The 71,334-nt window shown below is 48.8% G+C and overlaps 1 protein-coding gene across 2 annotated transcripts; it reads left to right on the top strand.

Annotated features, from left to right (window-relative positions):
• The first annotated feature begins 24,633 nt into the window (after nucleotides 1–24,633).
• Nucleotides 24,634–52,966, top strand: Arsl (arylsulfatase L). Of its 2 annotated transcripts, none has more exons than XM_046443388.2 (11): nucleotides 24,634–25,034; nucleotides 32,806–32,850; nucleotides 34,989–35,150; nucleotides 36,143–36,264; nucleotides 39,498–39,620; nucleotides 42,599–43,019; nucleotides 45,272–45,408; nucleotides 45,704–45,838; nucleotides 46,852–47,014; nucleotides 48,842–48,969; nucleotides 50,297–52,966. In XM_046443388.2, the coding sequence occupies exons 2-11, from the start codon at nucleotides 32,828–32,830 to the stop codon at nucleotides 50,653–50,655; spliced, it is 1,773 nt and encodes a 590-aa protein (XP_046299344.1). In that variant the 5' UTR covers nucleotides 24,634–25,034; nucleotides 32,806–32,827; the 3' UTR covers nucleotides 50,656–52,966. The 2 variants fall into 2 exon arrangements, with proteins under 2 accessions (XP_046299344.1, XP_058435037.1); XM_058579054.1 differs by having other exon boundaries at nucleotides 24,867–25,034; nucleotides 34,969–35,150.
• The last annotated feature ends 18,368 nt before the right edge of the window (nucleotides 52,967–71,334 follow it).

Consider the following 71,334-nt stretch of genomic DNA (forward strand, 5'->3'; position numbering starts at 1 on the left):
CCTCCTTCACATTTCCAAAAATTTATTAACTGTTTGGTAAATTTTTTGCTGTTTGTCCAATAACACATTCAATACAGTTTTCCTAACTATGACTGCCCTCCAAAAGACGACACTGAGTTTTGTATCTGAACACAGATCAAAGCATGTAGACTCAGAGAGCATGTCCACTTCCTCTCCCTGAGCTGCAGTCTATCCTTCATACACAACAGGCACCAGGGTGAATCTGGAGCTCAGCTCTTCAAGTTGGAAGGAATGGGCGCTGTGCTGGTGCCCGCGTTCAGTGCAGGCAACTGAACTAAAGTCACTCGTGTGAACTTGGGGTGACACAAAAGAACACACAGACGTTTTTATAAGCTTCACGATGGCTTCCCCAGCTCTCAGCCTCAGGCTGTCACCAAAGGGGCAAGAAAAATCATGAGAGACTGACAGAGGGAGTGCACGTTCTGAAGTGGCCTTTTATTGGGGAACACTGTTTCTTGGAACATTCTATCTGAAAAAGGGCAAAAAGAATAGGATTACAAAGGAACAGGTGAGTGTAACTCATCCCCAGGGGGCAACGCCTACTCCTGGAGCCACGCCTTATTATTCCAGTGGAGATAAAGCCCAAGTTACTGGGGAACACAATAATTGTTCAGGACTCAAAGGCATGTTCATTCAGTGTGGTTCCACACACATCCCCACTTCTTTCTTTGAAAAAGTAAGTGATGAGTTCCTCTCTCCAGTTCCGGAATTCTTGCTTGGAAGGCACAAAATCCTATGATTACAATACAAGAGAGAATTAACAGCAAAGAGAACAGTCCAATAATATACTATGCATAATATTTTAGAATGTTTCCAGGGTAAAAACCCATTTAATTCTTGAAATATTTGATTGGCTAAAGAGGTAGGATCTGACAAATCAACCTTACATTTTTTTTTATATCTTGCATATGATAATATAAATCCAAAAGATTCAAGCTGTTGCTATTCTTTGCCCAAATACCCAATAAATGATTTTTAACCTTTTTCCAATTCCATTTGGAAGCATTGTATTTGGCAGCATTAACATACACATATTTATAATCAGTGTGACATTTGAGCCTTTTCTAGAACTTTAAAGCTAAATGCTCATTACTGATATTTATGGCAGTACCTTCTAAGGCATTTAACTTAGTTTCAATCTTTTCATCAACAATTATCTGATTATGAAGACCTTTGGAAGTGTTCTGAGCCAAATTATTCAGAAAATTTGCAGGCTGGACATTTTGAGATATGACCACCAAAGCTATGACCAAGGAAGCAATCAATGAAACTAAGGCAGCCACTTCAAGTATGAAGAGTCCAAGAGCTTGCTTAGGTCTAGTCAGCTGGCCATGTGTTTGTTGTAAGAGTTGAAAACCAGCATCAGCATGCCATGGCTCTGAAATATTAGCTGGAAATAAGACAAAAGAGGGCTGGTGAAGTATCACTCTTCCCTTCCTTCTACTATATCATGTTATACAATTAGTTAAATTGCATCTATTACAGGCTACAAGATATTAATCATCTTTCTTTTAACTTTCAGATCTCCAGTAATTAAAATGTAAGAATATTGAACACAGACTCTCAGGCCATCCAGGAATTTCTTTAAAATTCTGCCTACAAAGTCAGGCAAAGGCTTGTCAGTAAAATATAAAAATTCTGAGGCAGCAATCAAACACCAAACATCTTTTTGAGTGCCACTTTGGCTAAAGGTCAAGATGTTCCTAAGAAATCGTCCAGGGGTCATGGCAGTACCCTTGCATAATTGAATCTTGTCAATCCTAGGGACCAGTCTAAAATATACTCACTAGCTTTAGACACCCTAAACTGTACTGGCAAGGTATTTATACAATCCATCCACTTAGCAAAAGTGCCAATTTCTATTGTAGAATGGTTAGGACATTGAGTGGAAGTTCTCTTGAAATTGCTTGCTTGTTATAAGGAAGTCCCATTTTCGTAACTGTTCTAATATATGGCTTTGAGTCCCCAAGGCCAATGTGATTAGCTGGTCTAGGCCCCCAAACTGCTGTCTTTTCCTCCAAGAACACTTTCAGTCAGCCAGCATGTTTATTGAGGGAGACCAGCACATAGGTATCTGAGCACTAAAGCCAGAATAATTAAGTCCAGTCAAATGGATGGAGTAACATTGGTGTCTGTCAATCTTCCCATCATATATGAGTTCATTAGCAAATACTGGGATGGATTCTGCAGTCCACACTGCTGAGTGTCCTAAAGGTGGACCTGGAAAATGAGTCCAATAAGCTTCTCCCTGTGTCCCACTCACCTGGCAGCTCAACAGAACTAGCATTGCTACTAGCATCACAGCTGGAGGCTGAGTTGGTCTTGCTGCTGAATCATTGGCTCAGCCCGAAGAATCAGATTCCTCAACTGCTTCCATGAGGGTAGCTTCACCATTGGGTCTCTCTGGGCCATCTTTTTTTTTCCCCCTCTTCCTTTGAAGGTTCCTCTTCTTGCTGGGAGTCAGGGCTGACATCTCTGGATCAGTCCTCAGTTGTTTGAACCTTGGCTCTATTTCTTCCATGTCTGATGGTGCATTCAGGTATCCAAAGAGGACAAAATGCACCTTCTGGGAAAAATACAAACATGACCTCTACTCCACATTATCACTAGATCTGGGCCTTTCCACTGACCTGTTTTTAAATCTTTCCACTAAACTTGACCTAAAGGACCTGTTTCTGTGGAAGACGTATCACTCAGCTGCAGGGCGACCTTCTGAGTCACATGTATGGAAAATTAAAAAGAAACATGGCATGATTAAGGATATTTTGGGGAGTTCTACTTCCCCCTTCCTGTTTTTGTAATTGTAGCTTACTAGTAAAATGAGCTCATTCTACAATAGCTTGACCCTGAGGGTTGTAAGAAATACCTCTTCTATGGTCGATATGAAACTATTGGCAAAACTGCAGAAAAGGAGCTAGTATAAGCTGGTGCATTATCAGTTTTAATCTGCAAAGGGATTGGAATATGGCAGTGGGAGCTAGGCAGTGAGAAATAATATGTTGAGTGTTTTCTTTCATATAGACTGTGTCAGAGACAAATCTAGAATAAGTGTCTACAATTACATGTACATAAAAGTGTTTGCCAAATTGAGAAATGTGAGTTACATCCATTTGCCATAATTGACGTCGTCAGATCCCATGGGGATTTACCAGAGATGGTAAAAATTTTAAGTGTATAACACATTGGAGGCATTGACATACAACTTGATAGCTTGCTCTCTAGTAATATTAAAATTTTTATGCAAACTAGAAGCATTTTGATGATGCAAAGAAGGTAAAAATTATGCACAGTCATACAAAGACATTTGCTGACAGAGAGCAACGGGTTTATCAGTCTTATCATTACCTGATGTTAAAGGCCCTGGGAGATTACTGTGGGCCATATATGGCCTACAAAACACGAATGTTGATGCCTTTGGATTATCTTCTGCAAGGTATGAAACAAATTGATAACTCTTGCAATGGTGTATACCCAACAATTGAAGATTCATTTTTTTTAGTAACTCCAATTGTATGTAAATTATTAGAATAAATATTAATTGGCTCATTTGCAAAATGACTTAAAGCACAAATGCGAGCTTGAAGTTCTTCTTGTTGTGCAGAAGGTTTGTACATGAGGTTTGTATTATGTATGAGAATCACTATAAATACCTGCTTTACCCGAGCTTGATCCATCAGTGAACACTGATAGTGCCCCAACTCTTTGTTGAGCATGCACAATTTTTGGAAAATTAAATGTAGTTACTAAAACAAATGGAAAATTTTTATTATGAGCATAATGACTTTCTATGTGACCAGGAAAATTAGCAAAAGCTACTTGCCAAGTATTAGAAGTTTGGAAAAGCCAATCACTGTATGGAGTAGAATATGGGATGATAATAGCATAAGGTTCTGATCCAACCAGCTGTAAAACTCACATTCTGCCTTTAATAACCCACTGAGCAAGAAAAGTCAGGAAAAGGAGTTGAATTTTGAGGAGAATGAGCTAAGTGGGCCATTCAAGGACTCCCAGTGGATCCATATCGCTCCTGTAGGAGGGTGAGCGGTGGGACATATTAATAAACATATAGACTCCTATGGGTTCTTTCTGGTAAGCTGGGCATTTTAAATAGCAAGTTCGACCTTCTTTAAGGCCGTTCTCTTTTCTGGTGTGAGATGAGGTGGAGAAGTCAGAGAGGGGGTCCTCTGTAAGATCTGAAACAAAGGACTCGAGTTTGCAAAAGTTAGTTTTAAAGATGGTCTTAGCCAATTAATATCACCTAATAATCTTTGAAAATCATTGAGAATTTTTTGATGCTTATATATTGGTTTTGAGGACAAATCGTGCATCCTACTATTATACTACCTAATACCAAAAAGTAGATGTCTTTTTGCACCTTTTCAGGCACCAAGTAAATTTTCTAATTGAACAAAGAATTTTAAAAGTACATCTGAGGGCTGGGGAACGTGGCTCAAGTGGTAGCGCACTCGCCTGGCATGCGTGCGGCTCGGGTTCGATCCTCAGCACCACATACAAAGATGTTGTGTCCGCTGAAAAAAATAAAAAATAAATATTAATCTCTCTCTCTCTCTCTCTCTCTCTCTCTCTCTCTCTTTAATAAAAAAAGTACATCTGGACTAGCACGAGCTAAAAGTATATTTATGGATGCATAAAATGAATAATATATGCATCAGGAAATTTCTCCCTCACAGTCATGGTAATCTGTGCCACGGAATTCTGACAAAGAGAACTATTACACTTATCCTGAGGTAACACCTTCCAGCAATATCTCTTAAGTGGTTCTTTAAAATGTATTGTTGGAACATTAAAAGCAATTTTTTTTTACAGTCGTCTGGGTGCAAATGTATAGTGAAAAAAACAGTCTTTCAGATCTATCACCATTGGAAAATGGTCTGAAGGAAGCCCTGGGTGTAAAGCTCCCGTGGGCTCAATAACATAATTAATTGCCCTGAGATCTTGCACCAATCTCCATTTACCAGACTTTTTCTTAATTACAAAAATTGGTATATTCCAGGGACTAATAGTAGGTTCCATATGGCCAACCTAATGTTCTTAAACCAATATATTGGCTATTTAAATTTTACCATTAATGGCCACTTACACGCCTAAATTGGCACTTCTGCTAGCTTTGGGGCTAGAAAGAAAGTCTGTTCCCCTGCCAAAAATTTTCACTATGTGAAGTAACTAATCACTGGGAAGACTGGGTTATAGGTAAATACACTTCATGTAAATTCCCTTAAAAAATAAAATTTTGACTAAGTCCTTGAGTTGACAGAATGGAGTTTGGAGTCATTAATAACAAACCCAGGCTGCTTAGAATATCTCAACAACATAAATTTATTGGCAAAGTGTCTAGGACCCGAGGCTTAAAGTTTCCAGAGTTACCATCTTTACCCTCCCACAGAAGGGATACTGAGCACTCTGCAGGTTGGGAAAGTTGGCCAATCCCTCCTAAGCTAGCAGGTGCAGTGTGTAAAGGCCACTTCTTTGTCCAGTCCCTGCTAGAAATATCTGCCTTATCTGTTCCCAAGCCAAGCACAGCTCTGAAATCTTTATGTTGATTTTAAGATCCAATAGAGGGCGCTCCTGGCTAACCAACTGAGCCCATTATGTCCATTTAGGGGACCCAGAAGTTGGGATTTTACTCTGGTCATTTGTGGAGGGACAAGGCAAGAATATCGATTGTGCTAACACATCTCCTGGGGACAGCTGAACAGCACAATTTGTTTGAACTGTAATCTTCATCTCTCCTTCAAATTTGTATAAAAAATGCCTGGCAGTACTTGAACTGCTCTCTGAGTTCAATGGCTTCGTACCAACACTAGACCTATGGTATTTGGCAGTAGCGAGCCATGAACCCCAGTAGGAACAAGCTGTGGGCCCATTTCAGAGTTCAAATTAGTCCCATGGCTGGTCAGAGTCCCAAGCTCCAGGACGCTGGGATGGAAAACATCCCAGAAGGATAATAATGTGGGGCGGGGTTGGGGTGGTGAGGATAGAAGTGAAGCTTCAAATGGCAGCTGGCCACTTCACCATGCATGCTGGAGCCCCCCACGTCATGTGGTCACCTCTCCAATGGTGGTGGCATGAACCAGCTGTATCCCCCCAGGCTATGTGGCTACTGGAAGTCCCTAACCACGTGTCCAGTTGTTCACAGTCAAAACAGTGCCTCTGTAAATGGCATCTCCTGGGTGGAGGCTGCAAAACTTACATTAAAACATCAGCTATGGGCTGGGGATGTGGCTCAAGCGGTAGCGCCTTCACCTGGCATGCACAGGGCTCTGGGTTCAATCCTCAGCACCACATAAAATGAAGATGTTGTGTCCGCCGAAAACTGAAAAATAAATATATATGAAAAAAGAAACATCAGGGACGCTCAAACATTGTAATTGCATCACATCCACATCAGAGCAAAGGCGAATTTTTTTCTATGGGGTTGAATGATTTCATGGCAAACTTCATTGACATTTATGTCAATGACCAAAGACTCAGAAGCCTTTGAGTCACCAATGGTCCAATTAGCTGCCTGGTAAAGACTTGCCACAAATTCTGAGAATTTTTCTTCTGGTCACTGCTGAATCTGAGTAAAATCTAAAAATTTATTCACCTTTATTTGATAATTCTCTCCAGGCTCTTGTGGCACACATACTAATTGGATCATCAATCCATAGATCATATTTTATTTTATTTATTTATTTATTTTAGAGAGAGAGAGAATTTTAATATTTATTTTTTAGTTCTCTGCGGACACAACATCTTTGCTTGTATGTGGTGCTGAGGATCGAACCCGGGCCTCACGCATGCCAGGTGAGCGCCCTACCGCTTGAGCCACATCCCCAGCCCCATAGATCATATTTTAATTGTTCTAAATCTGTAGATGCCTGTGATTCTTCTCCCCTTGTTCAGTACAAAAATCTGCCCTGTTCGATCTCCATAATAAAACATCACCTCCAGACAGACAAGGATTTGGCTAGCTAATCCAGTCATGAGGTGGTAATGGCCCACTACACATTTATTTGTAATGCCAGATTCGTGGGACCCCAATAGACTCCAGGAGCCGAATCCGATGCAATCACACAAGAGTCTTTATTACAAGCTTGAGCCTAAACTCACAACCGTTCCTTATACAGTGGTCCCAGGGAGTGATCCTGGGTCCTTTGTTCAGTGAGATTTGATAGGTTTTGGGGGGATACTCTATGTGTCACAACATCACACAGCAAATCATCCCATACCGCGGGAAAATCAAACATCAACTCTTAACATTGATTAGCACATTAAATGGTGGGAACAAATTGGGTAGGGGTGACTGGTTAGTACAAGAGGGGGATTCCTTTGAACTGATTGGTTTAGGCCACGAGGGGTTCACGTGCTAAACAACATGGTTTCCCAACATGTTATCAACCACCATAAACTACTTGGGGGTCATCTGGCATCCCAGGTATTTTCCCTGTCTCATGCTGATTGGTGGTTGCTAGGGGGTTGCTATAGGTCCCCACCTAGCCTGACTGAGTCAGGGACACCTGGCCGCAGATCTCTCCTGTTGATTTACAGACAAACAACTCAGCAGGGTGGGTATGTGCCTAGGAGGGCTCTGTGGGATTTTCCAAGGACAAGGGTCACGCCCCCTTCCTTAGGACAGGCCTTGAGGTAGAAGCTGCTGTTATTTATTTATTTTTTTAAATGGGGTCACGTTAGTTTCTCAGAGGCAGAAGCTGTTTTCAAAAATGGAGTCACATCAGTGTCTCAGATTCAATCAAGCTTTGAACAAAAGTTGAATTGGGACCATAAGTGCAACAAGCATTGTTCAGCCCCTTTCATACTTTTAAAAGGAACCACAGCCGTGAATTCCAACACGTGGGTTTTGCTCTCTACCTGCTCAAAAACTGGAAAAAGCTGGAAACTTGTAATGTCTTCCCCTTCCCCCAACCAGAGGCCACAGTGAGCCACATCCGGGGGGCAGAGCCTGGTCCTCCCGCAGGGGAGCAGCCAAATCCAAATGGTGCAGATGACCAAGACCCGCTTCCAGCTCGCTTTCCGCATGGGACTGGGAATCCCCCACCTCCCTCTGCTCGGCCCGGATCTGCTGTAATTGGAGGAGTTTCAGGTGTGTGTGTCCTCCCCCCCTTTCTGTCTGGGGTTCAGGAGCCACAGACTGGGCGGGACTTGACTCCACCCTAGTCCAGTTACAGGCAGGAAATTCATCTTGGAGCCTGGCAAGTCTGTCTGTCTTGCCTTGCTCAGGGGTCCTATTCGCGCATTCTGCAGCCCTTCCAACAATTTCCACTGGTCCCCCTCTTGGTCAGCAGAAGGACACATTGCTAAGGCAGTCCAGACGTTCTGAATGTTCCCTATTGTACTTCTGGGTAGTTTAGCAGAGAGACAACCTTTAAACAGCTCTCTAGCTATCCTCTCCCAAGTACGCAAATTTATCGATTCTTCCTCACAAAACCAGGGACAAGCACCCTTGACTATTTTTTTAGAAATTGAGCGAGCTGAGCTCTTTTGATCTGTATTGCACTATGGTTAATTAAAGTCTCCAGGCTCATTAAGTCCACTTCTCTGAGAGGATGCGTTGCCCCTGTAATTCTTGGCGTCCCTCCCTCTCCGTCTGCAATCTGTTTTCCTTCCCAGCCCAATCCAAGTCACTCGAATTTTCTAAGTGCGCTTAACCAAAGTGAACCCACCAAGTGCACAATGAGTGCCCCTCCTCGGGGGCCAATCTGCTGCCCCCGTTCAGCAGGGAAAGTGAACTAAAGTCACTCGTGGGAATTTGGGGTGATGCAAAATGCCACATAGACATGGAATAGCATTTTATAAGCTTCTGAATGGCTTTCCCTGACACACGGGGGAGAAAAAGTCACCAGAGTCTGAAGGGGGAAGGAGAAGGAGAGAATATTGGGGGATGCTGTTTCTTAGGACATTCTATCCAAAAAAAAAAGGGCAAAAAAAACCCCAAGTAGGATTACAAAGGAAAGGTCAGTGTAAGTCAACCCCAGGGGGCAATGTCTTATTATCAGAGTGAAGGTAAAACCTAAATTACTGGGAAATGCAAAAATTGTTCAGAACCTCTTTCTTCAGAAGCTCTTGATTGGGTAAAGCTGTGGGATGAACTTGAGGCAGTCAGTGTCCGGGTCCAGCAGTGCTCACCGGGTCCCACTGTCCCATAGTCTACAGAAGCAAAAATTGCTTCTTCCCCCCTATCCAAGCTCTGGGGTGGGCACGTCACAGGCTTTAAGTGGGTGTTATTTGAAGTTGTCCCCCTCAGACTCAGAGTCTCAGCCATGACCTAACGGAGGACGACTCAACTCAATGGTTTACTTCTGGGGTTGGAAATTGTGACGTGTTTGGCAAAAATAATGGTGAATGTGTTGTCACAGAGATTGTCTCATTTCTGTGTTCTTTTTAGCTTGATTTCATGGGAGGTTTTTTGCACATTTCATCAGACGAGGGAGCAATCTGGATGCTGGGTGAAGAGGGTGAGGGGCTCCCTAGGGTTGAGGACCCAGGATGCTCCTCTGGGCACATCCCTGCATCCTCCAGGGGAAGTTTGATGCACAGGGTGCCTTTTGTCTGGGGTGTCTCTGGGTCACGTCCTCTCCACTATGAGGAGAGGGTCCCAGGGTCAGGACTGTTGGGGCTCCCAGGAGCCTGGGTTTCCTATTGGGAGTCAGAAGCCTGAGCAGTAACCTCCACGCAGGATGCGAAGCACTGGTAGTAGGTTAATGGTCCAGCACTTAGGGAGTAATTTAGATCACAATGTTAGAATTTATAAGACGCCAGTAAAGTTTCAGAGAGGGCTGCTATCTGGCCAGGGAAAGCCAGGCCTGGATGATGAGGTCAAGGCATGGGCAGGCATTCCACGCAGGTTTAGAAATCACAGTAATTTATAGTAAAGCCAAAATTAACCTTCCATGCCTTTGTGATGAGATGGCTCCCAATCTTAAGAGGGAATTAGGCTGGGTTTGTCATAACCTTGAAGCATGCTGACTCTGCAGTTGTGTTTTAATTTTGTTGGTGAGAAACACCTGGTGTTTGACAGGTTTCCACCTGGCGCTTCCAGTTTATGTCACCTGCGTGCTTGTGAGAGGCCAGTGTGCCTGGCACCCTTCCCACTGTGTCTGCTTGGTGCCTGAGAACTTATGGTTACATCCTTCGCTCAGGAGAAGAGAACCAGGAGTTAGCCAGGGCACCTCTGACTCCAATTCCTGAGGTTTCCATATGAAAAAGTCCCCCAGCCTTTGACAGGCAGAGACTGCCCAGGGCTCCTCCACCTCCTGTGCACACAGATGCCCTGAGAGCTGGGAGGCACACTCTGATCCAGGGGTCCTGGGAGGGCCCAGGGTCTGCATTCCCTCCTCCCCCAGGTATGGCCACCCCTGGGACTCAGGTCACATTTGGAGGACCTGGGGGCTGTCCCCTTTGTCCTGAGGGCAGACACCTTTGGGGAAAAGCCAAGAAAGCCTCACAGACCAGGGAAAGGAGGAGTGGGAAGGTGGCACAGGCTGCTCTGCCACCACAGCCCTTCCCAGCCCTGTGCTGTCCCCACCTCTCATTTCCTCCTCTCCACACCTCAGGTCCCAAGGCACCAGGCCCAGGACGGGGTTAAGTGGAAGCAAACCAGAGCAAGTCCCCTGTGTAAAGGATAAGGGTGTGGCCAGGCTGGGGGGGGGGGAATGAGGGACAGAGGCTCCCTCTGAGGCTCCCCAGAGTGAAACCCAGGAGACCTGCTGGAGCTGAGCCTGCCCAGGGAGAGGTTCCTGGGAGTGGGCAGAGCTCCTGGACCCCTGGGACCCTCGTCTTGTTGGAAGAAGCTCACTGGTGCTCTGAGTGGACCCCATGTCCCCTTGTCCCCAAGCTGCTTGGAAGGTGCCGAACTTCCAGCCACTGGAAAATGTCCCAGAGAGAACAAAGTGTGGCCAATTTTGGACCCAAAGGCTGGGTCCTCTTTTCCTCTCCGCAACAGCGCAACAGAGGGCCACTGCGCCCTTAGGAAGAGCTCTGAGGCTTATGTTGAAAGGTGCATGGTTTGCTTTTCCTGTTCTCCCTCTCCCCCTCCCAAACCTAAGGGAGCAGGGTGACTTTGAGTTATCTGTGCCTAACCAAAGCAAGAAGTCTGCCGTAGCATCTAGGAAGTAAATAGCCCCCAAATTAACAAGTGAATTCTAACACAGCAAGGGGGCGCCCTGGGACCCCCAGTCAGGGCTCTCCTGCAATGCAGCCTTTGAATAGCTCCTTTAAAACCTCCCTGTTCCTCCTCCTGATGGGCAGAATCCCAGCCTCTGGGACAGGAATTCCCTGTGTTTCTCCTTTGCTAGCAAAGCAAGAAAACATTTTTCCCCCCTTTCTCATAACTGTGTCCTCATTATGGAGTTGGCTCTGGGGACAAGAGCTGAGAGTTCAGTTGCAACAGAATCAAATGCCAATTGAGAAGCCAAGGAGAATTTGATTCTTGGCCAAGAACAGGAGAAGTAAAAGCTAGACTCCTAAGTGAACTTCCCACCCTTCAAATGGGGCAGCAATTAATGAAGGGGAAAAGGAATGAGGGAGAAGACTGGCTGCTGAGGGCAGGAATATTCAAGTGTGTCATTGGAGTGGAGTCAGAGGTGGTCTGGCGGGCACTCTGCCAGCATGTGAACTCCAGGTTCACCAGCCCCTGGACTTTAGGCAGCCTAGGGTGGGGTGCAAGTTCAGTGGGACCACCCAGGCTGGCCAGGACCAGGCAGGTAACAAATGTGATTTGCTTTACTCTAAGTATTCCAGCGCTGGGACCATCAGGGAAATTGGGACTCTGGGAAACCCCCTTCAAACTCTGATTTTTGTCATCAAGTGTGAAGGACTTCAGACAGGGCGCTCAGAGTAGGAGGCATGATTTTCTTAATTTTTTTTTTTATAAAGTAATGTGACCTTTTTATTATTTTATTTATTTATATGTGGTACTGAGAATCGAACTCAGTGATTCACACATGCTAGGCAAGTGCTCTGCCACTGAGCCACAACCCTGGCCCGAGGCATGATTTTTATTAGAAGAGATGGGAAAGGAAAAAGGGACAGTCTTAAGGGAGAGAGAGGGTCCTCCCAGAAAGGACAGGCAAGCCCCTCCTGGTCTCCAGTTTTATTGGGATCCCAGGGAAGTTTTCAGAGAGTACCACCCAGGTCCCCCCTCTGACTTAGGTCTGACAGCATAGGAAGTGCATGGACCTCCTCCAAGATATGGGTGGTGCTTTCTCAGGACATAGAGTCCCTGAATTTGCCCCAAATTCATACCTCCTTAATTGATTTTTTGCAATTTGAAATGCCCTCAGTGAGCTCCCTTTTTGTCCTGGGGACATTGAGGAGAACATAATTACAGACAACTCTTGGACACTAGCAATTAGCATCAGGTCTGTCATTTTAATTGGACATGCATTTTTATCTAGGGATTCCCAGATTTCCAATTAAGAGTCATTTAATCTGCAGACCCTGAGGCTATGCTGCTAAGCCTCCCTTAAGAACTTGTGCCACCCCAGCCCATGACATAACCCCTCAGCATGCTGGTGACATTCCTTGCAGGCTATAAAGCTGCCCTGTGAGTGCCCACAGGCTGCTGCTCTCCTTGGAAGGACCGCCTTGTCACGTTGCTTCATGGTCTGGCAATAAATCTCTCCAGTGGGATTCAGGTGCATTGTGTGGTCCTTGGACTTTGTGAGAATGTCCTTTCACTCATAGGGACAGAGGCTGTCCCCTGAGGGATGGAAATGCCTTCAGAGCCCTTCCCCCACCCTATCAAGATAACACAGGAAGGAGAGATGAGGGCCAGAGAGCAGGAGCACAAAGCAAGCCTAAACCCTGAGAAACAGCAGAACACCCTCCTTCTTGGGACACCAGGATTCCAGCCCTGGCCCCTTCGCCCTCCTCGTGATACCGCTGTTTCCTGAGATGAGTTCTGCTTCCTCCTGTGTCCAAGTATAACATTAGCGAAGCTCGCCAAGGCAAGCAGGTAAAGCAGGGTTTATTTTAAAAGGGGGAACATTTAGGCTTCTCCCGGGAGGGAGAAGGGGCCCTAACTGCTGCCTGGGAATCCCAACAAGCAGGAGCTCTGCTTTCTTTTATGGGTCTCAGGCCTGCTGTGTTCCCCTGCTCTCTCCCTGCCATCTCTCCTTCCTGTGTGCATGACTAGGCCCAGGAGATGCTCCCTGGGGTGGCTGAGATGGGGGGAGCAGATGGACAGGGAAGGGCAGGAGAGAGCAGCCCTGGACACATTCATTTGCAATCTTGCAGCTCCCTGCAGGGAGGGGCAATTCCTGGGGCAGGTTACCTTAGCAACAGGTGGGAGCAGGGGCAGGTTATCTTGGTGAGGCTGGAGGAAGGGCTCTCTCCAACCTCCTTGATCCGACCTGACTCGATTTCCCCGTCTATACCAACTTCTCTTTCTGGCTTCACTGGGAGCAGTCTGTGTTCCTTACTGGGGAGACCACCTCACTGATGTCAGCTCCACAAACCATTGTCCTCAGGGCCACTGAGGCCCTCTAGAGTCAAGTAGGGAAAGGAAAACTCAAGGGTCCCCTTTCTCTTTCTCTCCCAGTGTCTCTGCTGCTGCATGGCACAGGAGAGACACTCACACTCACCGGCCTCAGGCTGGGCCTATTCTGGAGACAAGAGTGAGAGACAAATGGCCATCAGAAATTCCAGAGCAGAGTTCTTTGCTGGAGGTAGGCCACCCATCTTCCTGCTTCTACAACCAGCAAACTACAGCTTCCTTGGCAACATGACCTGCCACCAAGAATGGTGAGCAAGGTGTGTACTTGACCTTTCTTTTGATACATCACTTATTATTCTAAGGATTAGCATGGCAACAAACAGCCTTCCTTGAATGATCCACAGTGCGTGGTGATGCAAAAGAAAGATAAGCTTTGTTTATTTATTTTTATTTGCTCTTATATTTTTCTTTTTTTTTTTTAAGAGAGAGTGAGATGAGAGAGGGAGAGAATTTTTTAATATTTATTTTTTAGATTTTGAAGAGATCGTGACAAGTCCATCCAAGTGTGAGATCTCAGCTGCTTGGCACACAAGAGCTGAAAACAGTCACCCAGGAGTGTGTTCCCTATGTGATCTTCTAATGCCAGATTCCTGGGACCCCAATAGGCCTCCAGGAGCCGAATCTGATGCAATCACAAAAGAGTCTTTATTGCAAGCTGGAGCCTGGACTCACAACCATTTCCAAGGCAGCAGTCCTAGGGAAAGAGTCCCGGTCCTTTGTGGAGTGAGATTTTATAGGTTTTGGGGGGATACTGTATGCCTCACAACATGACACAGCAAATCATTCCACACCACGGGAAAATCAAACAAAAACTCTTAACACTGATTAGCGCATTCACTGGCAGGGGTGAATTGGGTAGGGGTGATTGGTTAGTAAAAGAGGGGGATTCTTTTGAACTGATTGGATTAAGCCACGAGGGGTGTGCATGCTAAATTACATGGTTTCCCAACATGTTATCAACCACCATAAACTACTTGGGGGTCATCTGGCATTCCGGGTATTTTCCCTGTCTCATGCTGATTGGGGGTTACTAGGGGGTTGCTATGGGTCCCGCCTAGCCTGACTGAGTCAGGGACACCTGGCTCTGCAGATCTCTCCTGTTATTTGCAGACAAACAACTCAGCAGGGTGGGGTATGTGCCTAGGAGTGCTCTGTGGGTCTTTCCAAGGACAAGGGTCAAGCTCCCTTCCTTAGGACAGGCTTTGCTCTGAGGTAGAGGCTGGTTTCTCAAAAGTGGAGTCACATCAGTTTCTCAGTGTCTTTCTGTCACCTACCAGTAACGGGGTTTTCTGCAGTCTTGGAGAGTAGAACAGAATGAAAGCAGTGTTCAGGAGGAAGATAGGCTTGTAGGCAGCCCTTATTATGATCAGCTTCCAGACAGCATTCAGTGCATGCACCCCATTGATGCCATTGACTCTGACCACCAGGAGAGCACTGTATATCTTCTGAGATCCCTAGCAAATTTCAGGTGGTTTTCCAAGAGCACCCTAGAGTGGCCTTTACTGTCCCCACCATTTCAGAAACCAAATAAGCATCTAACTGCCAGTGGTACAATCATAAACACGCTGAAAGTGTTGAGTGACTTCTGCCTTACAGAGTAAGGCTGCCTTCCCCATGATGTCTATTTCAGGAAGAGGTCCTCAGGAAATGGATGTTTGAAAGTGGGAATTGATTTCCTTATCCATTCAGACGAATGCACAGTGACTATGTAGTTGCATGGGAAAGCAAGCAGTCTTATTCCACAATCAGAAAAGATGAATGTCGGGGCTGGGGCTGGGGCTCAGTGGCAGAGTGCTCGCCTAGCATGTGTGAGGCACTGGGTTCAATCCTCAGCATTACACAAAAATTAATAAATAAAATAAACGTATTGTGTCCACCTACAACTAAAAAAATACTAAAAAAAGATGAATGTCCCTGGTAATTTGGTGAAGGGGTTGGAGGAGATATTTACTCCACATGGGGAAGGTGGACAAGACAAGGCTCAGGTGCCACCTGCCTCTGCATGGGATCCCAGCAGGAGTCCCACTTCCCAGCAGGGTGACTGACGGAGAATATTTCCTGGAATTCAGCATTGGAAAGTAAAATAATCACAGACATTTATGAGTTTAGAACATAGAACAAAATTTAACACATGAAGGATGAGCCAGTTTTTCTGGAGGTGAAGTGTGCTCCCACAGTTCCCTGCAGGCAGCAAGAGAGGACAGCCCCGTCAATGAACTTGGCACCTGCAAACTTGTGGAAAAGGGGGAGGTGGATCCCAACCTACTTGAGACTGGTGGCAAGCTGGTGATGGAAACACTGAGCCTCGGGCTGAGGATTCCCAGGACTGAGGACACCCATGGTTGGTGGCAGCCATGCAGGCGTGTGGGAAGAGAACAGAAAGTAGTCAGACCCCTGCGTCTGGACGCCAGGCCTGACCCTGAATAATGCACATCGAGGTGGAATTGAGGCCTGCACAGAGGTTGGGGTGGTCTCTATAATGTCTTTGCTTAGCATCTGGAGGACCATCTTAAGTGACAGCCTCCATTTTAAGGAAAGAGTTTCTCTTTCCCATCCAAGGGCCTTTCTGAGAAAGGCTCACCAGTCCCTCATACCAACCCTCGGTGGGACTGCCCAGCTCTGATTTCTCAGCCTCCCCCATAAAAGTCTCAGAACTCAAGCCTGCTTGGCCTCCCTCTCCTACAGACAGATGGCCCTTTATGGATCAGCTCTGACAAACACAGTCTCGTGTGAGTCTCTGCCTGGGCTCCGTCTTCCATTTCTCGCTTACTCCTTTCCTGGTTCTTGGCTTTCCCTTCATTTTCATGCCAAAACCTGGGATCGGGTTCCCCGGGTGTACCCACTCGAGCCTTCGAGGGTCACTGAGCATCCCTGGGCCCCGACCTGGATTCCATCATGGGACCAGGTCCTCCATTCTGCCAAGCGCCCTCCTCATACCCACCATTGGACATTCCAGGTAAGACCCCTGTCTCCAGTGGAACTCAATGACTTGGGGTCGTGGGAAGGGAACATCCGGCACTCCCAGGGTTCCTATGTGGTCGTGGTACCCCAGACTCAGCTTTCACAGTGCCGGCTGGTCCCTACTGCCGACCTGTAGGTGGTTCTTTATTTGGGTCCAGGGTTTTGAGAAAAATCAGCCAAGGGTGATTGGGAGTTGTTCTTGGCGAGACCTCTTGACCTTGGGTTCATCTTTACAGGCTTCTGTCCCTTCTAATCCAGGCTGGGTGCCCAAGTGCCTCTATGGGCTGCGGCCCTGCTCCTCATCCATTCCCTCCCATAGCCCCCCAGGCTGCCCCCTGGCTAACCTAGGGTCTCTCTCTCTCACCCTGGACCTCAACACCCAAAACCTTCTCCACTTGTGCAATCACATCTGGCTCTAAATGGCTGCTTAATGGCACTCAAGATCCCTATATTATCATGGATCTTTTCAACTATTTCGATCATTTGAAAAATGAAAAGATAGGGCTGGGGATGTGGCTTAAGTGGTAGCGCGCTCGCCTGGCATGCGTGCGGCCCGGGTTCGATCCTCAGCACCACATACAAACAAAGATGTTGTGTCCGCCGAGAACTAAAAAATAAATATTAAAAATTCTCTCTCTCTTGGGGCTGGGGATATGGCTCAAGCTGTAGCGCGCTCGCCTGGCATGCGTGTGGCCCGGGTTCGATCCTTAGCACCACATACAAAAAAAAAAAAAAACACAAAGATCTTGTGTCTGCCAAAAACTAAAAAATAAAAAAATAAATATTAAATAAAAAAAAATTCTCTCTCTCTCTCTCCCTCTCTCTCTCTGTCTCTCTCTCTCTCTCTTAAAAAAAAAAGAAAAATGAAAAGATATATTATACGTTCAGGCCTTCTCCTCTCTATGTTCTAAGCCCTCTCTGTGCAACTCCTGCTCTCCCGCACAAGTCCTCTTAGCTCGCACCTCCCCTGCGCCTGCTTCGAAGGGGCAGAAGACCCTACCCAGGACTCCTTCTCCTTCAACCCAGTGGATGAGCCATGCCACAACTCTCTTTCTAATGAAGCAGCCACAGCAACTGGCCCTGCTGTCCTTCTCTCCTACTGCCACGTGCTCACAGGGCTGCCACTGCCCAACCCACAACTCTGCATCCTCTACGCGAGGTGGCTGGGGTAGACAGTATAATTGGGGCTCATGAACCGTTCTCTTTGTGAGAACTTGCACAGATAGAAAAGCAGCTTAGGTCCTATATTTCAAGCAGCTTGGGTCGTACATATCAAAGAGTTTCGATATCTGACTCAGTCATATAATTTGCCCTTCCACGATGTCCATATGACCTTGTCCACACCCTCCTGTCTGAGGAGCATGGGGGAGTTTGAGAGCAAGTGAGGAATTATGCTGATCAGGTACATCAGACCTCCCCTGCCCACCTGATTGGCACTGAAGCAGTCCCTGATTGGGACACCAGTTGGGATTACAATTTGTCTGGAAGAGTGACTAACAGAAACCAATTCATTACCTGCCTCATGGCAGGACTTAGAAAGGCAGCCCATAGGCTATCAATTATGAAAGGCTCCAGGAAGTCCTCCAAGACAGGAATGAAACCCCTTCAGCCTTTTCAGACGCCCTGGCCAAGGGTTTATTACAATACACTAATCTAGACCTTGAGGCTCCAGGTGGGAGACCACTACTAATGACCTACTTTTCCTCCCAGAGTTTCCCTGATATAGGCCAAAGTAAGGTGCCGCAAGAGGGGGCCCCTAACTTCCCAAGCTGGGGTTCTGAGAGTGGCCTTTAAGGTGTGTAATGGGAGAGGGGAGAAGGTCCGAAAGCCAAAATATCAGATGCTCGCTCAAGCCATCCATCCTGCCACAGCCCCTGTCCCTGGTTCCACTGGCCCTGGGAAGGGTCCCTCAGGGCAGACTGAACCCTGCTTCAAATGTGGTCAGATGGGTCACTGGGCCTTGCAAGCCGCCAGACCCTTGTTCTAAATGCCATTGGCTGTCCCCGAGCTCACAGCAGCTCACAGCCATCTGGCCCTTCTCGTTCCCCTTTCCAAGTCTTAGGACTGGCTGCAGGTGAGTGACGAGGCCCGGCTCCCCGTCCCCCAACCACTACCATCGCTCCTCGGGAACCCAGGGTAACTCTGCATACTTCAGGTGGCCTGTCTCCTTCCCCCTAGACACAGGGGCCACATATTCAGTCCTCAAGGAGTTCTGGGGGTGCGCTACTCATTCTGTGACCTCTGTTGTGAGGTAGAGGTAAACCTACCAACCCTCACAGACACCCGGCCTTGTTTGCGCTTTTGACTCTCTAATTCGTACCTACTCCTTTTGGCCACAGTGCCCTGTTCCCCTTATGGGAAGGGACATCCTCCCAAAGTTGGGGGCCTGGCTTTCCTTCTCCCCTCATGTATGTGGCCATCTGACTGGCCTGCCTTTTCCCTGACCCTCACCCTGACCTTAGGGCCATCCCCCTTCCGCCTGCCAGTGCCTTCCCATTAGCCCTTCCCAGGTGGACCCTGCTGTCTGGGATGTTTCAAGTCCTGCCATGGCCTCACTCCACCAGTGCCCATTCACATCCATCTCAAAGACCCCCCCCCCCCCGCCATCTTCTGGCCCAATCACAATACTCGCTCTCCCTGCAAAAACTCCTCCTGGGCTACAGCCTGTCATTCAGGACCTTTTGTGAAAGGGACTCCCTAGACCTGCTCATGCCCCTTGCTGTCCTTTCTCTGGGTAGAGCAGCCTGCCTGACTTCTGCTTTCACAGGATGCGTGTGATTCGTCCTGCGCCACCTTTATTTCACTGGTCTTCGTGGCCAGGCGCTCCCGTGGATCTTGCTGTCCCCTCTGGTTTTGAGCTGCTTCAGAGCCATGGCCTGAGGGCCCGGGATAATCACCACACACCATCCTGCATTGGCCAAGCGCTCTTCTCCATCGCACCGGCCTCACTGGGGTAGGTGACTCCTCCCTTCCCCTCCCCTCCTTCTCACAAGTCCGCTCCCTGGAGATGGCAGTGACAAATCTCTAGTTCACAAGAGTTAACTTAGATCTTGGCCCAGCACCAGACTCCGACCTTCCCATCCCTACCCCTTGGCCACTCCCCCCCACCCCCCATCTTGGTTCTCAGCTCCTCAGCAGAGCACGCAAAAGCCCTGGCCAGCCACCACGACTCTGGATGGCAAAGCCCGGGACTATGGAAGTAGCGGGTGACGACTCCCTTCTTCAGTCCCCAAAAGGCTTCAGCCCCAGGGCCAGTGAATCAGGTGGTGTTGACCCCCTTTGGCTCCTGTGTCCTCTACTCTGGCTTGGCCTAGTCCTGGGGACCCCTGCCTCTAGCCACTCCAGCACTCCAACTCACCACGGGAAACTGAAGCCCACCTCCCGTCTCCGCCCACCTGTCCTCCTGTTATGTAGCACAAGCTGGCCAGCATCTCTTTGAACACTTTCTTCCAGATTCGGCCTCGGCTGTTGCCTCCAGGGTGATGATGGTCCTGAATCTCCTTCAGGCTCGGCCTGTAGCTGAGGCCCTCCACAGCGCGGGCCTTCTCACATCCCTGGTGGTGCTCAGCCCTCTGCCACCAACCGGGCCCCAAGGGACACTCTCACTAAACTATCCCTTGAATTACATTCAGAGTGGACAAACTCCTTCCCTTGGCTCTTCATAGTTACGGCCCCCCCAAAAGAGCCTCCGCCATCTCCCCTGCTGAGCTCCTATTGGAGGCTCCCTGCCCAGCTCACCTCCCCTGAGTCTCCACTGCCCCTTCCTCCTCCTCTTTTCTGGAACCTTCTCTGGCAATACAGCAATGCTGTTCTGGCAAAGCCTAGCCCTGCCTCTTCCCCTTCTCCTCCTGTGTCTCCTGGGGACACCTTTATTCCCTCCAACAGCCCCCACCCCCAATCCTATGCAAAATGGGCTGGACCCTATCCCCTGTCCCGTCATTCTTCCACTCCTTCCGGCCCGCCTTGGTGGCATGCCATATTGGGTTCATAAGTCCCATTGAAAACATTTTTCTCCACCCCTTTATACAGTGACCCCCACAGGCCCCCTCCAGCTGCGTTTCTCCCAAGCCGGGACCCCCCCCCCCATCTTCCTTCAATCTCTGAGCACCCCGAGCACACTGCGGGACCCTGAGTGCCTCCTTCCTTTTATCACTTTTCCTCCTCCCACCTCCTGCGGGGCAAACCATGCTAACCAGGCCATCCCCGTCCAAGGTCCAAGGGGCCTTGATCTTCTTAAGGCCCAAAAGGGGAACTTTGTCAGTATCTACAGGAGGAACGCTCGGGTTTTTTGAGTATTTATTGTTTTAGTTGCATTTGGACACAATGCCTTTGTTTTATTTATTTTTCTGTGGTGCTGAGGATTGAAACCAGGTCCTGGACCGCGCTAGGTGAGCGCTCTCCGGCTCAGCCCCAGCCCCAGCCCCCACCCACCAGGAATGCTGTTTTATGTCAATCAATCCTCAATCCGGCATAGTAAAGGACAAGACAAAACAACTCCAACAGGACCTTGAACATCCCTCTGCTGAGGGATGGCAGCTAAGTCACCCCTTCTCCAGCGGGACACTTCCCTTCCTGACCCCTCCCCTGGTCATAGGCCTTCTGTAAATGCTTGTTCCCTGGGTCATTAGATTGGCTCAAGACCAGATCCAAAAAATCTCGAACCAAACTCTAAAACAGCTTTTGTTACAGAAATACCAATCCCTCACCAGAATTTGGGGCACTGGGGACAGCATTCCACTATCACTCAACCTCTGTCATGGTTCCAATGACATCCTGGGCTCCTAAAGAAGGATTCAAAGGCTGCTCCTTCCCAGCAGGGTGCAGTTACACAAGATTGACCTGTGACCCTCATCCCTACGGGGCCCAATTAAAAAAAGGGGGAAGGGAGGATGTGAGGTCCTTGCTTAGCTTCTGGATGGCCATGTTAAGTGACAGTTTCTGAAAGTTTTGCGTTCCCACCCCAGGGTGTTTCTGAGAAAGGCTGGCCACTCCCTTGTACCAACCCAACCCTTCACCACCTGCATTAGGACCTGCCAGCTTTAATCCCTAAGCCTCCCCAGAAAAATATCCCCAACACAAAGCCTGTACTGCCTGTCTGCCTCTGTGGACAGATGGCCTTTATTTATAAACTGTCATGTGTACCTCTGCCTGGTCTCTGTCCTTCACTTCTCACTCCCATTTCCTGCTTTCTCACTTTCCTTTCACTCGGCCCTTTGAATTAATTAATTTATTTATTTTGAGACAGGGCCTCATTAAGTTGCTTAGGGCCTCACTAAATTGCAGAGGCTGGCCTTGAACTCGTGATCCTCCTGCCTCAACCTCCTGAGTTGCTGGGATGACAGGTGTGAGCCATCACCCCTGGGTTCTGTTTCCCTTTTCAATTTTTTTGGACACAATACCTTTGTTCCATTTATTTAATCTTATGTGGTGCCGAGGATCAAACCCAGTGCCTCCCACTTGCTAGGCAAGCGCTCTGCCACTGAGCCCCAACCCCAGCCCCAGCCCCAGACAGGTGGGTGTGTCAGGAAGCTGGGCTCCTCTCCACTGGCTTCCTGGACCTTCTAAAGCTGCCATTGACAGAGCTGAGGTGCTTTTCTCCTCTTAATGTCTAGGACACTCAAAACAGGGCAAGAAATTCACAGCGCTGAACCTAGAAGCACTGGGATTTGTGTAGCGCCACTGAGATCCCACAGGATCCGATCAGGACAAGATAGAGCAGTCGGTGGGGTTTGCTGAGACATGCCCGGCCCTGCAGAAAGGAGGGAAGGGAAGGGGCCCCCACCCCTGATAGGTTATCTTGTTGATATGTCGCCTAGTAGGAGAGATTTTCTCATGAGAACAGGTTACCCGCCCCTGCGAGCCGGGTTGACAACGAGATGACAGATGTGAGTGGTATTAAGGTGAAACTTACTGGTTTTATCTTAAGACCATCAGAGCTGCAGCAATCACCTAAGGAATGTGCATGTTGAGATTGCTGAGCTCGGGGTAACAGGTGGCTCCACCGTAGCCCTGGGGGGTTCCCAGGTTCATGGAGAAAAGGACAGGGACCACAGGGGCAGCGGGTGGGAAGGGGACTCTGTCCAGGAGGGGCTGCTACTTCTGTGCTCCAAGCTCCACTGGAGAGCAGTGTAATGAGATGGGAGGAGGAGGGGAGGAGGGAGAGGAGAGGGAGGGAGAGGGAGGAGAGAGGGGGAGGGGGGAGGGGAGGGGGGAAAGGGAAGAGGGGGAGAAGGCAGAGGGGAGGAGGAGGAGGGGAGGAGGGGGAGGGGAGGAGAGGGGAGAGAGAAAAAAGGATTTTTTTTTCATATATTTGTTATTCGATTGTATTTTTTCTTCTGAGAAGTGTCTTCAGCTCCTTGGCCCATTTATTGATGGGGTTATTTGTTTTCTTGGTGTTAAGGTTTTTGAGTTCTTTGTATATGCTGGAGCTCAGTGCGCTGTCTGTCTGATGTGCTGGTGGTGAAGATCCAGATCCCATTCTGAGGGCTCTCTTTTCAGCTCATTGATTCATTCTTTGCTGAGAAGTTTTTCAGTTTGAACCCATCCCATTGATTGAGTCTTCATTTTATTTCTTGTGCTTTAGGAGTCTTGTTAAGGGAGTTGGAGCCTGATCCGATATCATGAAAATGTGGGCCCACTTTCTCCTTTCTTAGGTGTAGCATCTCTGAATCAATCAACAAATATATGAAAAAATGTTCAACCTTTCTAGAAATTAGAGAAATGCAAATGAAAACTACACTGAGATTTCATCTCCCTCAGACAGAATGGAAATCATCAAGAATAGAAAGAATAATAAATCTTGGCATGGATGTGGGGAAAAGGTTCACTCACACATTGCTGGTGAGACTGAAAATTGGTGCAACCACTCTGGAAAGCAGTATGGAGATTCCTCAGAACACTTGGAATAGAAAAACCATTTGACCCAGTTATCCCACTCCTCAGTTTATACAGTACTACTACTGTTGTGTGCTGATTTTAAGTTTTGGGGGTATAAACTATGAATAATTCACAATAGGCAAGTTATGGACTTAACCTAGGTGGCCTCCAGCAGATGAATGGATAAAGAAAACATGGCACAAATATACAATGGAACGTTACTCTGCCATGAAGGAGAATGAAATTATGGCATTTGCAGGTAAATGGATGGAGTTGGAGAATATCTGCTAAGTGAAGTTAGCCAATTCCCCCCAATCCAAAGGCCAAATGTTTTCTCTGATGAGTGGATGCTGATCCAAAATGCGGGGGGTTGGGGTGATGGGCAGGATGGAGAAACTTGGGATGGGGCAAATGGTGGGTCTGGAGCATGGAGGTAGGAAAGATGGTGGAATGAGACCCTAGGTATATGTGTGAGGACACCAATGGTGTGACTCTTCTTTGTGTACAATCAGAAAAATGAAAAAACTGTGCTCCATACGTGTGCTGTGAACGGAAAGACATTCTGCTGTCGTGTATAACTAATTAGAACAAATAAATCAATTAATTTTTTTTTTTAAGAAGGAGGAGGAGAGGGACAGGGAGAGGAGGAGAATGAGGAAGAGGAGAATGAGGAAGAGGAGGAGGGGGGAAGAAGAGGGGGCAGGACATGAAGGAAGAGATTGGGCAGGAAGAAGATGAGCGTGAAGTAGGAAAGAGGAGGGGACCCAGGTTCTGTCTCAGGGCATTGAAACTGCAGAAGTAGCTGGAGCTCTGGACCCTGCCCAGCCCAGCAAGGAATCCAGCAGATTTGGCAGGGGCTCCAGATGCCCCCAAGTCCATCCAGCCACTCTCTTTCCTCCTCGATTTGCTCAGTTCCCAAGGAATGTTCTGCAGATCGTGTATTTATCACATAAATAATGTAGTATTTATTATCTCTATATACTTAATGTATTAAGTATATCGTGATTAGATGAATATTAAATATTAAATACACCAATACGAATATTAAATATACAAATACGAGTAGATAAACATATCTAATAGACCGTGTACATTACATAAGATATATAAAATCCATTTTACTATAACTACATATATGTTTATATAAAAATATGTGCCTATTTTAATTGCACTGCTGCGATGTGGGTGCCTGGCAAGCGTTTGACCGTTGAGCCTCATCCCCGACTGCTCCTGACTTTTTCTTATGTTTGAAGCAACATCTAGGGAGGAAATCATTAAATAATGATCAAAAGGAAGAAGTGAGGTGTGCAGCCGTGCATGCAAGGAGGATCTTGGAGACCAGCCACCCACTGGCCTCTTCGGGAACAGCCAGCCAACGCCCCCCCTGGGGGTTGAACCGGAGGCCGGGGCTGGAGACCTGTGTATTCTGGAGGCTCCTCTTGCAAGAAAGAACCGGAAACCTGCTGCACACGCGGGAGGGCGGGCAGCGCGCGGGGCCTGGCCGGGTCCGCGGGCTGCGCTGGGTGCGCGGCGCAGGGACAGCCTCCCCGGGGCGCGCGCAGCAGAGAGGACCTCGCAGCCGAGGCGACCCCGCAGCCGAGGTGCCGCAGGATCTGACGTCCCCGGAGCTGAGCTGGGCTCCCCCGAGACCCCTCTGCAGGTAAAGCCGTGTCCGCCGGGTCCCCGCCGCCGCAGGTCGCCCTGCCCCGCAGCCAGCCCCTCTCCCGGCGACTCTGGCAACTCTTCGAAGTTTTTCTGCCGGACTGAGAAGAATCCGCGGGGCCGTTGGGGGCTATTTATTTGGTGGGTTTGAAACTTCGTGCCCGTGGGGCGGGGCAGGGGTGGCCAGGGGCAGCAGGGGCCAGCCGTCTCTGAGGTCCCGTCTCAGGGATGTCCACAGGCTGCCAGGACGTGGCCACCGAGCCCAGGCCTGGCGGGGACCCAGCACTGGGGGAAGAGCAAGGGCGCAGTTGCATTGTCGCGCAGGACACTCAGTGAGCTGAGTGACAGGGAGGGCGCGGGCTGCTTCCCTGCGTCCCCCTTGGGCAGCGGTGAACGTGGTGGCCACCGGCCAGCGTGGAGGGGAGGGCTGCCTCCCAGGGGCTGAGATGCAAACGTGTCCCGGGCAGAAACAGGCCTTTGAGCTGACAGAGTCAAGTCGCGTTATCTTGACTCACTCTCCAGCCAAGGCTTGAGCTTTGTCTCTGGTCTCCAATGCAAGGAGCCCAGAAAACCAACACAGCCAGACTGTCCTCCAGAGGCGTGGGCAGAGGGCCTTGGTATATCTTCCTGCGAGAAAAAGGGGAAAAAAAGCACAAGTGTCTATTTGATAAAGAATAAAACCCGACTTTGTAATGCCTGTCATAGCCACTTGATATAAGAGAAGCTGCATGCAAAACGTGTAGGAATGTAGACTCATAGCTGTGCACTGGAAAGTGGCAGTATCCAATAGGTGTCCGTCAAGGTCATAATAACATTAAAAAGTTCCATTTTTTAACCACACCGTTTGTATTCTAACCAAGCATCCTTACACAAGAATCCAAAGTTTAAAAAAAAAATGCAAGTTTATGAAGTGAAAAAATTACAGTGAACTCGGTTTAATGTATTATTGAAGAAAAAAATTATAAGTGTAGTGTAGTCTAAGGACATAGTGTTTTGTGTGTGTGTTTTTTTTTTGTTTTTGTTTTTGGTTTTGGTTTTGGTTTTTTGGTAGCAGTGATTGAACCCAGGGGGTGCTTAACCACTGAGCCACATCCCCCAGCCCTTTTTATTTATTTATTTATTTATTTTAATATTATTTTTTAAAGGGCTGGGGATGTGGCTCAAGCGGTAGCATGCTTGCCTGGCATGCCTGCGGCCTGGGTTCGATCCTCAGCACCACATACAAAGATGTTGTGTCTGCCGATAACTAAAAATAAATATCAAAAAAACTCTCTCTCTCTCTCTCACTCTCTCTCATATATATATATATATATATATATATATATATATTTTTTTTTTTTTTTGTTGTTGTTGTTGTTGTTGTTTGTTTGTTTTTTTAATTTGTTCTGATTAGTTCTCCATGACAGTAGAATGCACTTGGACACATCCTACATAAATAGAGTACAACTTCTCATTTTTCTGGTTGTACATGGTGTAGAATCACCCTGGTCCTGTGGTCATATAAGCACAGGGTCATAATGTCCCATTCATTCTTCCCACCCCATACCCCTCCCCTCCCTTCACTCCCCTCTGCCTAATCCAAAGTACCTCTATTCTTCCCCAGCCTCCCCTTATTATGAATTAGCATCGACATATCAGAGAAAACATTCAGCCTTTGGTGTTTGGGAAATTGGCCTATTTTACTTAGCATGATAGTCTCCAGCTCCATCCACTAACCAGCAGATGCCATCATTGCATTCTTCTTTAAGACTGAGTAATATTCCTCTGTGTATATAGAGTTACGTTTTCTTTACTATCTCATCAGCTATTATTATTTTTTTTAATGTAGAGACAGGATCTCACTAAGTAACTGAGGGCCTTGATAAGTTGCTGAGGGTGGCCTCCAATTTGCCATCCTCCTGCCTCAGCCTCTCAAGCCTCTGGATTAGAGGCCGGTGCCACTGTACCCGGCATGCCCACAGGATTTGTAAATACTAGAGCTGCCGGCATTTGTTGAACTTTTACATTCATTCAGCACTCATGGACTCAACAGGGGGACTTATCCTGCAAGCTCTGTGCATGGGAACAGCCCCAAACAGCAGCACCTTTCATAAACCTTTTAGTCTATGTTTCACGGGATCTTTTCTTTGCCTAGGCCATGTTTAGATATTACCAGGACATGTCACAGTGTTGCAGTTGCCTACAGTACAGTAGCAGGCTAGGCAAATTTGCAGCCTAGACACTATAGGCTCTGCCACCCAGCCCCAGTGGGGACCGGGTGGTCCAGCCAGGTATCTAGCACAGGCTCCCATAGTTTGGCACAGCAATGAAAAGGCCTTAAGCCACTTCCTGTAAAGGCATCCCCTGGTTTGGTGATGTATGAGTGCCTTGAAATTCATATAAAAATATTTCTATGCCCCCCCACTGCCCCACCTCATGGTAATGATTTCAGTTTGTAACCAAAAATCACAAAGTGTAGCAAACACTGGGTAGGCACCACACCTGTGCTAAAAAAAAAAAAAAAAAACCAAACAAACAAACCACATTTTGCTGCCAATATCCATTGCACCAGCAAAATCATCGGCTTGTATAAACAAGTCAGGCCCCAGGCATCCTCTATGTCCAAGTCCAGAAGGGAGGTATTTTCCATGTAATGGAGGAAGGGTGTCGGGGACTCAATGATTGTGATCGCCCCTGGATCTTTCCTGGACTCAGTGCCCGGGCTGCTGATGCACTTTGGGAAGAGGTATCAAGTGGAAAACTTGGAATCCTCCAACCTCGTAGATCAAAAACGATCGAGTAGGGTGCCTACAGCTCAGGGGTGAAAAAAATTAATAAAATGTATTATGTGTTTCAGGATAGCGAGGAGGGCCAGGTGAGGTGGCTCAGGAGGCTGAGGCAGGAGGATTGCAAGTTGGAGGCCAGCCTTGGCGACTTAGACCTTGTTTCAAAATAAAATAAAGAGGGCTGGGAGTAGAGCTCAGTGTTAGAGCACTTGCCTAGCATGAGTGAGTGCCTGAGAATTCATCTCCAGCACAACAATAAAGAATAAACACACAAAAAATAATTAATTAGAAGAGACTTTCTTTTTCTTTCTTTCTTTTCTTTTCTTTTTTTTCTTTTTTTTGGTACCAGGGGTGCTTAACCACTGAGCCACATCGCCAGCCCTATTTATTTTTTATTTGGAGACAGGGTCTTTCTGGTTGCTTAGGTCCTTGCTAAGTTGCTGAGGCTGGCCTCCAACTTGCAGTCCTCCTGCCTCAGCCTCCTAAATTGCTGGGATTACAGGCATGTGCCACCATGCCTGGCTAGAAGAGAGGATTTTGAGTGTGCCCCAAACAAAGAAATCATAAACAGTTACAGCTGCTGAAGGAGACGGCTCATTACTCCACTGTGATCTTCCTCATCACAGTCTCCTACTGAATTAGCACCTAGTACCCACATTGCTGTGTGCCAATTAAAACATGGTTGTGTGTGGTCGGCTTTGTAGGGTCCAGCTCCCCAGAGGAATTTGCAACAATGTTAAAGGTTGAATTTGTAAAGTATCCAGCGCCTTCCTGGTCTTTCTGAACATCTTTAAAATCCACATTGTCAGGCTGGGATTCTGGCTCAGCGATGGAGCGCTCGACTAGCTAAGGCGGGACCCGGGTTCGATTCTCAACACCACATAAAAATAAAGGCATTATGTTGTGTCCATCTGCACCTAAAAATATTTTTAAAAATCCACATTGTCTGCATATGCTGGTGTTCTTGGCAGAAAGGCCTCTTGTAATAGCAAAGGCAGTAGTTTAGAAACTTCAGCCTGGCTGGGTGCGGTGCCCATGCCTGTCATCCCAGCAGCTCAGGAGGCTGAGGCAGGAGGATTGTGATTGGAGACCAGCCTCAGCCAAAGCGAGGCCCTAAGCAATTCAGGGAGACCCTGTCTCTAAATAAGATACAAAATAGGGCTGGGGATGGGGCTCAGGGGTCCAGTGCCCCTGAGTACCTCTAGTACCCAATGATGGCTTTGAGACTTTGAGGTCCCCATGGTGGGATATCAATGCCAACCTAGCTCCCTCCGTCTGTCCAGGTTCTCATCTCCACTGGACATGGAAGACCAAGTGTGACGTGGCTAAGTCGCAGCTCAAAGCATCTTATACACATTCTGCCTTCACTCTTGCTTCCTTGGGGAGGGAAACTCTGGTCACTTGATTAAGGAGCTCAGGGGGGAAACACAGGGGTCCAACCATTTTGTGCTTGTTCTTGAACCTTCTGTGTTGACTCTACCTCCCTGCCCAGGCCCCTTCTCTGTCCCCAGTCAAATGCCCAGTGAGCAGGAAACTCAAGATCATTTGGTAGACAATTCAGTCTCCTAAGAGGTTAGCAGCTCTTCAAATCTCCATGGACAAACCACACTCCCCGCAGCACCTCTGTCTCCAAAATTAAGCTCCTGCAATGCCTGCAGCTCCTCCTCCCCAAATTCACAGGAGGAGCATACTCCAGGTGCAGGGGAAAGAAGCCGGGAACAGCCCCTGCCCCCCCACCCCCACCCCAGGCACAAACCATTCTGAGCCAGTGAGACTTCCAGAAGCTTCCAACAGCTTGGTGTTAGTTGTTCTCTTTGTGCTTAATTGTGCACTATGTTTTTTTTCCCCAAAAAAATCACAGTTTCCCAGACTTTGGCAGACTGCCAACCTGCATGAGAAAAACAAAACCGAGCCTCTTACAATTCTCAGTGTGTCTGCTTCTCTCTGGTGCAGGGTTTTCAGTTGATTCCTGGGGCTGGGGGTGGAGCGCAGTGGCGAGTGCTTGCCTAGCATGCAGGGGATCCTGGGTTCTGTCCCCAGCACTGCAAAAAAAAAAATAATGCATTTCCTTAGTAACACAGAAATCAGTACACCATCAAGAATAACTATTGCATTTCTGGTGAAAATCTTGCAGTTCAGAGAAAAGACCCCAAGCCTTATAACTTTATAACCTATCTACATTAACTTTCTTTTTTTTTTTTGTACCAGGAATTAAACTCAGGGGCCCTCGACCACAGAACCCCAACCCCAGTCCTCTTTCATATTTTATTTACAGATAGGGTCTCACTGAGTTGCTGAGCGCCTCACTTTGGCGGAGGCTGGCTTTGAATTCACGATCCTCCTGCCTCAGCCTCCAGAGCTGCTGGGATGACAGGTGTGCACCACCGCACCTGGCTCATACCTGTGTTTTCTAAATAATAGATCCTAGGCGACACCTGGGACATCTTCTTCTACAGATAAAATATCATTGGAGGTGGTACAATTCAGTCTTTTTAAGACATCTTTTCCTTTATCAAAGTAGCTGAGGACTTTTTAATTTAACCTTTTACTACTAGAACTATTTCTATTTGTTTCATTTAACCTGTGAGGGGTTATCAGAGACATGTTCATTTCCTCTCCCTCCCTCCTTCTTTCATTAAATTTGTGTATTTAATAAAATGGTGGGGTGCACACCTGCAATCCCAGCAACTCTGGAGGCTGAGGCAGGAGGATCAAAAATTTGAAGCCGACCTCAGCAACTTGGTGAGGCCCAAAGCATCTCATCAAGATCTTGTCTCAAAATAAAAAAAATGAAAAGGGCTGGGGATGTGCCTCAGTGGTTAAGCACCCCTGGATTTAATCCCCAGTACTATAAAGAAAAGATGCACATGCACTATACCAACACATTCCAACTGGAAATTTCCAACAGCATTTTTTTGTGTGTGCAATAAATAGTGTGGCAATACTTATTTCACACTGCCATAATAATGCCTTTCTGTTGAAGATCTTGCTGTCCAGAAAAAAGACCCCAAATCTCACTCCTCACTCCCCCACAGATACATCTCCTCACAGCCTGCTTGGTTTTCTGGTGGTCTTGGCATCTAACCTAAAGCCACACACAGTGTGCTGCTTCTGGGCTTCCTTAATAACTTCATGTATAATTAGCATTCTTCTTTGTTCCTAATGTCCATTGTCTTTTGCAGGAATCTGCTTTTGTCCCCTGAATGCGCACACTAGTTGAGCATCCCTCATACCAACTTCAGCATGGGCAGGACTTCGGCCAAAGGCAATTCCCCACCAGACCTCAAGGCAATGCAGACCCCAAGTAGTCCAACACTTACCATGGGGCTGGGTACATGGCGTGCATGAGACAAATGATCTCATGTTTAGACTTGGGTCCCCAAGATGTCTTCAAATGCACATACTCCAAAATTAAAAAAAAAAAAAATCTGCAATCTGAGCCAGTTCCGGTCCCAAGCCTTTTGGACAAGGGATGCTCACCCTGTAGCTCTTTGGCATTCAGGTGAGGGGAATTGAAAGAGTCCCCCCTCAATCTGCTTCCTCTCCCCTCCCAGGTCTGTGGACCTGCTGGCCACAGGGCTTTGAAAGTCGTCTCTCCTAAACTCCCACCGGCTGGTGTGACCTTGGTGGATTCTCTCCTGGCTCATTTCTGAGCTCCGGGTCCCTCCTTGCTCTGACTGGCCCCTACATTGCTGCAAATTTGATCTTTTTTAAAAAGGGCATTTGTCCAGATCACACCATTGCCCATGCAGAGGTAAACATCCAGATGTCACCCCGCTCAGCATGTCACCTCGCTCAGCACATCACCCTGCTTCCTCCCCATGTCCCAAAGCCCAGAGCCCACAAGTCAACACCAAGCTCTTTCCCTGTGGCAGACAAGACCAGCTCTGCTGTCCCCACTGCCTGTGAGACACCCAATGCTCTGAGATAATGGGTCCCTCGTGCACCTGTGCACAATTTACGAGAAATGGAGAGGAAGCTTCAGACAGGGAGACAGGACTTGGAAGCAGAGCTCCTGGGTCAGGTGCTCTGGTCTGTCAGCTCCAGGCCCCTTGGGGACAGTCAAAAACCCTCATCCCTGTGTGCTGGGAAATGTGTTGACAAAACGCTCAGAGACTGGTGTCCAGAGAACATCTGGTCTCTGGCCAACGATTGCACCATGATCAGGGAGGAAAGCTCAGGATTTCAGAGCGTTGCACACCCAAGGGGCACACTGTCTTGTCAGGACCCACCTGGTTTGTGGGATACGTGTCCCTCTGCATTGCACAGATACTAGGTCTCATAAAAGCATAGTATGGCTCACAGGTGTAAGCCCTCCTGTCCTGCAGCAGGCGGGTGGATAAGCAAACAGAGAACAGAAGAATGAAGAGAACTGCAAACTCGCTCTTCCAGCACTGCCAGGGCTCAGTGAGCAAGCCCAGCTCTCTCTCTCTCTTGCTCAGCAAGGTTTTGCTGACAGGAGAGTCCATTCATTCTTGAATTTTCTACTCCCACATTCTCCCTACAATAGGCAAATGGGCTGGTTGCAACAGGAACTATCTGCATTGCAAAGCCCCAAATGCTCCTTCTCTGGACCCACACAGATACTTCTTGCTAATGAGGATCGAACCCAGGAGTGCTTCACCACTGAGCCACATCCTCAGCCCTTTGTATTTTACTTTTTAAATCTTCCGACAGGGTCTCGCTAACTTGCTTAGGATCTTACTAAGTGGCCGAGGCTGGCCTCTGACTTCGTATCCTCCAGCCTCAGCCTCCTACATTGCAGAGATGACAGCCATTCACCACCATGTCGGGCTTGTCCACTTCTTTGATAGAGCGTGCCAGTGTGTCTAGACCCCGTGCTTGAGCATCGCCTCATGAGAGTTTGCCATGGTTTTAAGGTTCTTCTGGAGCTGATATCCTGAGAGCCAAGCTTCTCCACGTACCTCCATCCCGATCTTTCACCTCTAGGAAGGATGTGCTTCCTGCTGTCCAGTTCTTCTCTAACCCTTCGTTTCTCTACAGGAAACACGACAGGAGCGAGACCATGCGGCGGATGGGATATTCATGGTAAGACAGGATGCTGTGGTCCCCGGGCCCGCGCCTGCGTTTCCTCCTGGCTCTCCCCAAATCCACAGATAAGCAAGGGGCCTCTGCTCAGTGAGGAACCCAGGAGACCTTGGAGCCCCGGGCATGGAGATCAGGATCAGTCTGAGGGCTCCAAGCCCCCGTACCTTGGGAGAGTTCCAGTCAGCCTCAGGAGAGACTAGACCCAAACCTGGTGGGAAGCGCCAAGGGCATCCGATGGCCAGGCGCCTGGCTCTCCGCAGCCCCTATGGCAAACCTCCTTGGAGACTCAGGGTGATCTCTGCTGTGCCACACTACGGAGGGGACCTGTTGCTTTACTATCTCTCTGAACTGGGACCTCCATCATTCCAAAGCCCACCTGCGCATCACGGTATCGTGGGATAAAAGATTCAGGGTTTTCCTCTTCTTCCTGGCTTCACGTTACCAGCTTCCCCATGTGATGCCAGATTCCTGGGACCCCATAGACCTCCAGGAGCCGAATCCAATGCAACCACTTAAGAGTCTTTACTGCAAGCTCGAGCCTGGACTCACAACCGTTTCCCTATGCAGTGGTCCCAGGGAGTGATCCCCGTCCTTTGTCCAGTGAGATTTTATAGGTTTTTGGGGGGATACTCTGTCACAACTTCACAGCAAATCATTCCACACCGCAGGAAAAGCAAACAACAACTCTTAACATTGATTAGCACATTCACTGTTGGGAACAAGTTGGGTAGGGGTGATAGGTTACTACAAGAGGGGGATTCCTTTGAACTGATTGGTTTAAGCCAAGAGGGTTGTTCATGCTGAACTACATGGTTTCCCAACATGTTATCAACCACCATAAACTACTGGGGGGTCATCTGGCATCCCAGGTATTTCCCTGTCTTACACTGATTGGTGGTTGCTAGGGGGTTGCTATGGGTTCTCACCTAGCCTGACTGAGTCAGGGACACCTGGCAACACAGATCTCTCCTGTTATTTGCAGACAAACAACTCAGCAGGGTGGGTATGTGCTTAGGAGTGCTCTGTGGGTTTTTCGAAGGACAAGGGTCCTGCCCCCTTCCCTGGATGGGCTTTGAGGTAGAAGCTGGTTTCTCAAAAATGGAGTCACATCAGTTTCTCACTCCCCTCTTTGTCTGGAAACTTGCCTCAGTTGGGGGTCTATATAGGGTCTATATGGGCAGGCCCTACATCTTCTTCGGGGTCGAGGGCTTGATAGTGGGTGTACGGAACCATCATCTGAACTGTGTTTACCCTGTCCTTGATGAAAGCCACTAGCTTATTCACAAGTGGTCCTACTAAGGTTGACACTGGGGTAATTTTCGAGTAAACAGTAACCCTCAGGGGACAGTCTTCAACTGCCCAGACTCACTCAAAATTGGCCTCCTGACTCGATTTACCTATCTACTCTATCTATTTCTGGCTTCACCGGGACTGGCGACTGCCCAGAGCTTGTGTCTACTCAGTGTTCCAACTTGTAGCAAGGTACCCCCAACACACAAGTCCAAGACGGTTTTGCCATTTAAGAAAGAAGAACAAGAGTCAGGCGTGGTGGCACACACCTGTCATCCCAGTGGCTGAGGAGGCTGAGGCAGGAGGATCTTGAGTTCAAAGCCAGCCTCAGACAAAGACAGGCCCTAAGCAACTCAGGGAGACCCTGTCTCTAAATAAAATACAAAATAGGGCTGGGGACCGGGACTCATTGGTTGAGGGACCCTGAGTTCAATCCCCGGTAACATCCCTCTCCCCCCACCCCCAGAGAGAGAGAGAGAGAGAGAGAGAGAGAGAGAGAGAGAGAGAGAGAAGGAAGAGGAAGAAAAGCCAGTTGGAGAAGGGGAGGGTGCAGTAGCTGGTCTTGAAAGCAGATCCATACATTTTAAGGAAGCTTAAATAAGGCTTTTTAAGTTGCTATTGCCATAACCATTCAACAACACTCTGGAGCCTCCGAAATTACTTTGAAAGTCCAAATAAGACCATCAAGTGCATGAGCAATTTTAAATGAATAAAAAAAACATCAAAGGCCTGGGGCATAGGTTCAAAGCTAAACCCTAAGCCCATCAATCCCTTAAACACTGACGCCGTGTCCCCCTGCAAATGCCTGACTGATGGCGCCTGCTACAGGGCTGAGCATGCTTGTGTAGCCTGTGTTTCAGGAGCTGTCTGGCCGTGGCCCTGGGTCTGTGGCTGGGAGGGACGCCATCCACCTGCAGGGATACGGCTGACTCGAGGCCCAACATCCTACTGATGATGGCGGATGACCTTGGCATTGGAGACCTCGGCTGCTATGGCAACAAGACCCTAAGGCAAGGAATGGGAAATGGGTTCTTGGGGACCAGAGGAAAGAGCAGGTCCTAGATCTGGTGATTCCTATAGGAATAGAGGGTCCTGCAGCCCCCAAATCTGGAGGCAGGGTCATCCAAGAGCAGGTGACCGCTCCTCCTCAGGGTGGGCTCAGTTCTCCTGTTGCTTCCTGGTGGTGGAGGGCACCCCGGAGAGACAGAGCTGGCATTATAGCAATTACCCCCCACTCTGAGCATCTGTTAACCCACCCTGAGGGCACAACCCCCAGGACCCAGTCACCATCCAGAGGTCTTGCTCTCAAGTACCACGGATGTGGTTTTGGGGGTGACGTTTCCCACACAGGTAATTTGAGGATGCATTCAACCCTAGGAGTGGCCAACGGGGACATTCACAGAAGCCTGCACATGCAAACATAAATCCAGCTCCAATCCACCCAGCAGACGATCTACTCCTTGGATTGAAAATAGGATTCTTACCCACCCACTACAGATGGAGGGTGTCTTGGAAATCAGTTTTATTGCTTGTGAGCCCAAAGCCATGCTGAACTGCCCCTCACTCCCAGCCCCTCTTCCGTCCAGCCAAGCTCCCCCACTCGGAACCGATTTCAATTCTTCTAATGTCCCCTGAGACCCAGCATGGAGCTGAATCTGCGGGCCCTGCTGGGTGTGCCTGGCCCGGTACCCTCACGGGTGTCCGTGACCTTGGACCTGCCCATGTAGTCCCTGACCGCCCAGTGAGAAGCAGCCTCCCGCTTCTGAACTGCCCATCTGTCTGTCTGTCAGGACTAGCAGCGCCTGGTGGACACGGGGTCCACCATAATTCATCAAGATGCTGTTTCTTTGAAGGTCCTGAGGACATTTAAGGTTCTGGATCATTCTTGAGCACATCTTGATGCACTCACTGATGACCGGCAGCTTACCCTACGCTAATGAAAATCCAGGTTTCTTAGGAGAACACAGCAGAACACAGCACTCTTAGTTTTTTCTCTCGGCAGGACTCCAAACATCGACCGGCTTGCAGAAGACGGGGTGGTCCTGACCCAGCACATCGCCGCGGCGTCTGTGTGCACCCCGAGCAGGGCTGCTTTCCTGACGGGCAGATACCCCATTCGCTCAGGTCAGTCCTACTGTGAAACCCACCTGGGGAGGAACAGGAGCATGTCCACCCGCAGCCTTCTCTCATTGACACCCAGATGGGGAAAGATGGGTCCCAGCCCACAGAGTTCTGCCATGACACTGCAGCCAGCCCTGGTGCTCTAGCCCCTCAGGGAACAAGGTGACCCAGGCTGGGATTTAACTGTATGAACATAACATTTTCTGTAGCAGGCAAGGTAGCGAATATTTTCATTTTTGCAAGGCACACAGTCTTGGGTACAGCTGCTCAACGGCATTTTTGAAGTCCTCTATGGGCAGTGCACTCAAAAATGGTTGTGGCCATGTCCTAATAAAACTTTATCCATATGTATTGCATTTTGTGCCCCAAAAGTTCATGTGTGAAGCAATGCAAGACACTTCAGAGGTGACATGGTTAGAGGAGGAGAGGTGTGATCTGATCAGTGGATTAATCCACTTGAAAGGATTAAGTGGGTGGTGACTGTAGCAGGTGGGGTGTGGCTGGAGGAGGGGTCCCTGGGCTGTGCCTTTGGGGTCTCTGTCCTGTCCCTGGTGAGCAGAGCTCTCTCTGCTCCCTGGTGCCCTGTCCTGAGCTGCTCTCCTCCTCCAGGCCCTGCCACCATTTTGTTCTGCTCCCCTTGGGCCAGAGCCATGGAGTTGGCCCACCATGGACTGAACCTCGGACACCATGAACCAAATTCAACTTTTCCTCCTCTAAATTTGTTCTTGTCAGGTCTTTTTTTTTTTTTTTCTTCTCTCCCACAGTAGTGAAAAGAACCAAGTGAAACAACAGGTTATGAAATCTTCTCTACTTTTTCCCAATTATCTGCAAAGGCCCTGGATGAGTCAGCTTTGTGACAGAAATAAGCTCATTGAGATCCAAATGTCTCTGTTGGGCTCAAGGTGTGGAAGGGCTCTCCTCCTGGTCCTTGGCTCCTCGGCTGTGGTCCTGTGGTGAGCCAGCACATGGTCACAGGAGAACATGGAGGATCCTTGAAGCAGAAGGAGGGGTGGAGCTCCACTCTCCCCTTCCAGGCCACGCCTCCATGACCTCACTTCCACCCAGTAGACTCCACCTCTTAAAGGCTCCCTAACGTCCTAATAGACCATCAGCTGGGAACCAGGCCTTTCACCCACAGCTTATTGGGGGGACACACCAAATCCAAACCACAGCAGCACCAATCCATTTCTCACTGGCTGGGAGTACAAAAGTAGGCAGGAGGCCATTTGCTGACCCTCCTGTCACAGACGTCAGGTATACATTAGGCAATGTGCAAAAAAAAAAAAAAAAAAAAGAACTAAACAAATATGTTTAATGAGAGCAAAACTATGAATGTTTCTGAAACTCGTTTGTAAATTTTTGCCCTCTTAATGGAAAGAGAATGATCTTTGTTTTCTGTGGTCCGTGGGGGGATGTCCTTTGGCAAGATATTTTTCTCTTTCCAAGGCAGGGATTTCTCAATCATCTCAGGGGCCCTTCATGTCTTATAGATTATTTTTGGGCATGATATATATGTTATTGTTTAGCTTAAAATCTGCCATTTGCAAGGGAGTTGGGTAGGAAGTAGATCAAAAATTCAGAACTCTGTGTATTGTCCTCACCATTTCTCTGCTCTTGGACCCTGAGGCTGAAGAATCTGCCCCAGACTCCAGGGGACACTCACACCCAGGACTAGTTAAGGATTTCCCAGGAAAAAGAAGCAACTGGATCTATCATCTGTATCATGTCCCCATTCGTCACCTGTCTCTGCATCCATCCGTCCATCTCTCTCTGGGCTGCAGTATTAAGCATGCATTCAACATATATCTTTATTTTTTGCATTCGGATGCTTTGATATCATGGCCCTCACTGGCCCTCGGGGAGCTGACCTCTGGGTGCTGGCCGGTTCCTAGAGACAACAGCAATGTGCATGTGAGCTTGTTCTCCATGTGGAACCTTCAGATCCTCTGCCCATGTCCTCTGGGTGAATATCCCCTGCTCCCCTCACCCCAGGTTCTGCAACCAGGAAATTGGGGCAGTGAGCAGCCCCTGTAGCCCAGAGCAGACCAAAATTATTAACGCTGTCAGATTTGAAAACATCTTGCTCTGCCTTACTTGTTTCTTTCCATTTAAAATAAAAATTTTAAAATGGAGGCATCTCCCTAAATTTCTTTCTCACTCTTCTGGCTACCCCAGTGCCTCCCTGACGGAACCCCATGCCTGGCATATTCCCTCTTCTCGCAAATGGTCGCAAACTCTACTTTCAGTGGTACTCATCCCCTGATCTGGTGACCCTGCTACACCTAAATAGCAAGAAAACCTTCCTTTTCCTCTGCATAGCTGGGTAGGGTGGTGCACTCCTGAAATTCCAGCAATTCCGGAGGCTGAGGCAGGAGGACTGCAAATTTGAGGTCAGCCTCAGCAATTTAGCAAAACACTCAAAATAAAAAAGGGTTAGGACTGTGGCTCATGGTAGAGCAACCGTGGGTGCAATACCCAGCACCCCCCCACACACACACACCTGTGTTGAAGTCAAGAGCTCAATGGTTTGCCAGTATATTAGAACTATCCAGGAAATCGTCATTTGTTTATTTACTTATTTTTGATACCAGGGATTGAACCCAGGGTCATTTAACCACTGAGCCGCATTCCCAACCCTTTCTATTTTTTTATTTTGAGACAGGGTCTCGCTAAGTTTCTTAGTTCCTCGCTAAGTGGCTGAGGCTGGCCTCCAACTTGCTATCCTCCTGCCTCAGCCTCCCAAGCCACTGGGATTACATGTGGGCACTACCATACTTGACGCAATGAATCTTTCAATCATTCCAAAATCCACACCAGGCCAACTCCCTCTGCACTCTCTGGAGTGATAACCATCCGTTAGCGTACCCAGAAGCTCTGCACATCATTTCATAGATAACTGTGAAAACTCTTTGGTGATAGCAAGAATTTGGAGAAATCAAAAATGCATTTTAAATTCTCATCCCTTTTCCATTAAATTCTTTTTCTTTTTTCCTTTTAGTGACCTAACTTGCACAAGACCAGACACCTTCTCTCCAGCATTGACATTTCATTATGACCTTCCCTGCCAAATATGTAGTTCTGTGAGGCAGGTCTTTGCAGGAAGGAACTTTTCAATGTAATTTTCAATAATGGAGAGTTCTACAGAACATTCTAAATTTAAAAGCGTGGACATCATCATCATCAACTAAAAGCAAATACATAATAGTAACTTATTTCTTTTTGTTGGCTGGTCGAAGGCATGGTTTCCAGCAATGCTTTCCGTGTTCTCCAGTGGACAGCAGCATCCGGGGGCCTGCCCACCAATGAGATAACTTTTGCAAAAATATTGAGAGACCAAGGCTACGCCACCGGACTAATAGGTAGGTACCTTTCTTTCAACTCTGGAGCTCACTACTTTTCTTTTAAGGGTCTATTGAGCTCCAAATGTTTGGAAAGGCAACCAGTGAGGTCCCAGGTAATTTCCCAGATGACAGAGATGATGTGGTCTCCCAGGATGCACAGGGACCACAAGTTATTCAACAAATGTCAACTGGTCAGGTGTGGTGGCACACACCTATAATCAGCAACTTGGGAGGCTGAGGCAGGAGGATTGCATATTGGAGGCTAGCCTCAGCAACTTAGCAAGACCCTGTCTCAAAATTTAAAAAATATATATAATATAAAAAGGGATGGGGAGGTAGCACAGTAATAGAGCACCCCTGGATTCAATCCCTGGTACAAAATTAAGAGTCAACACATTCAAAAATAATAGTCATATGGCCAGGCATGGTGTAGTTCCAGCTACTCCAGAGGCAGAGGCAGGAGGATCATTTGAGGCCAGAAGTTGGAGGCCATCCTAGGGAACATACCGAGACTCCCATCACACACACAGAAAAATAAATATCAAAACAACATAAACTAGATGCTAGACCAAATGTTTGTGTATAACTTACCTCGCTCTGTGCTTCCACAATAAACATGTGTTTTTCTATATGCCAAGAAACCACATTAGATATTGAACAAAAAGTAAGTAAATGAAACTTCAAGACAACAGACAGGGAGAAGGGAAAGGGGACCACAATGTCATGATCCTCACTTGTAGTGATAATTTTTTTTTTTTTTTGGTAGCATGGATTGAACCCAGGGACACTCAACCACTGAGCCTCATCCCCAGCTGTATTTTGTATTTTATTTAGAGACAGGGTCTCACTCAGTTGCTTAGGGCCTCACTTTTGCTAAGGCTGGCTTTGAACTCACAATCCTCCTGCCTCAGCCTCCCAAGCTGCTGGGATTATTGGCGTGCGCCATGGTGCCCAACTCTGTAGTAATAATTTTTATCTGCAATTACATCAGTTGATCATGGAGGACATGTCTAGCTGGTATGTGGGACAGAAAATCAATAGACCATTATGTCTTAAGGTAGACTGGTCTATCAATGCCTGGGAAATCTCATGGAGTTTCCGAATGTCAAATACCCCATGGCACAAGAAGACACGCAATGTGGTTTTTATCAATAACCTCACAGTGGCTGCATAGAAGACAAAAATCTTTCTTTACTGGAGTTGAAAGTTGAGCTCTGAAACAGTCTCCCACTTTGAACTTGGCCTCTATTATGGGCCTCCCACTCCCAAAGCCCAGAACTCTTTGTTCTACGTTCATTCTGGAAGATTGAGCTTTCAGAAACAGCCTGATCACTGTGAATACATCCTTCTTTTGTTATAGAGCACCGTGACCAGCTGAAGACTGAACAAGGTTCCCAAGGATATCAGGAGCTAAATGCTACATGAACCCCTAGATACCCAAATGTTTGGAGGTTCCACTCCTTTATATAACATGGTACAGTGTTGGCATAGAGCATGGACACATCCCCCATAGACTTTAAATCACCTTCATAGGACTTAAAATACCCAAAACAATGTCGATGCTGCCCGAATCGTTGCTACGCTCTATTGTTTGTTGAGTACCAAGGAAAACAATTTGCCTGTGCTCAGAGAAGATGCAAATTTCCCCCCTAACATTTTCTATCCATGATTGATGGACAGCAGGAATGCCAACAGACAATCAAGGGCTGCCTGTGGGACCTTATGTGGAAGCACAGCCTGTAGAGGACCTTGAGTGGATTGTCCAGATGTGACAGAGAACCATCCCCGGATGTTTTAAGCAAGCAGATTTATGGCAATCTGTCACACCTCTCACGAGAAATTAATACTCAGGGAAACGCTTCCTCTCGGGGCCCTTTTTCCCACAAGGATAAGGTCAGGTGGTGTTGTCATTGATGTCACAGCCTACACTCCCCCAGCTCCTGGGAGAGAGCTCGAGTAGAGCAAGCATGCTGTCGTAGCCACCTTTCTGTGCAAAATATGCAGGAAACAACAATTTAAAGAAAGAAAGGTTTATTTGAGGCTCATGTTTTCCAAGGTTCAGTCCCTGGTGGCCGACTCCATGGCTCTGGCCCAAGGGGAGGCAGAACAAAATGGCGGCAGGGCCTGGAGGAGGAGAGCAGCTCAGGACAGGGCACCAGGGAGCAGAGAGAGCTCTGCTCACCAGGGACAGGACAGAGACCCCAAAGGCACAGCCCAGGGACCCCCTCCTCCAGCCACACCCCACCTGCTGCAGTCTGCACCCAGTGAGTCCATCCAAGTGGATTAATCCACTGAGCAGGTTACACCTCTCCTATCCCAAACATCTCACCTCTGAAGGTTCTTGTAGTGTCTCACACATGAGCTTTTAGAAGAATAGAAGTCTACTTGGGGGCTCAGGATTTCAGAGGTTCAGTCCATAGTGGCCGACTCCATGGCTCTGGCCCAAGGGGAGCAGAACAAAATGGCGGCAGGGCCTGGAGGAGGAGAGCAGCTCAGGACAGGGCACCAGGGAGCAGAGAGGCATAGAGAGAGGGAGAGAGAGAGAGGAGCCAAGGACAAGATAGAGTCCCCAAGGACGTGTGTCCAGTGTCCTACTTCCTCCAACTGTGCCCCACATCTCCGTGGCTCTGGGTTGGGGTGAGGCAGAACATCATGGCCGAAGGGCATGGTATAGGAAGGCAGCTCAGTTCACGGCAGATGGAAAGCCGAGGGAAAGAAAGAAAGGGGCCAGGGACATGGTGTGTGCTTCCAACCAACTTCCTCCGATCACCGTCTCCTAGAGCCCCCCCCCAGGGTCTATGTGACTGTCTTGTATCTTTCAATGGATGAATCCATCCATGAGGCCAGAGCTGACCTAAACCAACTCCGTCCCTAAACCTCACCCGTGACGTTGCTGCATTGGGGTCTAAGGCTGCAGTGCAGGAAGATCTGGGGCCACACGGCAGACCCAAAGCATAATATATGTGATACCTACTGTTTGCATCTCCTACCCCCAGGAAAATGGCACCTGGGACTGAACTGTGAGTCTTCCCGCGATCACTGCCACCACCCGCAGGCCCACGGGTTCCACAGCTTCCTTGGAATGCCCTTCACCACGATGGCCGACTGCGCTCGGTGGGAGCTGTCGGAGAAGCGCGTGGGCCTGGAGCGCTCCCTGGGCCTCTGGTTCCAGGTCCTGGCCGTGGCCTCGCTCACGCTCGCGGTGGGCCGCCTCACCCAGCTGACCAGCTCCTGGGTGCCCGCCATCGGGGCCGCCTTGGCTGCTGCTGCCCTCCTCACAGCCTCGCGCCTCGTGGGCCACCTGGTCGTGCACGCAGACTGCCTCCTGATGAGGAACCACACTGTCACGCAGCAGCCCCTGGACTTTGACAGGGCCACGCCCCTCCTTCTGCAGGAAGTCTCCTCCTTCCTGCAAAGGTGAGCCCAGGGGGGCCCGCGCCCTCCCAGCCCCTGACCACGGGCAATGTCCAGCACCTTCTTCTGTCATGTGTGTCTGAGGCCTGGCCCATCCCGGGCTCAGAAAGACCTTTCTTGGCGACATGGGACCCGGGAGATGCCCTGCCAAGCTGCGTACCTTGCACTATGTCCATAGAAACATGGTGGCCGTCCAGTTGGAATTTGCTGACTCAGGGCTCAGTTGACCCCCCCCCCCCCCCCAGTCCCCCAGGGAGTCTGTGGTGGGATCGCCTGGTGCAGCTCGGGGCTGGCGCTTGTAGTGAACTTGCAAATGAAACTGAGGGAGAAGGATGTGCTCCCTTTAGGGCTAAGACTTCTCCTTCACTTGGAGACTCCGAGCCATGAATAGGAGACCGTGTGAGCCTTCCCAGGGCAACAGGAGGGCCTTGAAGGTCCCATCCAAACTAATAACCTAGCGCGCCCCATTTTGCCTTTTTCTTGGTTCTTTTTAGTTATACATAACATTAGGATTCATTCTGACTTAATTTAAAAAGCATGGAACATACCCTGTCCTAATCCAGTTCTCAGTGCCACAGTCTGGCTGGGCACAATTCAGGAGCCACTTGTCAAGCAAAAACGAACTTTATTTTTAGAACACACACGCCACACCACACAGCTCCTCAGGAAAACCCTCAGAGCCCAACTGCCACCACCGGCTTCCCGCAAGCCTCTCAACCCCCCCCACTCCTCCTGCTCTTGAGGCGGATTGGCTGGGTCGTGTGGGCAGAGCCAAAGAAAGTGCCCCAATGAGCAGCTCCGGGGTCTGAAAGGGTGGGGGAAACAGCCCAAAGAGCATCACTGCAGAGGAGCCAATCAGCTGGCAGCTGGAAGTTTGCTGGGGCCCCTTCGGCTTTGGCGTTCAACATCTCAGTCCTTCCTTTTACCTTATAGCCTTTATTGGCTATTTACTTATGGTGATTTTTTTTTCTTTTAAATTAGCATCTAGTGGATGTGCATGACGGTGAGATCACTGTGGTTCGTTCATGGATGTACACAGTAAAATGAGGTTGGATTCATTCTAACCCCATCCTCCTCCCTCACCCTCAGGGCCCTTCCTGCACTCCATGGATCTCTCTTCTATTTTGATCATATTCCATCTTCTTTTCTTTTTCCTCCCCCTTATTTTTAATCTGGCTTCTGCATAGCACAGAAAACATTTGACCCTTGATTTTGTAGGTCTGGCTGATTCACTTAGCCTGATGCTCTCCAGTTCCATCCATTTACCTGCAAAGTCATTCTTCTTCCTAGCTATGTAATACTCCACTGCATATATTCACCATATTTTCTTTCTCGATTCATCCATGGGTGGACACCTCAGTTGATTCAGTAGCTTGGGTTTTGTGAATTGGCCTGCCATAAACATGAATGTGCCATGCCTCATTTTTAAAGCATGTTTTTTCATGATTACTTCCTATCGTAAATATTCATTATATAGCTGATTTCGTATTAACCAAATTCTACTGTTAGCTTGTGTGCATGTACAAATATGTAACAACAGAACCCACCATTATGTATAATTATACTGCATCAACAAAAAGGAGAAAGAACTCATGACCTGACAGCGTTTATAAAGAAAATTTCATGTACAATATCGCTTCTTCTATAACCCACGTTTATAAGCAGAGGCAGCTTCTGAATAACTTAACAAAATGCTTGTGCAGACAGATGGCAGTGTGACGTCCTTTATTCCTGGACTGTTAAGTATGTAGAGTTTGAAACTTACAGCATTCAGATGGAAAAGTGTGATGTGGACTTTTAAGTGTAGTTTAAAAGGCAAAATCATCACTAGATAAAGGCTTAAGTTTATTTTATTTTATTTTGTACTAGGGATTGAACCCAGAGGTCCTTCACCACTGAGCCCCAGTCCCCCAGCTCTATTGATTGATTGATTGATTGATTGATTATTTTGAGACAGGGTTTTGCTGAATTGCTCAGGGCGTCACTAAGTTGCTGAGGCTGTCCTCCATCTTGCAATCCTCCTGCCTCAACCTCCCCAGTTGCTGTGGTTACAGGCATGTGTCACCATGCCCGACCCTTTAAGATTCTTAAACATGAGATCCTCCTCCTGCCGAAGAGAAGTTTTGTGGGGACAAAAGCAAAGACCCTTGAAAACACCGTGGCAGGTTAGACCCGTGTTCAGGGTCCCCTGGCCTTCAGTATGGATTTTGTCACAATAACAAGGACAACCTTCCTCGCCTCTCATTCACTTTTAGGAATAAGCACGGGCCATTCCTCCTCTTCGTCTCCTTTCTGCACGTCCATGTTCCTCTCATCACCACCAAAGGCTTCCTAGGCAGGAGTCGTCACGGGTTATACGGGGACAACGTGGAGGAGATGGATTGGATGGTGGGTGAGTGTCCTCCCCCAGAGAAGACCCGGTGACAGATGCCCACGCCCTGGTCCTGCATGTAGACCAAATGATGCCCCAGAGATGCCCTTGGACCAATCCCACTGGGAGACAGGATAATGCCCCAGATCACCAATGCCCAGGCTGTCCCCATCATGCCCCCGCGGGCTCCCGTTAGACACGGACACTACCCACTGACTTGAGCAGCTTTTTCAAAAAATGCATGAGACAGCACACCCAGTAGCTGGCTCTGGGCGCGACTCTGTCGCCTGCAGCCCCAACGCTGTGCCCTCTGCAGGACACATCCTTGACACGTTAGACCAGGAAGGTTTGGCTGATCGGACCCTCGTCTACTTCACCTCGGACCACGGGGGATCCTTGGAGTCTCGCCTGGGAACCAACCAATATGGAGGCTGGAATGGAGTCTACAAGGGTGAGGCTCACAAAGCGCCCCAATCCGCTCTGGCCAATGGCCTCTCCCCAGCCCTTCCCAACCCTGGCATTGAAAAGGCACCACCTGCCCCCCAAATTTGCAAACACGGGTGCATATGGACTTGAATTTCTTTCCAGCCCAAAGCACCGTAGAAACTATAATTGCCATACTCAGATTTTTTTTTATTTTTTAATTTTTTTGCACACGTGGCTTTTGGGATATTGACAGAGCTCTGCGGCCATTACCACTGTAGAATTTCAAAATATTTTCATTGTCTTAGAAAAAAAAAAAAATCCCCGTGCTTTCAGCAGTCACTCCTTGATCCACCGGTGCCCGGCCTCCCCAACCACCAGCTCCTCTTCTCTCCCTCCATCTCTTCCTGCTCCAGATACAAGGTTCCCCGTGGTGTGGCCCTTGGTGGCGGGCTTCTTTGATGGAAGAACCATATTTTCAAAGTTGATCCTGTTGCACGATATGCCAGGGCTTGGTCCCTTTTTATAGAAATGATCTGCCCTCCAGTGGATCCTCCACACCAAGGGTACCGGGTTCAGATTTTAGGAGGGATGCATTCAAGGTGGTGGGTACCTGGCAGCCTCATTGTGTTCCATCCAGGGCTCCACGGATCGTGAGCATTATCTGAGGCATCCAGAAGAACACAGCTGGACAGTGCTGGCCTTTGACTTTTCCCATAGGAGCCTTAATTTATTATTTAATAAAAGAGTTGTTTAGAGGAGGGTTTCCTGGAGGTTGGGACTTGTCAAGTACGAACCTAAGACGAAAGGGGGGCACAGGATCAAGCCAGGCTCCAAATCTGTTTCCCTCTCTGCCGATGTTCCATCTCTGTCCCCTGGAGGGTCAGTGACCTGGCCCTTTCCAAACCCTTTGCTTCTGTCTTCCCCATTCTGCCAATTTCAACGGACCTGAGCAGACAAAGGTAGCTCCATCCTGCATCCACTCGGAGTCACCTGGGTCAACGCCTGCTGATCTCATATCACATCATTTTCTCTTCACAGGAGGCAAAGGCATGGGCGGCTGGGAAGGGGGCATCCGTGTCCCCGGAATCTTCCGGTGGCCCGGGGTGCTACCTGCTGGCCAAGTGATCCAGGAGCCCACCAGCCTAATGGACGTGTTCCCCACCGTGGTCCAGCTGGGGGGCGGCCAGGTGCCCCAGGACAGGTACAGAAGGGACCAAAGAAAGCAGTTCCACCTTGTGGACAGAAAATACATGTGTGTGGAGATGTATTTGCAGATCTCAAGTTGCACATTCAGTTGCATGAGATATACCTCTGTGTGTGTGTGGAGGTATATATGTGTATTCACAGCCATATCTGAATATATGCACCTACCTCATGCAATTTAATTACAGTGTTATGTGCAATGCAGTATACATAGTCTAATTGATATACTCAAATATATACCCTATCATGTATTTGCATATCTCCAATGACACATCCAATTGCAAGAGCTGTATAAGTATATGCATGAATTTATGCATATATTTCATGCAATTTAATCACATGTCCATGAATTTTAATATACTGCAGCAGAACCTAATTTATACACTAGAAACACCTAGCACATGTATTCATACAGCTCACATTTCAGATCCATTCATGATATATATGAAAATATGAATCAAAGCTGTACCATTTAATTATGTTCATACATTCTAATATATACACTAGAAATCTACTTCTAATATTTATTAGGAAAATGTGTGGACAACAATTTTAAAGGCTTCATGATGTTTTCTTTTAACAACCCCATTAGCCTTATTATTATTATTATTATTATTATTATTATTATTATTAAAGTGCTGTCATTGCTGGGCACAGTGGTACATGCCTGTAATCCCAGTGGCTCAGGAGGCTGAGGCAGGAGGATCACAAGCTGGAGGCCAGCCTCAGCAATTTAGCAAGGCTCTAGCAAATCAATGAGACCCTGCCTTGAAAATGAATAAATAAATAAAAAGGGCTGTGGTTGTGGCTCTGTGGTTAGGCACCCCTGTGTTCCATCCCTGGAGCCAAATTAAAAAAAAAAAAAATAAGTAAAATTGCATCTGTCCTGAATAACTATTTAGACAGCATTCACACCGTATTCAGCATTCTGAGGCATTTGCATTTGATTGAAAGTATGTAGGAGTCTGGACATGGGTTATTAGCAAATACTACACCATTTAAATGAGTGTCCTAGGTGTCCTCCGATTGCAGGACTGGGGTCCAGGGTGGTCCTGCGCTCTGTCCCCCCTGGAGGACAGTGATGGGCAGTGCACTATGCAAAGTTGTGACTGCCAATCAGAAGAGGTAGACGCAGCCTTTGGTGGCACAAGCCTGCAGACAAGGACCCTGGTACCCTAAGCCGACCTCCTCCCACACAGAACAGGGCGGGTGCGGTCAGATGAGCTGTATTTGCAGAGAGAGGAAGACAGGGCAGACAGATAAGGAGATGCCAGTCCCTGTGAGCATCCCCAAGAGCCAGGGCTGCCCGGCCTTGTTTAAGGACATGGCATGTTCCACGGGACTCAAGGTCGATGGCGTGTAAAATAGACAGGCCTTTCCTCAATGCTTGGCTTTGTTTTCCCCATTCAAGGCAAGTTGGGGGACACCAAATCCAACCAGGTGAGCGGGTTACATTGTATCCAAAGGTGCCACCCATCAAGACAAGCAACCTGCTTACATTGTATCCAAAGGTGCCACCCATCAAGACAAGCAACCTGCTTACATTGTATCCAAAGGTGCCACCCATCAAAGCAAGCAACCTGCTTACATTGTATCCAAAGGTGCCACCCATCAAGACAAGCAAGCTGGGTACATTGTATCTAAAAGTGATGCCAATCAAACCAACAAGCTGGTTACATTGTATCCAAGGCCATGTCCCCAGGCTTCCTGGGCCCCCCAGGCCCCCCAGCCCTTCCACACCTGCACAACTCTCCTTCTCTCCTGGGATATGCTCAGCAGGGCCCCTTGGCACCCCCTGGTGCTGAGTGTCATGTGCTTCCTGCAGAGTGATTGATGGCCGAGACCTGCTGCCCTTGCTCCTGGGGACCGCTCAGCACTCGGACCACGAGGTCCTGCTGCATTACTGCCAGAGGTTTCTGCACGCAGCCCGGTGGCAACAACGGGACCAGGACCGTGAGTACAAACAGGTCCCCTACAGACACACACACCCAGCACCCTGTGACGAGGCCTCTGGTGGCTCTACACAGTGCAAGATCGCTCCTGAGGTCACATTTACTCAGTGACACTTGACCACATTTTCACTGTCCCCTCCGCATGGCCATGTTCACCCTCTCTACCTCACCCACTTGCCAGCAGCAGAACGGATTCTTCTTTTAAAAAATCCAGTGCTTGACCAGGTGCAGGGGTGCATCTCTATAATCCCAGCCACTCAGGAGACTGAGGCAGGAGGATCGAAAGGTAAAGGCCAGCCTCAGCCTCTTAGTTAGAATCTGACTCAAAATTTAAAAAAAAATAAATGAAAGGGCTCGGGATGTGGCTCAGTGGTAAGGCACCCCTGGGTTCAATTGCCAGGACTAAATAACAACAACAACAACAACAATAATAATAATGTCAATCCAGGTCTCAGAATTTCGTAATCAGGTAATTGTCCCATTTAGCGATACTTGTTTTCTGCCCCCCCCCCCCATGTGTCTTTCCCTCTCTATCCCTTTGCCTTCCTGTCTCTTTGCTACTGTGGATTTGCTTTCTGGACCACAATTCAGTCACGTCCAACTCTTTTGCATCAAGAAAGCAAGCAATTCAGTTAAAAATATATATTGAAATAAAGCACATCATAAAACTGAATTCTTTCAAATGTTCAATTGAGGGGCAGTTGATGCATTCAGTGTAGTACAACACCACCCCAATCTAGTTCCTGAACATTTTCCTCACCCTAAAGGGAGCTCTCCTACTGAGTATTTACTCCTCCTCCTCAGACTCCCCAGCCACTGGGCCCACTGAACCATTCTTTTTTTCTGTGGATTTGCTCATTCTGCCCGTTTCATACAAAGAGTCCTGCACAGACTCTGCATCAGCTTTTTTTCCCCTGAGCATAGTGTTTTCCAGGTTCACATATGGTATAGCCAATGTCAGAGGTTCCTTCTTTTTCAGGGCTGTGTAATATTCCACAGAGTGGCTGCATTAAATTATATCTATTCGGGTCTTTTTTGGGAGAGACAGGTAACTATGGATAGAGCCCAGGGACATTCAACCCCTGGGCAATGTCTCCAGCCCTAGTTTGTATTTTATTTAGAGACAGGGTCTCTCTCTTAGTTGCTTAGGGCTTTGCTTGGGCTGAGGCTGGCTTTGAACTCTCGATCCTTCTGCCTCAGCCTCCTGAGCCACTGGGATCACAGGCATGGGCCACCTCACCTGGTGCTATTCACCTCTTGATGGACACATGGGGGAGTCCTGCTGTTGTCCTGACGTCATCTCTCTGTGATTCTCGTCCCTCCACCAGGAGCAACCCTGTGGAAAGTGCACTTTATGACGCCGATCTTCCAGCCAGAGGGTGCTGGAGCCTGCTACGGGAAAGTGGTCTGCCCCTGCATTGGGGAAGGAGTGGTCCAGCATGACCCGCCTTTGCTCTTTGACCTCTCCAGAGACCCCTCTGAGTCTCATGTCCTCACGCCCGACTCGGAGCCCCGGTTCCACCAAGTGGTGGGCAGAGTCCGGCAGGCCGTGGAGGAGCATCAGCGGTCACTGGGCACTGTTCCCCAGCAGCTGGGCACCCTGCACAACCTGTGGCGGCCGTGGCTGCAGCCCTGCTGTGGCCCCTTCCCCCTGTGCTCGTGCGACACAGAGGACCAAGGGCAGTGACCATCTACATGGGAAGAGCCAGAGCCCGGTCCAAACAGCTCCTCACGCTGACATCAGGCATCCGTTGGGTGGTCACCAGTGACTCCCCACATCAACATGAAGTCACAATGCACAATCCAACTGACTGAAATGCACCCTCCGGGGCCACTCTGGGCTCCCAGCAAAGAGCCCAGGACCTCCTGCAATTAGAGGCTGGGACAGAGGACCCAATCTAGCCCAGAGGAGGCCACTATGCAAACAAAAGGTGCTTCCAAATTGCACAGACTTCAGGTGCAGAGGGGGGAAGCCCCGAGGAACAAACCTGATTCAATAAGACATGGCATGTGCCGAGGGATCAAGTCTCTGCTTATCGCTCTCAGTAGCAAGGAAAGCTCCACCCTCAGGACCCCCCTCTCCTCCCCAAAGCCCTTTCTTCCGAACAGCATCACCTGGGGGGGGGTAAAGATTTCCATATAAGACTTTTGGGGGGACACCCACACTCAGGTCATTGCACTGGTCAGAGGGCTCGTGGTCACTGTATTAGTCTCCCTGGGCTGCTGTAACAAGACACCCCAGCCCTGGGGATTAGAGACCCCCAGACCCTAACTGCTCATGGATGACCTCAGGCCACCACCCAAGCCAACTCCTCCTCTGCCTAATGGCCAAAGCCATCTCCAGCCCAGTGGATCTTGAAAAAGGAAAGAGATGGCAGCTGGCCATCGCTAGGAGCCCTGCTTCTTTCTCACCACCCATGCTGTGTGGAACAGAAAGCCAGCTCATTGGGCCAGCTGTGTCCCCAGTCACCAGCCCACCTTGACACCTCTGAGTTCTTCAGCATCCTCTGGGCTGGGTCACCTTCTTCAGACCCAGCCACACCCTTGACTCTGTTGACTTTGAGGCCCAAGTCCTCACAGAGGCTCCAAGTTCTTAACCCATTAAGTGCCAAGCTTTCAATTCTGCAAAGGTATCAAGAAAATTATTATTTTAACTGTTATTATTTTATTTTGAGTCAGACTCTAAGTTGCTTAGGGCCTTGCTAAGTTGCTGAGGCTGACCCCCAAGTTGCAATCCTCTTGCCTCAGCCTCCTGAGTCACTAGAATTATCAGTGTGCACCACTACAGCTGACTTCAACATGACTATTGACATCGTGCATTAAAATAGGCAGAAAATCATAATGTAAAACTTATGTTTTATTGCATTTTGATATGACATCTCTGCTCCCAGGACCCAAGGTCTCCTTAATAAACACAGTCTTGTCTGCCGCGGTGGTGCACGCCTGCAATCCCAGCTGCTTGGGAGGCTGAGGCAGGAGGACCATGAGTGCAAAGTCAGCCTCAGCCATGGTGAGGCCCTAAGAACTATGTGAAGCCCTGTCTGTAAATACAATAGAAAATAGGATGGGGGTCGTGGCTCAGTGGTGGAGTGCCCTTGAGTTGGGTCCTCTGAGGAAGCATGAGAAGGCTGTGCTACAGCATCTTTACTAAAATTAGGCAAAATGTTTCAAAACCAAAAATGTAGTGACAGATAACAGCTGTGGGGGGTGGAAACATGAGGTTAAGGAGTTACTGAAAGCTCCATCATTGTCCCCAGTGCCCATCCAATAATGAGGACACAGCTTTGGTGGGGGCAGAGTATATTGCTTTGTTAGCAAAGGAGAGGCACAGGAGCTATTGTCCCAGAGGCCACGATTCTGCCCATCAGCAGGAACAGGGGGCTTTTTTTTTTTTGGAGGGGTGGGGTGAAAAACCAGCCTCTACCTCAGAGCAAAGCCTGTCCAAGGAAGGGACATGAACTTTGTCCTCGGAAGGACCCACAGAGCACTCCTAGGCACATGCCCCCCTGCTGAGTTGTTTATCTACAAATAACAGGAGAGATCTGCTGGACCACGTGTCCCTGACTCAGTCAGGCTAGGTGGGGACCCAGAGCAACCCCCTAGCAGCCACCAATCAGCAGGAGACAGGGAAATACCTGGGATGCCAGATGACCCTCCCAGCAGTTTATGGTGTTGGGAAACCATGTAGTTCAGCACGTACACCCATCTTGGCTTAAACCAATCAGTTCAAACGAATCCCCCTCTTGAGCTCACCAATCACCCCTCCCCAACTTGTTCCTGCCAGTGGATGTGCTAATCATGTTTTAGGGTTGTTTTATGATTTTCCCGCGGTGTGTGATGATTTGCTGAGAGATGCTATGATGCATGTGAAGTCCCTGCCTTCCCCAAAGAGTGTATAAAACTGCTGCCAACCCTGGGCTCGGGGCCTCTCGGCGTCACCAGTTGCTGTGTGCATGGAGGACCGAGCTAGCTCGCAATAAACACCTCTTTGCTGCTTACTTCGATCTTGGTCTCTGGTGGTCTTTTGGGGGTCCCGAATTTGAGCATAACACTGGGGAACCAGGGATTGAACTCAGGGACACTCAACCACTGAGCCCCCTCCAGAGCCCTATTTTGCATTTTATTTAGAGACAGGGTCTCCCTGAGCTGCTCAGGGCCTCGTCTTTAAATGGGCTGGAACAGAGCTGCTGGGCGGGGAGTTCCCTGGAGGATGGAGCTCCCACAGCATGTGACATTGAAGGTACCCCGGGAGCCACGGAGAGAAGTGCAATTCCTCCCGAGACCCGGGGCATGGGGAGGCACTGCACCTGGCCTGGGGCTCCTGAGCAGAATGGGACCTGGGTGTGCCCAGGGCTTGATGGAGAGGGTCTAGCACTCACGGGCATGGGTGAGGCCCTGGGTTAGACTCCCAGCAGCACATGTAAATAAATAAAGGTTCATTGACGACTAAAAAAAAAAAAAAAAGTCTCACTTTTTTGCAGACAGTCTCACTTCCTGCAGGCCCAGCTGGATCGGGAAACCACAGCTAAGGCCGGTATGTTTAGTGTGTATGTAGGTGTAGGTATATAGATGGACAAATGGACAGACAGACACACTGATATGTTAATGAGTGGATGGATGGCTGAATGGGTTGGTGGATGAGGGCATGCATGCGTGGATGCATGGGTGGACAGAAGGTTGGATGGGTGGATGGATGAGTCAATGGATGGATGGATGGGTGCATGCAGGGGTGGATGGTGGATGGGTGGATGGGTGGATGGGTAGATGACTGTATAGATTGGTGGATGGGTAGATGGGTGGATGGGTGGATGGATGGATAGATGGATTGGTAATGGGTAGATGGGTGAATGAGTTGGAGGTGGATGCATGAATGGGTGAAAAAGGATGGGTGAGTGGGTGGAAGGATGAATGGACTGATGGGAAGATGTAAGTATGTCTGAATGGATGGCTGGATGAATGGGTAGATGGGTGGGCAAATACACAAATCCATGATGCATGGGAGAGAAAATGGGCAGATGGGTGGAAGCAGGGATGGCTGGTACATAGACAGATGGATAGATATATAGACAGATGCATGCTGATGGATTTGCGGTAAAATTCTTGTGACTTGCTAACCCTGAGAATACAGGGCTTAAAACAGAGTACAATTTTACAAGGCTTTATGAAATCATATACACAGTTTAGGCAAAATAAGAAAACTCCCCACACTTTCTAAGATCCTCTGGCCTCCATAAGCCCCTATTTTGGCCCTATCTCCCCCACACCCCACAAAGACATGCTTTTTGCCCTAGTCCCCAGTCATACAGGGGATCAGGGTTTCTGTGAACACAGGATATGCAAGTGTCTTTTGGACTCACTGCTTTCAAATCCTTTGGGTCTGAACCCAGCGGTGGCATTGCTGGCTCGTATTGTGATTCAGTCTTAAGCTTTTGAGGGGTCACCATATTGTTCTTCCAAGGGCCACCTGGAGCCCAGGAGCTGGACAGGCAGGAGGAGCCTCCCTGGAGCCTGTGGAGGGAGCTGGACACCATTGTAAGACGCAGGTCCTGTCCACACCTTGACCCCAGAACCTGTGAGTGGGACCTTGTATGGAAACAGGCTCTCTGCAGAGGTCGTTAGTGAAGGGTCTGAGATGGGCTCCCCCTGGGTCAGGGGGCCCTCATGTAATGGCCGTGTCCTCCCAAGAGACAGAAGAGGGGACACAGACACAGAGGGAAAGCCATGTGGAGATGGAGGCAGAGACTAAAGTGATGGGGCCACCAGCCAAGGGCCATCTGGAGCGCCAGGAGCTGGGAGAGGCAGGAAGATACCTTCCTGGATCCTTGCAGCCGTGTGACCCCTGGTCTCAGCCCTCTGCCCTCCAGGGATGGGGGAGGGGGTGGTGGTCATAGATTGCTTTTGATTGAAGTCTCTTTGTTTAAGTCTCTTATTACAGCAGCCCCAGGAAACCCCTCACAAACTCAGCCCGGCCTCAAGTTGTTTGACAGGGCTAAGACCCTGTTTTTACTCTTGGAAAAGAATCGTGTTTGGTGCTGAGTTCCGCAGCACTAAGAAATTTCATTTGCACTGGTGGATTTTAAGTGAATCATTCCACTAACTGCACACATAGCACCACCCCACCACCCAAACCACACTGTTCCCCCGTGTATGGTTCCCATAGCAACCGATATCCCTGATGTCCAGAACATCTGCCAAGAGCAGATGGCTTGGAGTGTTGGAAAAACTTTCAGTTCACAACTACTAGGTACGAGCAGCTCAGAGTGCTAGGAAAACCTACGATCGATCGATTGATGGATCGTACAGGCCTGACAGGAACACCTGTAGGACGGGGCACTCTGCTCTAGCGAGTGTGAAACACAGCCTCAGCACTTGTGGTCAGCGTTGTCAAGCTACCAGACTACCAGGCCGAAAAACCAAGAGTCAAATGTTTCAGGGCATGTAACCCCCCAAGTCATAGCCCGCCTCCCTTAGGGACAAAGACCCTTTCCAGGCTGCCTTCCCTCACGGCAGCAATATTCAGTGCTTCCTCATAGTGCGGTTACAGTAGGCGGAAGATGACTGGCTTATAGATGTTAAGGTGCTTATGTCTGACTGGCAGACACGCCCCACTCGAACCCTGTAATAGTCGTGTGCATTCCAACAATAAACCGAGCTACTGGAAGGTGGTCTGAGGTGGGTCTCCAGCCAGTTCTCTCACCACTTCCCGGAGTCTGTGTGTTGATTCCGTGTCTCTCCGCCCTGCGAAAAGGTAGCCTAGTGACCATGGACCACGAAGAGACATAGGAACACATAGGTTGGAGGTGTTCGGGGATTTGGGCTCACAGGTCTGCAGAGGCATACAAAAAGAAGAGGACAAGCAGCGTGCAGTCCCTGCAGGGAAAAACAAAAGGCAGGAAATAAATGGATTTGGCGTGCAAAGTAGAAGCTGCAGAGCAGTTTCCTAAAGTAAGCTGTGAACAGCACGCACATCTAGCCGGCAGAGGTCTGGGGAGGGCTTGATCCTGGCATCCAGCCAGGGGAAAGCAAGGAGGCTACCCAACTCCTGTGATGCCTGCTGAGCCCTGAGAGAATTATCCAGCGGTGGGAAGCCTCTGGTTTGGCACGGGGTCCAACAGCCCAAAGCAAACCAGGGAGTTACCAGCAGTTACTGCCACACAATCAAGATGAACTGTGAGAGGCCCATTTCCTCTTTGCACCCAAATTGGAGATTCCCAGCAACCAACCCGATCCTGAGCCCTCGAAATAAGAAAGTTCCCTCCACTTTAACCCCATGAAAACAGCGCAGAGGTCCCCTGCTTATCCTCCCGGGACACATTGCTAAACTCTCAGAGGAGGTAGAAAGTTCAGCTAGTACCTAACTCTATATAGACGATACTTTTCCAGTATATATAGATGCCTGTCATAACGTATGAGTCAAATCATAATAAAACACAACATTTATTACAATGTGCTGTGACAAATGCCCGACTTACAAGTTCTTCACTTCTGGTTTTTTTTTTTTTTTCCATTTATTTTTGGACATCGGGGAACTGAATCCTGGGAGATTTGTGACCACTGAGTGCATTTGTGGAGACCTTTTGTCGCTACTGCAGGCCTCACCAAAAACACCCCGGTGACCCTTCGGTCTCTTTAAGTTTGTTTTGTCACCAGACCTGTCTGCGCTCCTCCCTTGTTAAGGTCTTTTGAGCTCAACTCTCAGTAAAGCGCGGGCGAACTTGGGGTTCAGAGCCCGGGGCCTGCGTTTAGGGTCCTCAGTGGGTCAGGAGGCGGCTGATGGTTGGCAGGCGCCTTGGCCCACAGTGCGCGGAGCCAAGGCTGCGCTAAGGGGCAGGCAGGCCGCAGGGAGGACCGGACCAGCAGGGACACTAGGATTTTAAACCACAGACGGGGGATTCACAGCAACCCCAGAGACCAGGGCAGCAGGCAGAGAGTCCCTGAGCGTCTGAACAGGGGGCCAGGCGCCCCACCGCCCCAGCGGCTACCAGGAGGGTACCAGAGCGGGTCCTGGGATCCACCCGCTCCAGGACCAGAGGGACTGGCTGTCCCAGACGCGCTGGGGGTGGGGCAACCGGGGAGGGCGGGCGGGCGGACGTCACTGTGTGTGTGTGTGTGGGGGGGGGGGGGGACGGGGACCAAGCCCTCCTGGGGGAGGGTAGCCAGAAGGAAGGGGCGGGGGCTGCCGTAGATCGTGTGGGCGGGGAGAGTAGACGAGGCGCCGTGGGGGTGGGGGAACCTGAGGCTCGTCTCACTGCTGGAGGGAGGGGGGGGCGCCCTGGGCGACTTGGAGGACCCGCGTGACCTAGCCATGGTGGGGGGCGGGGATGGGGGAAAGTCAAGGGTCCGCAGTCCCTGTTTTTCAGTAGAGGGTCCAGAGGGGGCGAGGGGGCACAGGTACCCTGGGGCGGGATGGGGGACTTAGGGATCTCAGAGCAGGACGGGGCGTGGCCTAGAGTGAGGGGCCCTAGACTTGCTGATGGGCCCAGGAGAGAACTGGGGAGTGACTTAGGAGGGAAAGGGGCGGCGCTGGGGTCCAGTGGCGGCCCCAGTGTTGGAAGGAGGGGTCAGTGCTGGGGGGAGGGGAGAGAGGCCCGGGAGCGGGACAGCAGTGGCTTAGACTGTTCCTGGGGGCTCCCCAGCAGCATCAGGGAGGGGGCGCGGCCGTGCGGGGGGTGGGGGTGGGGGGCTCCAGGTGGGCCCGGGTGGGGACCAGGTGCTTTTCAGGTAGTGAGCTGACGAGAGGGCCATATGGGGGGGAGGGGACTGGATAGGAGTCTCAGCGGGAGTGACGGCCATGGTGGGGGAGGGGCAAGATTGTGTTTTACTGAGTGTGTGTGACAGGCTGTGGCTGGGGAGGGAACCCAAGCCCGTGGCGGGGGAGACAGACCCGGACGGGACACAGAGGGCTTCGGTTTCACCGGGGAGACACTGGCATGGGGCTTCGGTTTCACCGGGGAGACACTGGCATGGGGCTGCGTGTCTTAAAAAGTGCGTGCGTGGCTGGGGGCGGGGGTCGACCCTGGAGCGGCCCCGCCGCCGTCGCAGGCACAGTTTCCGCGGCTCCGTCCGGGCCCCCCTCCTGCTCGGCCTGTGCCCCCTCCTCCCTGCTCGTCCCCCCTCCACCTCCCTCTGCGCCCCACCCCAGCCCTGCGCAGAGAAGGCGTCAGGGGCTGGGTTTCGGGGACCCGCTGTCTCTCGGGGCACCTCTGCTTCCTCCCCTCGCCGGGCCTGAGTGGGACCGAGTCCTGGGGTCCGCGAACCTGGCGGTGTCCGAAGCGCGTCCCTTGGCCCTGCGTGCGCCCCTCTGCGGGGATCCCAAGGCTGCGCGCTGGCGCTGCTGCTGGACCTTGACCCCAGACCTGGGCGCTCGATCCCACCTGCGCCGGCATGGCGTCTCCTCCCATCGGGTGGGCCTTGGGTGTTGGCACCTGGAAACAGCCTGGCATTGGGAGCTGTTTAACCCGGGTGGGGCCCGAGTAAGGTGCCGCCAGGCAGCCAGGGAGGCGCAGGGGACTCTATTTCTTCATCCCACCCAGGGTCTTGGACAGCCCCAAAGCGATCATAGAATTGGTGCAAGTTCAGCTCCATCAGGCTCCGCGTTTGGAACCTGTAGGGTGCTGGACTGGAGCTCCATGGTTGCCCACAGGGCCTGGGGTGTCTGCGTGCTAAGATAAAGGGACCCTGGGCCAAGGGACTTGGAACGCAGAACCTGCATGATGGCCTTGGCCCTGGTTCTTCCATAGAGGCAGGTAATCTTTGTTTTCACTGTTCCAAGCCAGTTTTGGTTTTCCCAAACCAAACCAGAGCCTCCCAAAGGTCAGGGCTGCCCTAAACCCTTGGGGATGGGGCATTTGTTAAAAATACAGGAGTCTCACCCCTCTCAACTCAAGAGTTGGAATCCCCAGAGGTGGTACTGGGATTGGAGAAACAGTCTGTTTTTTTTTTTTTTTTTTTAATTTGCAAATTTAAATTATTTGCTTTTCCATATGTGCTCGGATTTACAGATGGGGTTATATCCAGAAACCCCAAATACAGTACCTTGGGAATGCATTTGCCAAATCTCACCTTCGAATATCCTAGATTAGCCGCTCAGTATGTTGTAGGGATTGTTTCCTCATAATTTTTGTTTGTTTGTTTTTGGAAATTGAACCCAGTGTGCTTAACCACTGAGCCACATCCCCAGACTTTTTAAATATCTTATAGAGAGACAGGGTATTACTGAGGTGCTCAGGGCCTCACGAAGTTGCTGACGCTGGCCTCCACATTGCAATCCTCCAGCCTCAGCCTCCCAAGCCATTGGGATTACCACCGATGCAGACAAGACTATGTTCTTTGAGGAGACCTGGGTCCTGGCAGCAGAGATCTCTAAGAATCACAGAAAGCAAGCTCATCGGGTGCTGCTAGGCAGACTGTCCAACATACTGAGCGTGATCTCTTGGGTTATAAATGGTCTAGGTGCCATGGGAGCTGGTTCCCTGGGGAGCGGGATTTAAGGGAGTTTTTGGAGATAGGGGCAGATGAGTGGGTCCTGAGTCTACTGTCTCATTGTTCCAGATGGGGAATACCCATAGAAAGTTGACTACAGTGTATATAAAATAGGATCTCATTGTATAATAATAAAATTATGATACATACATGAGCTCTACATTAAGATTTTCTACCTATTTTAATGCACCCGTGTCAATAATCGTGTTGAAGTGGCACACACCTGTAATCCTGGTCACTTCGGAGGTTGAGGCAGGAGGATTGCAAGTTGGAAGCCAGCCTCAGCAACTTAGGAAAGTCCTAAGCAACTTAGAGTCTGTGTCAAAATAAAACATAAAAAAAAAGGGGGGTGGAGATGTGGCTCAGTGGTTAAGCACACCAGGTTCAATCCCTGGTAATAATAATTAAGATAATACAATAATTTTGTTGATACCTTTGCAGAATTGAAAGCTTGGCACTTAATGGGTTAAGAACAAGGAGCCTCTGTGGGGACTTGGGCTATAAAGTCAACAGAGTCAAGGTGGTCACTGTATTAGTCTGAAGAAGGTGACCCAGCCCAGAGGATGCTGAAGAACTCAGAGGTGTCAAGGTGGGCTGGTGACTGGGGACACAGCTGGCCCAATGAGCTGGCTTTCTGTTCCACACAGCATGGGTGGTGGGGAGGAAGCAGGGCTCCTAGCGATGGCCAGCTGCCATCTCTTTCCTCATCTCATGGTCCACTGGGCTGGAGATGGCTTTGGCCATCAGGCAGAGGTGGAGATGTCTTTAGGTTGTGGCCTGAGGTCATCCATGAGTAGTCAGGGTCTGGGGGTCTCTAATCCCCCGGGGCTGGGGTCTTTTGTTACAGCATCCCAGGAAGACTAATACAGTGACCAGCAGTCGTCTGACCAGTGCGATGACCTCAGAGTGCCTGGAGCTGCCACACAGGAAATGAGCGATGAGAATGTGGAGAGTGGATGGACTGAACCGGGTTGCCCCTCTGTCTGGGCCGGTGATGTAGGTGGCCTTTCCCTTGCTCTGCCTATGATGCCCACACAGAAAATGAGATGGGCGTGGCCTTTGAGCTGTCAGTCAATCTGCTGACAGCAAGATATCAGGAAGCTAGACTCCACCCCCTGAAACCTGACCCCTTTGCACTTCTTGGGATAGAATATTCTGTGGAATCTCCCTTTGTGTGTCCCCTCTATCAGAATAACGAGTTCCAGCGGCTGTCCCTCTTTCCACGGACCCCTAGGGTGGGAGGGCCATTTCCAGAATTTGAAAAGGTACTTCTGTGAGCTCTTCTGCTGTCTTCACTATTTCATTGACTTATTGGAATAGTCAGGTTTGTGAACCCAGCATAAATTGCCAGCTAGGATAGATGGCGACTTGAGTGTGGGAGACCCCTGGTTCCTGCGTTGAATCCAAACCCAGGGGCTGGGGTTGGAGGTGAGACTCTAGGAGGGGCTGAGGTCTTGAGGTGCAGCCATGAATGGAAGGAGGGTCCTTATCAAAGAGACCCAGAGAGCTTGCTGCCCTTCCACATGTGAGGAACCAGGAGAAGGAGCCATCTGTGAGCAGGAAGCAGCCCTCAGAGGCCCAGGGGGTCTGGCACACCTGGGTCTCTGGCAGCCGTCTGCAGAGCTGAGGGCAGTCGGGGTCTGTGGTCTGTAGCCACCACCCCCCTTCCCCCTGGCTGGGGTGTTTTGTTACAGCAGCCCAGGAAGACCAGGCAAATGACGTGAGTGTGGGTGTCCCACCCAGAAGTCTTATATGGAAATCTTTACCCTCCCCCCAGGTGATGGTGTTAGATAGTAAGGGCTTTGGGGAGGAGAGAGGCTTGCACAGCACACTGTAGCTCCTCAGGCCAAATGTCTTCCTGCGATCTCCAAATAAGAGCAATAAAAGGGAAGCCATCTAAACCACCCGAATTTTATGTTGGCATAGAAGCAATTTTGCAAAAACCACAACGTCCACTTTGGAGATGACCCTGGAACTGAATGTGAGTCAGAAGACAAACAGCACTGTGGGTGGCCTTGCAGAGTGGGCACCTAATAGCTGCCCTTTCAAAAGAAGACCCAGCAGTGGGGGAGGACTGGGGTGAGGTCTGCGACCTGTGCTGGACACCTCGGCTGCAGGGAAGAGCGAACACAAGGCTTATATGTCATGAATGTGTGTTGTATGGTGTAAATGTATGCTGTAAAGCATAAATAAATAATACTATGAAAAAACTGACCAAAAGAAACCCTAGACACAGAGAAAACCTAGCGTAGCCCACAAGCAAAAGTGATGGCGTGTGACACCCCCTCTTCTGCGGGTGGGAAGTGATTGCTGTGGCAGAAGCTGACCTCACGCCCTGAGCATCTCCCCTCCTCCACGCCCTTCCACCAAGGTGATGCTCTGCCCCCCAAAGACCCACCCAGGGCAGTGGCCTTGGCTGGCCCTGGACTAAGTCTCTGAAACCATGAGAACAAATTTACGTTTCCCCTCTCAGCGGTTCTCGCCAGGTACCGTCACCACAGCATCCAAAAGGGATCGCAGTAGACTCAGGGGGCCTCCAGAGTGGGGTGACATGATGTACCCAGAACACGGATGAGGGTGCTGCATGCTGCAGTGAGGGACAGTGGCTGTGTGCGGACCGCACAAGGGGAACAGAACTGGGCCCATGGGCTGTGCCAGAGGAGGCCTTCAGGAGCCACGGCGTTGGCCGACCCTTCCCACGTGGGTCCCTTGGAGAGAAAGAGGAATCAACCCAACCTTGAGGCTCACCACAGGCCACCCTGAATTGTGACTCTAGGAGACCAAAGCAGACCCCCAATATGCCCGCTGGTTCCAAGGTTGTTCTTTGAGCTACTGTGGGCACAGCGGTGGCTCTGAAGACCCCGTGTGTGAGGGAACCTGTGCTAGTGAAGGAGTCTCAGGAAGAGGGCTGCTCCCACCAGCTCGGACACCCCGAGACCTGTCTGCACAGCAAGGCCCCCTCCTCCCCCGCCCATCTCCCTTCCCTCCTGGCATCATCTCCACCATCCTGACACCCGCTGGTTCCATTCTGTACTCCATTGTGTACTCCAGAGGCTCCGCAGTCTTCAAAACCTGGCCCTTTTCTGGGTCTCTACTTGAGGGAGACGCCCCTGCACATGCAAGGGACTGAGTAGCTTCTCTCCCTGAATCTCTCTTACTGCCAACTTAATCCCTAGCTGGCCTAGAGGCCTCTAGATTGAAAGAGTTTCCTTGCCAACACCTCGCGGGACCTCTCTTTCACGTCTCTGCAGTCACTCTCTGCTCTCTGGGCTGTGCTCCTGTGCAGAAGGCTTCATCCAGTTTCCTGAGTTTGCAATCCTCTCCTTGATGCAGGGGGCCTGTTTTCAACACTTCGCCGTGAGCAGAGTGCCCCCTGCTGGCCGTCCTGCGTTGTGACGTCTGGTTTTACAAGCCTCCTCCGTGGTGTTCAATCTTCAGTCCCCACGTGCTTGTGATAGGTCGTCCTCATTTGGTGCACTCTTCCATGTCTGCGTCGCTGCGTCTGCTGCTGTGCATTGCTTCCAGGGAAAATGAGTTTTTGTGTTGAGATCCCTTTACTAGTTAGTGCACTTATCTTCCTTTACCCAATGATCATTGTTAAAATTTTTCTGTAAACTATTTCTCCATAAACTTTAAAAATGTTAATAAATAATAAAGGGCCACTTTGAAGAGATACTGCCTTTTTCCTCCTTCTAGCTGTGTTATCATTGAAATTGGGACCCCCAAAAGACCACCAGAGACCAAGATCGATGTAAGCTGCAAAGAGGTGTTCATTGCAAGCTAGCTGGGTCCTCCGCACACACACCTCAGCTGGTGACGCTGAGAGGTCCTGAGCCCAGGGTTTGCAGCAGTTTTATACATTCTATGGGGAAGGCAGGGACTCCGCTGCTAGGGGGTTGCTATGGCTCCCTACCTAGCCTGAATGAGTCAGGGACAACTGGCACTGCAGATCTTTCCTGTTATTTGTAGATAAACAACTCAGCAGGGTGGGTATGACCCTAGGAGTGCTCTGTGGGTCTTTCCAAGGACAAGGGTCACTCCCCCTTCCTTGGACAGGATTTGTGCTGAGGTAGAGGCTGGTTTCTCAATAGTTAAACCAGAAAGAAATAATAACCCTGCTCAGCTCAGCCCATAAAGCCTGCATATGAAACCCCACTTGGGGCACATATGGCCTGCGGTGTTGATACCGCTGGTTACTGGGGAGGAGTTCTGCCCCCTCACATGTTGAAGTTTAAACATTAGAGAAGCAAGCCCAGGCAAGCACACAAAGCAGGGTTTATTTTAAAATGAGTAACATAACATAGACTTCTCCCCAGGAGGGAGAGGGGGGACATAGCTGGTACCCTGGCATCACCAGAAGCAAGGTGTTCAGCCTTTCTGAGTCCTAGGCTTCCTGTGTTCTCCATTCCTTTCCCCTTATCTTTCTCCTTCCTGCCTTGGTGACTAGGCCCAGGAATGCTTGGTGAGATGGCACAAAGGTGACAAACAGGGGGGCTGAAGGGGGAAGGGCAGGGAGCAGCAGCTAAGGACACATTAACACCTTAAAATCTGCCTGTAGGGAGGGGCAATTCCTGGGACAGGCTACCTTAGCAACAGGAAGGAGCAAGGGCAGGTCCTTGATGAGGGTGGAGCAAGGGCTCTGGAGGAATTAATATTTCTATCCCTCAGGGGACAGTCTGCAACTTGCCAGACTCACTCAACATTGGCCTCCTTCATCAGACCTGACTCCATTTACCTATCATCTGTAAGGACTGCCTGTCTCATTCTGGCTTCAGTATCTACCCCTTCCTGGAAAGTAAATTCAATTGTATTTTTTTCTCTTAACTTGGATTTGGTGAAGTCTTTCACATCCTGCACACTGGCCCAAAGTCATTCTACCTAGGAATATCACCCATTGACAATGGCGGGGGCAGGGAGAGAATAACAAATACACAGTCACATTTTCACAAATGTGGAATAGTGGCCATGTAAGGAGGAAGAGACCACCGAGAGACTGCGGCTCATGCAACAGCAAAAGGGGTTTATTGGATCCAATCCAGCGCCCTGGGGCTCCGTGCTCACTCAAGAAAGGAGAGCAGCCCAGAGCCCAGAGCAGGGGTTGTGCAATGCTTAAGTACACTTCTTGGGGAGGGCGGGGACTTTACATACATCACAGTCTCCTTTAACAAATCATCATACACTGCGGGAAAATCAAACAACAATTCCTAAACATGATTAGTTCATTCATTGGCGGGAACAGGTCGGGCGGGGGTGATAGGTCAGTTCTAAAGTGGGGTACACATTCAAACTGATTGGTTTAGGCCCTGCGATGCCTACGTGCAAGATCGCACAGGGCCCTAAGTTATTAAACAACCAGGCGGTCAGGGGGAATATTTACTGGGCAGTTCGAGTATTGTCTTAACAGCTACAGGAATTTCAGGTTTTGTGTGTAGCATAGGAACTTAACAATACCTGGTCCTTTACATTTTAACTCAGGCCTTGCAGCTTAGAAACTTTACAATACCCGGTCTTTTACACTTTAACTTTTACACTTTAACTTCAATTTCTTTTAACCTTACAGCCATATACCCTTTGAAGGCTGAGGATTCAACCCCAGGTGCTTTTTTCCCCCCTCATGATAGACCCAACCTGATCTTTTATTAAAATTGGGAGCCAGCTTGCCACAAAGCCATGAAAAGATGATTTCGGCTTTACTATAAATTACTGCAAATTCTGAACCTGCTTGGAATGCCTGCCCGTGCCTTGAACTCACCCATGCCTGGCTCTCTGACCAGATAGCAGCCCTCTCTGAAACTGTAGTGACACCTCATAAATATTGGCCTTCTCTGGCCAGACAACAACCCTCTCTGAGGCTCTAATTGTCCTCATAAATTCTGATGTTGGGGCCAGCAAAAAAAAAATGTAAACTACCATTAGTGTGATGCTTGTCAGAGTTCTGTTATCTGTAACCCCCCTTTTGTGTAACTTTCTGGGCTATAAAGCTGGGCTGTAGGAAAGGTGGGGGCTGTCTTGTTCCCGCTGTTTTGGGAGGGGGAGGCAGCCTGGCCGGTCGAAATAATAAGCTTGCTTTAATTTGATTTTAATTGGAGTCAGTGGTCTTTTCTTGCGTCCTGGTCTAACACTCAGTGTTGGGCATTGAATCCATGGCAGGAGCATTGTAACCCTGGGAACACTCCCAGCCCCCTTATTATTGTGGTACAAAGAAGGTGGGTGGGAGCATAAATGTAATGAATTTGAGAATGAAACTCTGATGAACCCAGCCTAATTCCATTTTAAGATTAGGAGCCATCTCATTATCAAGTCAGGAAAAGTTAATTTCTGTTTTACTATAAATTACTGCAATTTCTAAACTTGTTTGCAATCCCTGCCCAGGGCTTCTATTCACCTATGCCTGGCTTTCCCTGACCAGATAACAATCTTCTCCAGAACCTTTGTGGTTCTTCATAAATCCTGCCTCCCACTGACCAAATAACAACCCTCTGTGGAACCTCAGTGGCACCTCATAAATTCTGAGGTTGGGATCTGAATTTATTCCCTACCTTGAAATGTTAAGCCATGAAGATTATTAAGTTAGTATCTGCCTTTGTATTAGGCTTGTCCAATCCTGTGATCTGTAAGTTCTCAAGACATCCCATTTTACAACTTTTGTGCTATGAAATTGTGTTCCTAGAGAGCTGGGGTATCTTTAGCCTGGGGTTGGGGGGAGACAGACATGGCCAGCTCCTGGGAACATAAATATAAGTTTGCTTTAATTTCATATAAAATTGGAGTCTGTGGTCTTTTCCTTGTGTTGTGGTTTTACAGTGTCAGGTCTCTAACAAGGCCATCTTTGGGTTTGGCCAAGGGAGCAAATTTCTCAGACTTAGCCATATCTATAGGCCAATACATTAAAAAACTGAAAAAAAAAATTACTGAATACATTCTTTCTTAGAAAACAACAACAACAACAAAACTAGAACAGTATCTTGGAATGGTGGTGCACACCATGCCAGGAGGGTAAAAAATACTAGGCCAGCCTCTGAAACGTAGCCTCACCTCTCAAAAAAAACCCCTCTCGCCCCAACTTAAAAGGGGCAGGGCATGTAGCTTAGTGTTACAGCACCACTGGGCTCAATGGCCACATTTAAAAAAAATAACACCCTGAAGAGGAACACAGGGGGAAAAAAAAGACATAAGAAAATAAAAGAGCGTAAAAGGGCAGACATCAATCAAACTACATCAACAGTGACATTATATGGCAATTGACTGAACAATCCTATCCTAAGGTAGAGATCAGCAGACAGAATGAAAACAAGGTCCAATTCTGTGCTTATGTGCGGGGGTCACTGCTGGGATACAAATGGATAAAGAGTCTGAAAATCAGAGGATGTGAGTCCTACACCATGAAAACAGATACCATCTGTCAGCTCTCCTGTAGTACCTCCCCAACATCAGGCAAAATGTTTCAAAACTAAAATTTATTCAGAGATAACAGCCGTGAGACATGGACACATGAGGTTAAGGTGTTCCTGAATGCTCCATCCTCTTTCCCAATGCCAATCCAATAATGAGGACACAGCTGTGTTTACAGGGAAAAAAAATAAAAAAAAATTGTTTGCTAGCAAAGGATCAGCACATGACTACTGTCCCAGAGGCTGGGATTCTGCCAATCAGAAGAAACAGTTGGCCTTTCTTTTTGGGGAGATGGGGATGCCAGAGATTGAACTCAGGTGCACTCAATCAGTGAGCCACATCCCCAGCCTCATTTTGTATTTTATCTAGAGCCAGGGTCTCTCTGAATTGCTTAGCAGCTCAACTTTGCTGGGGCTGGCTGTACACTCTTCATCCTCCTGCCTCAGCCTGCCTAGAGGCTGGGATTAAGGCATCACCGCTATACCTAGCACAAAGCAAAATATTTCATTAATGAGATGGAAAGTCCTTAGAGTGATGTCAATCAGAGTGTAGAATTCAGTTATTCTGTGTTTGTTTGGGTTTGCTATTGCAGAAACTCCAAGGACACTCCTGGAGACACAAAAGCCTGTAGAGTCCACATAATGTTAGGTGATCCAACCTTGTGGCCTCCCTGGGACATAAAGGCAACCTGTCAGCTCTTTTCATGTTCTTACCAATATGAACCATTTCAGGGTCAGCTGAGAATGCAAGCTGACTTTGGCACCTGAAAGAGGACCTCATGTTTAACAGAAGAGTCATGTGCCACAAGGACAATGAGTGGGGAAGCAATGACAGAATGACAGACATGCCATTTTCCTCCCATGTGAAGGCTGAGTTCTGGAGGCTGCTCCTGGCAAGGCCAGATCTTAAAGTGGGGATCAGGTTCCAGGCTACGTGGGTTGCCGATGTGATCTGGGGTTCTGCACAGACCTCTCAAAGACCCATTTCCAGGACAGTGACAATCCCAGGCCTGCCTAAGTCCCTCATCCCCATGTTTCATCAGCTTTTGGGACCCAGAACAAGAAATATGGTGAGAATTGGACCCAACTCTGCCCCAGATCTCAGTTCTGGCTACTTCGGTGCATACAGCCTTGAGCTCTGGGCAATTCAAAGAATCCAGTAGGAACATGAGACCCAGAGATGTGTCAAACAGCCCTGAGGGATGACCAGATTTCCCATGGTCAGGACAGCCACAGAGGGCTTGGGGGTTGAGGTGTGGCTGTCCTCTGGCAGCAAGGCAGCACAGCAGCGGAGACACAGGGGTTTCCCTGGAGGGGGATTTGGAGTGGGGGAGAGGACTGAGACTCTGCTGCCCACCCCAGTGCCAGCCCATCCGTACTAGATGCCTGGCCAGAGAAGCACCCCGATGAATCCTCTCAGCCCCCTTTTTCTAGTTTTAAAGGGAAAATTAAAGATACTGGGTGTGGGAGTTCTGCCTTCTTCTCGGGAAGTTCAGGCTACATGTGGGTTCCAGGAGTCATACAGCAGGACAGGGGTCCAGGCTCCATCCCTGCTCCCTGTGATGGGTGTGTCTCACCAGAGGCTTGGTTTCCTTCTGGTGAAGGGGTTCAGAGGAGGAGGTGGCCACACATGTGTTGATATGCTGCTCTGGCTGAGGACACCAAAACTATGCTCTGCCCAGGGTTGTCTCCTACCTTGGGCTTGGTCAGAGAGAATTGGATGGCTTCAGTCTCAAGCCTCCTGGTTTCCTAAGTTAAATGATTTGTGGCCTCTTTCACTTGCATGTTGGTGATGCTTGGGACATTTTTCCACATGACAGGGTCACATGTGGTCACTGTTGAATGATGACAGCTGGAGCACAATGAGGCGAGGGGGTGAGGAGACTGGCCCATGGTTCTGAGGACGGCCCTGTGAACACCCAACCCCTCTTGCAGTCTCCTGGCCTGCAGGTCAAAGTCCTGTCAGTGGAAAAAGCTCCTCACACAAGGTCAGGTGCACCCTCTTCCTCAGCAGCAGGTGAAGCTGGGGCCTAAGGAGCTCCAATGAGTCCCTCCAGCTCTGATGAGATGGGGAAACTGGGAGCCTCTTCCTGGGATCCCAGGAAGGTTATCAAAAGAGCACATGTCCCCATCCCTCATCCCTGACAGCCCTTTCCCAGATCCTCTCATTCTGATGAGCCAGGGAAACCTTTAATTTTCATAACTAGTTGATGCTGTAGTTGGACATGATACCGAAATGTGTCCTCTAGAGCTTTGGAGTTGTTCTGTAACCTCACTTGCAGTGGAAGCATAAATGAGAGTCAGACTCCATCCTTCCCCCTGCATTAAGAAATCCTACAGGAGGAGTGGGAAGTGTGTGGGAAGGGCGCCCCCTGCCTGGCTCCTGACATGTTAAAACAAGGTGTATGTAAACTAAAAATTCCTATAAAACCTGATGTGCTTCTCAGAATATTTAACTTTAATTTAATATTTTCTAATTCATTAAATATGGAAAAAATCATAGTTATATCTGGGCATCCTGAAATGTTTAAACACAGTCACTGATAATCACAGAGAAAAAATGAAATGCCAACTACAGAAATACAGATATTCTCTATTTCAACTTTTGCCTTGGGTAGATTACTGCTAATTTGATGATCTGGTCCCATCTGTAAGTATCCATACCCAATATCAAATATAATGAAAATAACTAATACTATCTAATCAACAACTAGTATATATTTTGGCCTCCTATTTGGCTAACATTTCCTGTTTTCTCTATTTCAATAGCATTCTAATGCAAATTGTCCTTATCACTAACAGAACCAAATAAATTTTCAGACTATTCATCAGCTTTTTACAAATGACCTGAGCAGAGACTCACAGCTTCACGTTTTTGTGGAAGCACATCCTAAATTGCTGACTTCTTCCTCCAAGGGTCCTTGACACACTCCTTAAAGATAAGAAAGTATGACACCTTTTAGGCTGCAACTGGACCAGATGGTAACATGTTCTTCACTTATCTTTTTCACTTGAGCTCCCCAATGACATCATCTATAAATCAGAGACCTCCATATGGAATTCCTCCACCAAAAGGCTCTGAAAAGACAGGCACTTTTAGCACCATCAGAGACTCCTGCAAAACAGAAGCTTCCACAAACTCTTTATGATAAGGACATTATGGCAATTTGTGATGACTACCAATTACTGAGGATTCCCAGAGCAGGAAGCTGCCCCTCATGGACCTTGCTATATTATTATTTTTTAAAACCATACACTTGCTCTTTATTTAATTGGTTAAATTTACAGAGTTTCTGAATTGGTAAACCATGCCTGAGATCGAAAGAAGAAAACAGTATAATGGACAAGCCCATCCACCCATCATTCAGTGTATTAAAACTTGGTTCCAAATGTATTTTTCTTGGGGGTACTGGGAATTGAACTCAGGGTTACTCAACCAATGAGGCACCTTCCAGCATTCTTTTTTATTTATTAATTGAGTTAGTTTTTTAGAGACAGGGTCTCACTGAGTTCTTTACTCCTTGTCTTCCAGGGAGGCCAGCTTACAAATCACAACCCTTGGGCTATGGTTCTGGATCAGTGGTTCAGCATGTGCCTAGCATGTATGAGGTACTGGGTTTGATTCTCAGCACCACATATAAATAAATAAATAAATAAATATCCACCAATAACTAAAAAATACTTTTTTAAAAAAATGAAAAGAAATCACAACGCTCCTGCCTCAGAATCTTGAGCAACGGGATTTCAGGTGTATGCCACAGCACCTGGGGATTCACAAGAATTTTGAGAATTTTATAGTCTTTCATAAAATTTTAACAAGAGTGGAATTTAAGTCTGCTGTAAGTCTTTGAAACTTCTACAACACTGTACCATTAAATAAACCTCTCCATATTCATCTCAGTTTGTTCCACATAAGCAAGAAGTTTGTGACAAAATGCATACATGAAGAAAAATATTTGATTCAAGGTCTAAGAGGTTACTTGTTATCGAGTTTGCCCCCAAATCATGTCTTCAGTATGACAAAGAATATTTAAATTCTCACTTAATCATTGTACATTGTCCCTACTTGCTCAGCTACACACCCAAATCCATGAGAAGGTGGCCATCTGCCTGCCAGCCCACATGCCAACACCAGTGCCCAGAATAGGTAGGCAGGTCACGTCAGGAGATGCTGTAGCCCTCCTAGGAGTCTGATTCCTGCACTGATGTATTCACCAGGACTGAACTCCTACAAAGAATACCCACACCACAGGACAGTTGCATTCACTCAAATTCTTCACACTGTCCAGGAGCAAGCCTTTGGCAAATGGATTTATTAGAAAGAAGTCCAGACTGCATCAAGAGCTCACACACCACTATGCAATATTTCTTGTGAATCAAAGATGTAAAACTAGGAAATTGCCACACTGTCTCATTAGGTGGAAAGAAAGTTTTCAGTAATCCTGGGGAGCATTCAAAACTATCTCTTAAAGATGAAGTGCTACAGGATGGCT

This window comes from Marmota monax, unplaced genomic scaffold, assembly GCF_021218885.2.
Source record: "Marmota monax isolate L192 unplaced genomic scaffold, Marmota_monax_Labrador192_F-V1.1 WCK01_AAM20220418_F8-fsc00168, whole genome shotgun sequence".
NCBI classification, from domain to species: Eukaryota; Metazoa; Chordata; class Mammalia; order Rodentia; family Sciuridae; genus Marmota; species Marmota monax.

Excerpts from the sequence above, each read along its gene's own strand:
- Arsl (XM_046443388.2), top strand. The coding sequence starts at position 32,828 with ATGCGGCGGATGGGATATTCATG. Across the intron at positions 39,621-42,598 it reads CTACGCCACCGGACTAATAG|GAAAATGGCACCTGGGACTG; the intron begins GTAGGTACCTTT and ends TCCTACCCCCAG. Across the intron at positions 43,020-45,271 it reads GTCTCCTCCTTCCTGCAAAG|GAATAAGCACGGGCCATTCC; the intron begins GTGAGCCCAGGG and ends ATTCACTTTTAG.